At 40.7% G+C, this 72,089-nt stretch overlaps 2 protein-coding genes and 1 long non-coding RNA gene across 3 annotated transcripts; all 3 read left to right on the plus strand.

Annotated features, from left to right (window-relative positions):
• Positions 1-16,556: 16,556 nt before the first annotated feature.
• LOC118558128 lies at positions 16,557-19,000 on the plus strand. The gene is made up of 3 exons (XM_036128599.1): positions 16,557-16,871; positions 17,018-18,903; positions 18,987-19,000. Exons 2-3 carry the CDS (start codon positions 17,223-17,225, stop codon positions 18,998-19,000), a joined length of 1,695 nt encoding a protein of 564 aa, XP_035984492.1. The 5' UTR covers positions 16,557-16,871; positions 17,018-17,222.
• A 6,272-nt stretch (positions 19,001-25,272) lies between these two features.
• Positions 25,273-31,167, plus strand: LOC118558125. The gene is made up of 3 exons (XR_004928161.1): positions 25,273-25,388; positions 27,444-27,557; positions 31,133-31,167. It is a non-coding gene; the product is annotated as an uncharacterized LOC118558125 (long non-coding RNA).
• A 20-nt stretch (positions 31,168-31,187) lies between these two features.
• On the plus strand, positions 31,188-50,115 carry LOC105923634 (NLR family CARD domain-containing protein 3; the record flags this gene model as incomplete). The annotated part of the gene is made up of 7 exons (XM_036128595.1): positions 31,188-31,211; positions 31,371-31,599; positions 31,743-33,525; positions 33,653-33,826; positions 34,327-34,500; positions 49,427-49,473; positions 49,613-50,115. Coding segments are annotated over 7 exons (2,934 nt in total), but the record flags the coding sequence as incomplete, so codon positions are not given.
• Positions 50,116-72,089: the final 21,974 nt, after the last annotated feature.

The raw sequence follows: 72,089 nt of genomic DNA on the forward strand, positions 1-72,089 counted from the left end.
GAGATGAGAAACCTGTTGCTGTGAAAGGTGATATAGGTTATAAACTGTTACTGTCTAGAATTGCATTGAGCTGAAAAGAGAGGAGACATCAGCAGCTGGATCGTGCGTAAAGACGCAGCGGGAACCTCTGTGTGCTTCAGTGTTGCTGCTGAGGGGAAACTGTGGGACCGTATAGTACTGGGCTAATCATCGGTCACAGTACCCCAATCTGTACATACTTGCACTTATTTATTTATGCACCCCGGCATCATCTGTGCCATGTGAGCGTGTCTTTTCAAAGGTTGGAGAAGTAGTATCAAAAAAGAGAAATCATTTGAAACCAAAAACTGTGGAGAAATTGTTGTTTCTTAATAAAAATGCATGAAATCATCCAAGTTACACAAGCATTAGCCTATTCACTACCCCTTCCCTAGTTCCACAAGCACTTTCACTGTCCTCTGCCTGATTAAGCCCATGCCATTTTTCTAGAGTCACAGAAAAACATTATTACACAACATGCCATATCATGTCACTACTATTTTGGGAATAATTACACACAGACAATACATTGAAACAATGTTTTATTATACACATGTGTATACAAAATTTATGTAGACAAATTATCTCGTCCTACACCTTTTGTGAAGTCATTCCCAAGAGTCATAATAGACAAAAATTCAATGCATCACACGTGTTAAGATCCAGCTGGCTGTGATTACACAACTTGCCAGTAGGTGGTGCTGTGTGCACATGAACCGTCAAGAAATGAACCTTTTCTCGAACCAGTTGGCTGAGTGGTTCAATGCCTCATGAGGCTTCATCTCGCCATCACTACTAAACAGTCTCTTTCAGGGTACTAAGCTCCTGCCCAGTTGCAAGCAAAGTGTAAGACTGGAATGACCTGGAGATTTAAAACCTTTTTCCAGGCTTAAACTGTATGAATATGGATATAAACAGCAAGCAAAAATATTCAAAGAAGTTATTGTTGGTGTGAAAGCTCAGAATTAGATGTGTGTGTGAGAGAGAGTGAAAAAACGAACAATAAAACTTATGACTTTATTGAAATGTAAAATTTTTATTAATGCCTAATACCATGTCTATCTTTGTTTAAGAGGCAAAAAATATATCGGCATGGTATTTATTTACAAATTTATTTACACATTGTGTAAACATCAGGGCGTCATGATTAGTCATTTAGCCATTATAGTCCAGAGTTTAACATTTGGCGCTAGGATGTTTTCATTCCAATTCTCAAAAGTGCTTGAAAAATAACAAAATAAAAATATTTTTTGTACAAGCATGTATTTTATTAGTGTCATTTATTGCAAAATTGCATATTAAAATTCCCAAACAGGCCATTACACTTTCAGAAATAAAAGGATAAAACATACAATTAATTTGCAATTAATCTCGAGTTACCTATCGACATTATGTGATTAATCGAGGAAATGATCCCCCCCTCTGTTTTTTTTTTGCAAATCGCACACTGTGTTAGACGTACATTTTCAACAGAAACAAGAAGACAAGAGCAAAACAATGGACAATGTATGTGTTTTCCTAATAGAATAACTAAAAACTGGTTACCAGAAAACCACACTGGACTTCTTTGTTTAAAACTACAAAGTGTTGTCTTTACAGAGACACCAAACTTTTGCCTCTTCTCCAAAGGGTTCAGGAGCAGCGTCTAATTTAATTTGGGTATATTTTGTTAGGAATTATTTTAACTTTGGGGAAGCAAAAAATAGTGTGTATTTTTTTATGTTTAAATCCCTAGTGGCCGAGAGTGGTATCACAGGGACTTGATTGCAAAGGTGCCACAGACACTATTTCATGCTTTATAGATAGTTAGATGTCATCACATACTGTGTCTCACAGAAAGTATTTTACAGTATTTTGAAAATACAAAAATACACAACACTGAAATATTTTGATACAAAATACAAAGGGATTTTCATCATCTCAATAAAATACAAATTACAGAATACTATTTTGTATTTGAAATACGTATTTCAAATACTTGTATTAGAAATACTGCCCATCCCTGCATGTAGGTCTCCATACTGGGCAATCTCTCCTGGAGGCAAAGTGAACGTCTTCAGGGGGGTTGGGATTTTACGCAATCCTTTGGGGCATTGCAGCATCTGGCATCGTGCCTTATTACTGAGCAGCCACAAGCGCTTGTCGTCAATTTTATGCAACAAGAAGGTTCTCTTCTGATTTTGTGTTACACAATGTACACCATGTCTGGCTAGTTACTTTGTTTCCAAGAAACATTTGACGCAGCAAACGATGAGTTGGATGAGGAGTTTTTGGAAGAAGAACAGCTGCAGCCCACAGGCTTTTCCAGAACCTGAGGACGACACAAAGTCCCAGAAAGCTTCCTGGGCTCCACCCACTGCTCCCTGAGGGATGGGTTAGATGCAGAGTATCAAGATTTGTTTACCGAAGAACTCAGGAGGCGCACACGGGACTAAAGTTTAAGAGTTTTTATTTAAAGGAAATGTGCTGGATGGCAGACGATGAAGACCGGAGGTTCAGGGCTGCAGAAGGTCAGGGATGTAGGTGATGGCAGGAGCTGACGGCCCGGAGAGAGAGTCCATAATAATCTAAGTGGCCAGGAAGCTCAGTGCTACTTAGTTAGCAGATTACAGGAGACACCAGGGCACTGAGCAGAGCTTTCTCAGAGCGGCTAGTCAGGTTAGCAGATCTCTGGAGACACCGTGGCACAGAGCAGAGCTTCTCCAGGAACAAACAGTCTTTAGAGTGACTGGCAGGACTAACCTTAACAAGAGAGCAAAGACAAATCTTCCAAGGCAAAACGAGGACTTGCATGGAGAGGTGGATGACTGAAGACGGCCCAGTGCCGAACTTCTTCTTCTTCTTCTTCTTTATGGTGTTTTCTGGCGGTTGGCACGCAACGAAACGGTGCATTACCGCCACCAACTGGTTTGGAGTGTGGATCAGAATGACTTATACTACCTAAAATAAATTAAACCAACCTACCAAAATAAAACAAACACCCAAAAAAATAAATAAATAAATAAATAAATAAAATAAAAATTAAATCCTATCAATTAAATTACTTAGTCTAAGATAATGAAACATAATCCCATAACACTCATCTCTTGAATTACTTCTAAGCATTTCTATTAAATCAAATTTTATTCTTTTCCTTTTTAAATTTTTAACCATTTCTCTTCTTTCTTCTTCATATTTCTTACAGTACATCATAATATGCTCAACTGTTTCTTGTTCCCCACAATACTCACATCTTCCAGTGTTATGCTTCCCTATTTTGAATAATGTTCCATTTAATCCAGTGTGCCCAAATCTAAGTCTTGATATGATTGTTTCTTCCCTTCTGCTCCTCCCTGCACAACTCATTTCTCCCACTCTCCTCTGAATCATGTACAGCCACCGTCCTTTCCTCTCTTCCTCCCATTGCTTTTGCCACCTTTCCTTCATCTTCTGTTTAATAATGCTCTTTACTTCCATCTTACTAACTTTAATTGAGATATCAATGTTTTCTCTAATTGTTGCCTCCTTTGCAACCTTGTCTGCCTTTTCATTTCCTTTTATTCCCATATGTGCTGGTACCCACAAAAATATAACTGTAATTCCCATCATTTGAATTCTGAACAATGTTTGCTGGATTTCTATTAAAATATCTGGTCTACTATCTGAATGACTTCTCTGTAAACTGATTAATGATGAAGATGAATCTGAACAAATTATTACTCTCAGTGGTCTTATTTCCTCTACCCATTGTACTGCCAACAGAATTGCTACCATTTCTCCTGTGTATACTGATATGTTATCACTGATCCTCTTTCCTATTGTAATTTTAAACTCTGGAACAATAACTGATACTCCTATCTTATTAACTAAACTTTTTGATGCATCTGTGTATATCTGAATGAAACTATAATAAGTGTTAATATATTTCTGTATTGTATCTGAATTCAAAATAAACTCCCTATCTTTGTTTTTCTTTTTTAATAATTTCAAATCTACTTTTGCTTCAGGTACTATCCAAGGTGGAACTGCTGGCATTGGTACTGTCGGACTGAAAATTAAATCAACTAATTCTAACTCTGTTGCTTTTTGTTTAACTGTCCATCCAAAGCTATTTTTCTCCCTTTTCTCCATTTCCCAACAAGACTTTAAAGTGCTTTGTGCTGGATGATTATCACTATGACCTTTTAAATTAGCCCAATAATTTAAAGACAACTGAGTTCTTCTCAGCTCTAATGGCATTTCTCCCATTTCCACCTGGAGTGCTGCTGTTGGAGTTGTTTTAAATGCCCCTGTACATAATCTCAAAGCCTGAAACTGGATGTTGTCTAACTTTTTTAAAGATGAACTCGATGCAGATCCATACACCACACAACCATAATCCAATACTGACCTAATTAATCCGCAGTAAATGGCCTTCAATGCTTTTCTATCAGCCCCCCAATCACTTCCCACCAAACATCTCATAACATTTAACACCTTCCTACATTTGTCCTGTATTTTCTGTATATGTACACTCCATGTTATCCCCTCGTCAAACCATAACCCCAAAAACTTAAAGTGTTTTACTCTTTCTAATTCTTGATTATACATTTTTAGTTTTATCTCTGTACTAATTCTTTTCTTTGTAAAAACATTGTCTTTGTCTTATCTACTGAGAATTTGAAACCCCATTTATATGACCACTGTTCTATTTCTGTTATTGCATCCTGTAACTTTTTAATAATAAATTTCAAATTTTTCCCCCTCTTCCAAATTGCCCCATCATCCGCAAAAAGAGAAAACCCCATCCCATTCCCTATTTCCTTGAAAACATCATTAATTAATATAGAAAATAATAAAGGACTCACTATACTCCCTTGAGGTGTTCCGTTCTCTACCCTATATTTCCTCGAATAATTCTTCCCTATTCTAACTTGTATTAATCTCCCTTGTAAAAAATCCTTAATCCATCTAAATATTCGTCCTTTAATTCCTAATTGACACAGTCTAATTAACAATCCTTCTCTCCACATCATATCATACGCCTTCTCTATGTCAAAGAAGACAGCCACCACACTTTCTTTGTTAACCTGTGCTTTTCTAATTTCATGTTCTAAACATACAGCTGGATCCATTGTATTTCTCCCTTTCCTAAAACCACTTTGGTATTTAGCTATATATCCTTTCTTTTCCATATAATATGTTAGCCTTTCATTTACCATTTTCTCCATTATCTTACATATGTTAGATGTTAAAGCAATTGGTCTATAATTTCCTGGATTAGTAGTATCTTTTCCTGGTTTGCGTATTGGCACCACCACAGCCTCCTTCCAGCTCTGTGGCAGTTTCCCATCCTCCCATACTTTATTATATAATTCTAGTAATACTTCCTTTGATTTTTCATTGAGTTGATTTATCATTACATAACAAATTTGATCCTTTCCTGGTGCTGACGTCTTAGATTTCTGGATAGCACATTTTAGTTCTGTCATTGTAAAAGGTTTGTTTAATAAATCATTATAATTTTCTTCTTGTTGTAACTCTTCATTCTCCCTTACAGTTTTTTCTCTCCCTCTTTTTCCTTCTTCACTAATATTATCTGAGCTGTGAATTTTTACAAAAGTTTTAGCCAGCATCTCTGCCTTCTCCTCATCTCTCACTGCTATTATTTGTCCATCTTTTAAAACTGGGTATCCATACTCTCGTTTTATACCATTCATTCTTTTTATCATACCCCAAACTTTACCAATCTCTGTCTCTCTTCCTACTGAACAACAAAACTTCCTCCAGTATTCTTTCTTTGCACTTTTTATAATTCTCCTTACATTTGCTTGAGATTTTTTATAATTAATAAAATTCTCAAAACAATGATTTCTTTTTACCAATTTAAAAGCTTTATTACGAGATTTTATCGCTTTTTCACATTCCTTTGTCCACCATGGAACAATCTTATTTTTACGCTTTCCTTCCTTCTTTTTTATTGACTTTTCTGCAGCCTGTAGAATAACTTTACAAATTAAAATATTTAAATTTTCAACATCTTCATTTCTATCAATTTTTTCAATTTCTTGTTCGCTAATATTTCTAAATTTATCCCAGTCAGCACTACTAAATGACCATTTCTGCAATCCTACTGTTTCATATTCTTCTACATTCAATCCTACTACTGTTATGATTGGATAATGGTCACTTCCTACTGTTGTTCCTCTGACTACTTCCCATGTGCAAATGCCTGCTAATGAATCTGAAACTAATGTGAGATCTAGTGCTGTTTCTGTACCCATTCTAATATTTAATCTTGTTCCTCTTCCATCATTTAAACACACTAAATTTGTCATATCCATCACCTCCTCAATCACCATCCCATTAGCATCATTACTGTTACTCCATAATGAGCTATGTGCATTAAAATCCCCGCACCAAATCACCTTCCCTACTAACTGTACCACTAGTTCCTCTAGCAACTCTAAAGACAATTTTTTACATGGATTATAAAAGTTAACAACTTTAATATTTCCTTCTTTAGTCCATACTTCAGTTATTAAATATTCTAACTCTTTCCCTTTTCCTATAACTCTATATTGCATTCCTTGTTTAATAAATATTATACATCCTCCTCCACTACCCTCCCCCCTATCTCTACGAATACTATCGTATCCTTTAATAACAAATTCTAATTCTGATTTAAGCCAAGTTTCTTGAACACATATGATATCTGGTTTATTTTTTAAATCTCTAATAAATCCTTTAAACTCCTGCCCATTTGCTATTAAGCTTCTTGCATTCCATTGTAAAATAATCAGTTTGCCTTATCACTTGCTCCTCCTGCTTTCCCATCTGATTCAAGTCTTGTTTTAATTTGCTCCCAAGATATATCTTTTATGCCCAAAAACTTCTCAGCTCCCTTAACTATTATTTTAATTTTCTCAGTTTTATGTTTAACTTGATCCGTACAGTTGATCACGTATGCCATAAACAAAATAATCTTATCCACTGACAGTCCTGGATTTGCTTTCTCTGTTTGACCTGGTTCTTTTCTCGACACCTGTATAACATTGTCAGTTTCCACTCTTCCTTTTTGTCCTTGTACTGTCTTCACTGCTTCTGCATAACTTATGTTGTTAACTGTTTTAACCTGTTGTATTTTTACAGCCCTTTTCCTAACTTCACATCCTCCATACGTTACCCTGTGTTGGCCACCACAATTGCAACATTTATCCTGCACCTTTTCCTTACAATCCTCCACCCTATGCTCATCTCCACATTTAGGACATCTCTGTTTCCCTTTACAAGCCACTGCTATATGTCCATATCTCTGGCATTTGTAGCATCGTAGTGGTGGGGGGATATATGGCCTAACTGGAAAAATCATGCATCCTATTTTCACTTTTTCTGGCAACACTGACTCCTGAAACTCCAGAAGAAGCGACAAGCTCTCAACTCTTTCATCATTTACTGTTCTCATAAGTCTTTTAATTCTGCTCACCTCACCTCCATTTATACTGCGTTTAAGTTTGTCCAAGTCTTCCTCCACTGGTATCCCTGTTATCACCCCCCTTGTGACTTTATTTTCACCCACAATCTTTCTCTCACTAATTATTTTCTTACACACACTTTCAACTTCCCACGCTTTGTTTTTCTGTTCCTCCGTTTTGCACACTATAAACAGGCTTCCATCTCTCAAAATCCTCGCCATTTCCACATCTCCAAGCTTCTTTTTTAACTCCCTGGATACTGCTATAGGGCTTAAACTAATATGCTCATCTTCTTTCCTAAATTTCAGGATGATTTTAACTTCCTTTTTCCCAGCCTTTTTCCGCACAAACCCACTAGCTTCATCAGAACTGCTCTCTTCCAAACTCCTTTTACTTCCTTGACTCGTCATCCACCCTCCTTCTGCTCTATTCACCCCAATTCCTCCTCTCCTATTAGCCACTGGAGTCCAGTCGCCATAATCCATTTCCCCATCTTCCTCTACTTCCTGAGTAGCCATTCTGACCCATTCACAAACCAGCTTATGCCAACCGCCGATGAGCTATCCTCCTCCCTGCCCGTAGCTCTGCGGCGTCTCCTGGTTTCACGTAGCGCCGACCACCTTTTGCGTTCACAACTCCCAGCTCCGACCACAACTCCAACACAACTCCCTGGCCCAGTGCCGAACTGAAGACAGAGGGAAGTTTAAATAGAACACTTCACAGGTGGAACAAGGGTCTGGCTAATTAACTAGTAAATGTTAACAGGTGTGACTGACTGCTGAGGAGGTGAAGTGAAGATGACAGAAAATAACTGATGACAATGAAAACTAACAATAAATAAAGTCAAACCTAACCCACATGAGATGAAAAAATGAAAATAACAGAAAAATGAAGTCAAACCAGAACTCAACCATGACACAGAGGATACCTTTCATTAAAATGTTTGTTATCAAGACAATTATTAGAGACAGGACCGGTTCTGCTCTCTAGAGCTGAGGGTCTTTCTCCTTTAGATGATGAAGCTCAGCTCTTGAAGTTCCTCATGACCTCAACATTTTCTCCAATAAACAGCAGTTTTTATAATTTATATATTAAATTAATTATATTCTGGTCTCATTAAATGGAGACTCTGATAGATGTGGAAAAATCCAAGTTTAATTTTATTCGATCAGTTTTCTTAATCTTTAATATGTTAAATCCATTTTATTGTTTATCCAGCAGTAACTAAAAAGACTCACATTAACAAATCCCACCACTGACACGCCTTCAGCGCTGAGCTGACTTTGAGCTGCAGAGCCAGAACCAACAGAAATAGAAATAACTTCCAGAAGATTTCCTGTTTTTCTGGTTTGGATGAAGCAGAGCAGCAGAGCGAGGAGCCAGCATGACCCAAAGTAGCAGCGATTACATGCAGCCCTACACTGAGAAAGACAACCTGCTCCATGATGGCAGAAACATGCAGACTAATCCTCACTGATGAAGAGTCCAGTTGGTTCAGGTACTGGTTCCATCAGAACAGAACCTGGATCAGCAGAATAACCCTGAACTCATTTAAACAGCAGCAGTTTGTTCACACTGGAGTCATGAGAAGGTTCATGTGTTCAAGGTGAGGCAGGATTCATCACCAGCTGATCCACAGATCTGCTCACTAAACCAAAGGAGAAACTTTAAAACATTAATACTGATAGAAAAAGAAAAGTTAAGTTAAAAATGAGCTTCTGTGCTTTTTTTGTCTCTCTTGTTGTGTCTCTGCTCTGTCTTCTCTAAGCCCCAGTGGGTCGAGGCAGATGACCGTTCATACTGAGCCTGGTTCTGGTTCTGCTGGAGGTTCTCCTCTCTGTTAAAGGGGAGTTTTCCTCTCCACTGTCGCTTCATGCATGCTCAGTATGAGGGATTGCAGCAAAGCCATGTACAATGCAGACGACTCTCCCTGTGGGTCTACGGTTCCCCAGGAGTGAATGCTGCTTGTCGGGACTTTGATGCAATCAACTGGTTTCCTTATATAGGACATTTTTGACCAATCTGTATAATCTGACTGATTTTGACTTTGTAAAGTGCCTGGAGTTGACATGAACCATTTATCAGTCATCAGGAAAATTTGATCCAAAGCTGCTGTAAAAATGTTTTGAGTCCTGATTTAAAGGAACCAACAGGTTTTGAACATCTCAGGTTTCCAGTTTGATTCAGATCAGAGGATATTAGAAACTAAATACTGCCTCACCTAGTTTGGTTCTGGTTCTGAAAACACTGAGTCAGCAGGTCTCTGAGGACCTGAAGGGTCCACAAGGTTCCTGCCAGCAGCTCTGAGACCATCTAGAGCTTCATGGACCAACAGCAGAACCTATTAATATATTCTATGACAAACAGGGAGCCAGTGCAGTGATGTCAGAACTGGTTCTGATCCATGTTCCTGGTTCTGGTTCTGGTCAGGACTCTGGCAGCAGCATTCTGGATGAGCTGCAGCTGCCTGGTTGTTGTTTTTTCTCCAGAAACCAGTAAAGATCTGACCTGCTGAGAATAAAGACAGGAAGGAGATGTTCTGGTTCCTGTTTAGACAGGAAAACATTTATTCTTTCAAGGATTTCCAGTGATATTAAACTGATTTAGTAACAGATTTTATGTTGCTGTCAAAATTTAAATCAGAGTCCAAAGCTACAGCCAGGTTCATTGGCTGCTCTGTGGTCCTTAACCCCATTTGGTCTAGTTAAAAGAATAATATAATAAATAGTTAAGCACTGATCTCAATCCTCACATCTCTGGGACCACAGGCAATGGTTTCTATCTTATCTGCATTAAGCTGCAGGAGATTCTGATCCATCCACTCATTGACATTATGGATAACTGACTCAGTGAGTGTAGTGGACCAAAGTCATGTAGAGACATGAAGATGATAAGTCACGTATCATCAGCATTAAAGGAGGAGATGCTGTAGAACTTTATGTTTGAGCTCAGGCATCAGCTGTTGTGCCCTTGGGCAAAACACTTCACCCACCGACACCTGATATATGACAGCCTCGCCCCAGGGCAGCTGTAGCTACAACCACAGCTCACCACCGTCAGGGAGGAGAGATTGTAGTGTGAAGCACTTTGGGGTAGTCGTTAAAACGTTGTAAAAGTATAAAAGTCCATAACTCCAGTGACAGTGGTGAAAGAGTTACGGACTACATCCTGTAACTGGTAGGTTGTCGGTTCGATCCCCAACCTTCTCAGTTGTTGTGTGTGTCAATGGCATTGCCTGCTGGTGGTCAGAGGGCCTGGAGGTGCTGATCCATGGAAATCTGCCCCAGGGCAGCTGTGGCTACTAACATAGCTCACCACCGTCAGGGAGTGAATGATCTATTGATATCATCAATAAAGAATTGTAAAAGTACAACCCATGCAAAATAAAACTTGTTTAGACGCTGTAATAATCCTGGAGGCTCAGGAGGAACCAGCATGTTCTCAGAGGTGGAGAAACATGTCATGATTTGCGGGTGGTGAGGACCCACGGTGCAGCAAAGGCAGCACAAAAGGTAGGTAAGTGACTTTTATGACGGAACTTCAGGTAAGGTTACAAAAAGTTTCACTAGGGACAACTATGGTTAACAGAGGGTGACTATAAACTAAGGATCCAGCAAAGACTGAACAGAAACCAGGAACTTAAATATGTCATAACCAAACTGGACAAGAAACAGGTGTGAGATAATCAACAGAAATACAAGCATCTGGAAGGCAAATAGAAGAGGGTGAAACACACTAACTGAAATATGCACAATCCAAGGAACTTAAACACTAATAAATAACTAAACACCTAAGAATGGTGACAACATGGTGCTGGTCTCATTCAGGAGGGGTTGGTCAGCCTGTCAACAATAGGAAATAAAGTCCTTGGCATCATTAATGTTTTTATGGGTTAGGTCACTGGCCTCAGCGAGCAGCAGAGCCGCCTGCAGCTTTGACAGCCGGTACACATCAGCTTCTTCTGGAGTCTCACAGGCCAATAAAGCCCCATAGGACTCCTTCAGCTTGACAGCTTCCCTCACCACTGGTCTCAACCAGCGCGTTCGAGGGTTGCCACCGCGGCATGCACCGACAAACAGAGCTCTGACTAGCCGCCTCAACAATAGAGGCGCAGAACATGGTCCATTCAGACCTTATTTCCTTTCCTCTCAAAACAACACGATGAGGTCTAACTCATTCTGGATTACTACAGAAAGAAAAGGGAATAGGCGCCCAGAACTAAGCAGTAAAATGACTGTTACTGCCCAGCTCACAGCTCACAGCTCTGAGCTCTGGGAGGAGACCAGAGGAGCGTTTTATGCTAATATCAGAGAAATATAACTATCTCCAAAAACACGTCATGATGGATGAAATGTGTTTCAGCTCATTTCTCTGCTCGACTCTCTGTAGCCATGAAGATTTCTGCATCACTGAAGAGGGAACCGACATTAAAACACAGAACGAGGCAGAAAACCTGCACTCATTGTTAGAAGAAATGTGAATGTAATCATTTTCTTTTTATCTTTGTATTAAGGACTGTTCTACTGTTTTAACTTCACACAGGAGAAACAGATGGTTCTCCTAGACAAAGAGTCTCTTGCTATATATGTTAATCTTATACCTCTTTGTGTACCTACCCTATGTTGTAAAACTCCCCCTTATCTTTTACCCCCATGTTGTGAACCCCTGACTCCACCTGCCACTTCTTTGATGTCTGATAATAAAGGCAAATGGACAGAGGTAACCAGCGCAGATGGAGCTGAGACTGTGATGAAAACGGCCTCACGTTTCTGGCTCTTCTGCCCTCTGTCTCTTTGAGAAGAGTCTAAAAACTTGTTTGTGTTGGCTTTCTTTCCAGAATCAAAGAGTTATTAAACTTAACTCTATCACTAATGACCTCAGGTCCACTGTTTGATGATGTGTTTGTGAATCAGAACACGTTAAAATGAGTTAAAGCTTTCCTGATAGAATGACTATAAGTGGAGATAACAGCTCATCACGTCTGGGTCAGAAAAACATCCATGAGATAAGAGATAAATCTGGTTGTTAGGAGTTTATTAATCAGGAGAACATTCAGACTGCTGTTCTAGGCTGGGGAGAAGAACGTCAGAGTTCCTCACAGAGATCCCGCAAGGAGCAGGTTGTCTACACAGTCTGTTGCCATGGTGATAAGAAATACCTTCACTGTTCAACAACGGAGCAGTTCAGGCACAACAGTGGCAAAAAAACAAAACAAAAAACAAGAGTTACACACTAGATTAGCAAAGAAAAACAACCCAATTTAAAATTAAATTCTAAAGCAACAGAGAAAGAACTTATCAGAAAGGCAAAGATAAAAAAACAATGATTGCACAATATTTGATAATACAGTAGATTCAAATAAAACTTAAATATTGAAGTTAATCAGAGGAAATATAGCAGCTGATTAATACAACGATGTGAGAAAAATAAGCAAATTACATGATTGTACAGCAACACTGAAGATTAGCTAAATAATATGGAAATGGACCTCAGCATCTGGAGGATGTCCTCAGAGATGGACTGGTCTCTGTCTCTGGAGAAAACAACCAGAGTTTCTCTGATCTTCATGGTTAGCAGAGAGTTAAAGTTTTTATAGAACCTGATTTCTAAGAAGCCCCGGGTTCCTCAGCAGAATCTGATAGAACCAGTTAGAAGGAAGTCAGACCTGCATTCCTCCCACTAACCCCTCCTACCTGTCATCACAGGTGAGGCTCCGCCTCCTTCCAGGTAGCAGCTCACCTGTGTCTCAGTCTGTTCAGATCTTCCTCTTCAGCCCTTTGGAGCGTTTGAACAAACTGTAAGTTTGCTTTGTTTCCTACAATGATTTTGTCTTGAAGAACTTTCTTCTTTGTTTCTGCTCTCTGATGGTTGGAGAAAATGTTTATTACTGATTTCAGCTCAAAGTTTCATCTCTGCTGTTTGGAGATTAATCTACAGGAAAACTAATTAATGTGTCTGAATCTGAATTATTTATGGACTAGATTTTAACCTCATCACCACAGATTTCTCCCTGTGTGTCACTCAGTGTCAGGAGCTCACTGTTCACTAAGAGACGGTTAAACACAGAGACACATTTCCCCTCTGTGGGGATATAAAGGGAAATGTTTATTTATTTAAAGAGTAATCTATAGGAAAAAATATGAATGTGTCTGAATCTGAATTATTTATGTACTTGGTCAAAATATTCTAAATTAAATATATATTATTGTCTGATTGTTTCCTGGTAACAAGTCTGGTAAGTAAGTCTAAAACATTTTTATCTCCTGGATCTAAACCGTCTTCTGTGGTTCTGCAGCTCCTTCAGTCTTTCCAGTCAAACTGGAATCACTTCATTCTTTCAACATCATCCTTTAGTTTCTCTTTGTTCTAAGACATTTTCTCTGTCTCCAGATTTTACATTTGATTTAGTTTCAGGGTGTTTTCCATGGTAATGAAATGAGAAATAACATTTAAATCTTATTTTTCTTATAATCTTTACTAATCTCCTCCCAGCAGCTGGTCTCTAATATGTGTCTCTGTGTGTGGATGTGAATTCAGCAGCATGGATCAGCCTGAGGACAGAGAGGAGGGAGTCCCTCCCTCTAAAAGCACTCTGTGTGGGGAAGCTGAGAGCCAGAGCCACGCTCAGAGGTGAGATCAGCATCTCTAAGTGTCCAGAGCCCTTTTCACACAGCGTTCTCACTATATCAGGCCAGAAGAGACCAAGTGGTCCTGAAGCTGCTGCTGGTCCTCTTTGCTTCAGTGGAAACAGTCAGAACCAGCAGCCCAGGAGAGATTACCCAGAGTTCTGACTAAACAGGTTCAGGGTCCACAGGTAGAACCCTGCCCTGAATGAAGCTCCATCAGAACCTCCTTGATGGTCCGAGTGAAAAGGACTCAGGATTCTCCTCCATGTCAGAGCTCAACACTAACATCACCAAACTGTCCTCTCAGTCATTTCTAACCATCAGGATTGTCTCAGAAACAGCTATTTCTGCTCTTTAGACCAGGCTGGACATTATTCAGGAGGATCAATGATCAGGAACATGGTGGAGGATTGGATCGGTTCTGATGGAACCAGTTAGAACATCAAGTTTATGATCTGTCTGCTTCTGTTGTGTCTCACTGCTCTTTATGTTACAATCAGTCATGGTATTAAAACACCTTCTGTAGAGTTTTGTTTTAAAGATAATTTATAAGAGTTTTTATGTCAGGATCCATCATAAAGCTGAACCAGAACCAGAACCCAGCTGTGTGTCCTTAAAGACAGACGATTCTTGTGATTTTCGCATTGACTTCAAATCTTCTGGACCTGCATCCTCAGAGAGGTGAGCTGAATCTAACTGCTGTAACTGTGGAAACTGAGTCATTCTGAAATGTTTCAAATTGAAGGTTTTCTCTGAGGAAGTCCAGAAAAACTGAAGAGTGATGACATTAATATTAAGGACCTCTATGAACAGAGAGCGTCAAACAGAAACAAAACTTTATTATTTACAAACCATGAACCACACCTGAAGGAAAAAAGAAAAAAGAATCTCCAGCTTTCTAAACCCAGACTGCATCAGATCTACGGATTTATCAAGGCTTTCTCTCGTTTAACACTGAAAGCTGTTAAGTTTTGTCTCTGAAGTCTCCATTCATCCACCTCATGTGGTACAAGGCAGCAGTTGTCTGACTTTCAGACTCTGAGCACCAGAGGGTTGGAGGTCAGCAGGGTGATTTCACAGAGATGGTCACTGAAAGCAGGTTGAACTCAGCCAAGACCTGAAAGCTCCCTCTGCTGCCTGGGAGTCAGCGAGAAGTTAAACCGATAAAAATCAATTTGCTGTGGTTAAAAATTATTTGCTTTTATCTCTCTCACAAGGCTGAGGTAAATAATCTCATAAAGCTGTAAATTTTATCTCTGTGAGACAAACCTTAGAGCTCATCTCTCCGTTTCTGTCTCTCTCTCACACACTGAGAATCACTGAAATAATCTGTCAGCAACGCTCTAAGGCTACGTTCACACTGCAGCCTGAAATAAACAATTCCGATTTTTTTGTCCATATGCGACCTGGATCTGATCTTTTCACGACAGTCTGAACAAAACAGATCAGATTTTTTCAAATGCGACCACGCCGCTAGGATATGTGGTCCTGAATCCGATCAGACCTGTACGTCACTGATACTTATCATTGATGCGGTAACAAGCACCTGTTACAAGCCAATACAGCCCCACTGCTATGGCCGCTGAAGATGTGTGTCTTTACGTAAGGAACGCTAAAGAGAGCCGTTCAGACGCACACAAAAGGTTGCCTTCATCATTAGAAAATGATGAATAACGTCCGTATCAGTAAAGCCGCTCACATCACTATTCCACCATTCCTGGCTTCGACTCTGCAGCCACACGTTTCTCTGTATGGACGTCGCTGCCCCACAAAACGGCATTGCCAAAAATGTGGTTCTTTCTTTTCGATCTTCTTAAAAAGATTGCGTTGGTAATGTGCTGCTCCGGCTGCAGAATAACGTAAAGAATGCAAGATACGCTGCAGCATTATAATCCATGTTTACTTCCACAAACACTGAGAACGCTTGCTACGTGTGACGTCATCGCATCCTCCACTGCGCATGCAGGACACTTAGGCTGAACGCGTTTAGTTCACACAGGAGATCACATACAAGTCGCATATATTTAGAAATGTGAACAGACACACAAAAAAAATCAGATTTCACAAAACAATCGGAATTGAGCATCAAGGCCTGCAGTGTGAACGTAGCCTCAGTTGCAGCCAGATAGTAGAGAGGCTCTGCCTTATTTTATTACTAGATGTGTGATCCAGATATTTATCCTGATAGATTACTCCTTTACAATATAAGACAATTTTGCAATTACAATTATACAAAAATTTGCTGTAAGGATTTTCTCTTATTAATGTTTTATTAATAATTATGTATTTTTCATAATTTACCAATTCCTGCAGATTTCTATAAAGTGTCAATGTTTCTAAAAGGGTGTGTGTGTTGGGTTGGGGGGGGGGGGGGGGTTCCCTCTTCCAGGCCTTTCTAGGCTGGTAGAAACACAAACTGGTGAAGAAAACCCGAGTAGTAAACAGAGCAGCTGGGGGAGCTGAACCTAGTAGTGTTCTGTCTTTTGTTAAGACAGTAAGAAATTCATACCATGAATAAATTACATAAATAAGATATTAAATAAGTTCATAGTTAAAAATTAGTTTGAAGAAATCCAGGGTAAAAACCGTTATAACAGTTTGTGGTTTACATTTAATCCGAGTGAGACATCTCTTCTCTGTTAAATGTGTTTGTTATTTATGTGAGGTAGTGAGTGCTCTCACTTTGACAAAATCTTTGACGTATTTTTTCTCTGGGATAACTTGCTCATGAAACTGCTCGTGTTGGATTGTAGATTTGTTCTTCGCGCTTCTGCTTTGGGAAACATTCGTCTTTGTAAGTATTGCTTTGCTCTGAAAGCACTTAAACATGGTTTGGAAGTACTTTGTAAAAGACTAAAAAAAAAACAAATGTCTCATTGTCATAGTTGTGCTAAAGCTAAGCTATTGGTCAATTACTTTTTTCTCTTCTGTATATTTCAGTTACAAGATAAATTAAGAAATATTCAACCGGATTGGTGAATAAAGGTTCTTCCGAGAACACAAGAAAAGAAAGCCTTGTGTGGGGAACTTTTTTCTTTAATTGTTCGCTGGCTGTCTAGCAGCACATAGGCACGTGGTGTGAGGACAGCACAGTAAAAAGACGACTACTCAGCGGGCTAAAGCATACAGAGCAACATCCATCAACATGAGTCTTCGGTCAGGAAGAAATTATCTGAAAGACTACGCTGCTGAACAGCAACAGGAAGCTACCGGTGATGATCAACAGCCAGAAGATGCCACTCAAGAAGCTACGACGCAGCAACCGTCTCAACCATTGGACACCATGTCGCAGGTCTCCGGAGCACCCACGAGAAGGTCTCAACGGACATCCTCATCTTCAACGGGTTCCTCTGCAGCAAGGGCCTACGCCAAAGCTCAAGCAGCGAGAGCTCAACTGGTTTATGCCAAAAAGGAAGCCAGCATGATGAAACAAAAAGCCGAATTGGATGCACATCTGCATATCCTTCAGTGCGAAAAAGCAATAGCGGCAGCCGAAGCAGAGGCCACGGCTTATGAAGAAACAGAGAATGAAAGCGGGGAGCTTCACAAAGAACTTTGTGTGGATGCTGAACCCTTTAGCAATGTGCAGCGTACCAGTGAGTATGTTAAACAACAATGTGACTTATTCTTTCCAGATAACCAGCACAAGGCAGTACCCCCTCCTGACAGAAATGTCGCTGCAATATGTATGCGAGACATTGCACAGGTAACCAATCCTGTTACAACCAACACTCAAACCAACCCACCATCAGGAAACAGGCTAGTTAAGCAGGAGCCATTAGTAAATACATGTGGCACAAACAATGCTCAGGATTTTGCAAACTACCTCATCCGCAAAGAGCTAGTAAGCACAGGGCTCATGCATTTCGACGACAAACCCGAAAACTATTGGGCATGGAAAACCTCGTTTATGGATGCGACCAAAGAGCTAAATCTGTCGCCCAGGGAGGAATTAGACTTGTTAGCGAAGTATTTGGGTCCAAAATCATCCGAACAGGCTAAACGCATTCGCGCTGTACACATCCTTAATCCAGCTGCAGGTTCTTTGATGGTCTGGCAGCGCCTTGAAGAGTGCTACGGCTCACCTGAGGTTATTGAGGACGCACTCTTAAAAAAGGTGGAGGACTTCCCAAAACTAACAAATAAAGACAATGTTAAACTACAAGAGCTTAGCGACATCTTAATGGAGCTACAGTGTGCTAAGCAAGATGGCGCTTTACCAGGACTAGCATACCTGGACACAGCTCGAGGAGTCAGACAAATAGTTGAGAAACTACCCTTTAACTTACAAGAAAAATGGACATCTGTAGGAACGCAGTACAAAGAGACCCATAGAGTGTCGTTTCCCCCTTTCTCAGTTTTTACTCAGTTTGTTCAGCATCAGGCGAAAATGAGAAACGATCCCAGCTTTATGTCTAGTCCAAACAGCCACGTTCCATCTCATGCAGAAAAACTGAGACCATATAGCCGCAAAACTACTGTGTCAGCTCATAAAACTGATATCACAGCAGAGCCTAATCAAAGTAGTCTAAAACCATTGGAGGAACCGGATCGACAGTGTCCGATCCACAAAAAACCACACCCACTTAAAAAGTGTAAACTTTTCAGAGAAAAACCTATTGGGGAAAGGCAGGCATATCTGAAAGAGCACCACATCTGCTACAGGTGCTGTGGGTCAGTCAGACATATTGCAAAAGACTGCAAAGCAACAGTTAGGTGCACAGAGTGCGACAGCTCGAAACACTTATCTGCAATGCACCCAAGTTCTCCTCCCGCTCCAGAGAGCGCTGCACGGGAGAATTTTGTACATGAAGAGCAAAATGAAAGTTTACTTTCAAGCTCTCTTTCAGTTGTTTCAAAGTGCACAGAAATATGTGGTCAAAGTGATTTTTCGCGTTCGTGTTCGAAGATATGTTTAGTTAAAGCATACCCTGCTGGGCAGAAAGAGAAGGCCATTAAAATGTACGCTGTGATAGATGAACAGTCCAACAGGTCACTAGCTAAATCAGAGTTTTTTAACCTTTTTGATATCAGGGCCAGACCTGAGCCTTATATGTTAAAGACTTGCGCAGGAAATGTACAGGTTTCCGGAAGGAGAGCTGTAAACTTCTCCCTTGAATCTGTGGATGGAAAGGTTAACATACAGCTACCACTATTAATAGAATGTGACTCTGTTCCAGATGACAGAACTGAGATACCTTCTCCTGAAATCGCGCAGTATCACCCACATCTTCGCCCAGTTGCAGATAAGATCCAACCTGTTGACCATCAGGCTCCCATCCTTTTACTCCTGGGTAGGGACATTCTAAGGGTCCATAAGGTACGTGAGCAAATCAACGGGCCCAATAATGCTCCTTATGCCCAAAGACTAGACTTAGGTTGGGTAATTGTGGGGGAGGTGTGTTCGGGAAAAACGCACGGTCAGCCAGAGGTAAATGTTTACAAAACACACACCTTAGATAATGGTCGTGCATCCTACTTTCAGCCTTGCCCGAACATAATTCATGTTAAAGAGAATTATGGGGTTGTGTTAGATGCTTTCTGTGACACAGATGATTTAGGACACACTGTGTTTGTTAGATCTGAGCGTGATGATACACGAGCTATGTCGATCGAAGACAAAGATTTCCTAATGGTGATGGACAAGGAAGTCTACCAAAACGAAGAGAACAGTTGGGTTGCACCTTTACCCTTTCGTTCTGAGAGGAAGAAACTCCCAAATAATAGAGAACAAGCTCTAAAACGTCTCTCCTCGCTGAAAAAGACATTGATAAAAAAAACAGAGATGAAGGCTCACTATGTCCAGTTTATGCAGAAAATGTTGGACAACGGCCAAGCTGAACTAGCTCCACCTGTCACAATAGATAAGGAACTCTGGTATCTGCCCACATTTGGCGTATACCATCCTCAGAAGCCAGAACAAATCCGGGTAGTGTTTGACTCGAGTGCAGAGTGTGACAGGGTGTCCCTTAACCAAGTGCTTCTCAGTGGACCCGATTTGAACAACTCTTTGTTAGGAGTTCTGCTACGGTTTCGTAAAGAGCCAATAGCCCTGACAGCCGATGTGGAGCAAATGTTTTATTGCTTTGTTGTTCGAGAAGACCACAGAGATTATTTGCGCTATTTGTGGTTTGAGGACAACGACATTACAAAAAACATAGTCGAGTTCCGAATGAAAGTTCACGTATTTGGAAATAGCCCGTCCCCTGCTGTTGCGATTTACTGCATGAGACGAGCAGCACAAGAGGGTGAACGAGAACATGGCTCTGATGCGCGTCAGTTTGTTGAGCGTCAGTTTTATGTCGATGATGGTCTCACATCGGTTGCCACATCTCAAGATGCAATCGATCTGCTTAAGAGAACTCAAAACATGTTGGCGGAATCAAACCTACGCCTTCATAAGATAGCGTCAAACTGCAGTCAAGTCATGGAAGCCTTCCCTTCCGAGGATCGTGCAAAGGACTTGAAACATTTAGATCTAGGAGTAGATCCCCTCCCAATTCAGAGAACCTTAGGACTCTGCTGGAACCTACAAGCTGATAGCTTCACTTACCGTGTATCAGTTGCGACCAAACCATTCACACGTAGGGGCCTACTGTCAGTGGTAAATAGTCTCTATGACCCCTTGGGCCTGGTTGCTCCTGTCATAATGCAGGGCAAAGCATTACTGAGGGAGCTTTCATCTGAAGTTAGGGACTGGGATGAACCGCTAAACCCCATAAAACATGAAATGTGGGATGCATGGAAAAACTCATTGAAAGCCCTTGAAAATCTCCAAATACCAAGGTGTTACAGCTCAGGTACTTTAAGCACAGCTAAGCTAAAAGAGCTTTGCATTTTCTCTGATGCTTCTACTGTGGCTATAGGGGCAGTAGCTTATCTGCGAACAGCTAGCGATGAAGGACAGTACCATGTCGGCTTTATAATGGGAAAGTCTAAACTTGCACCCCGTCCCGCACACACAGTACCGCGCCTAGAACTTTGTGCTGCTGTGCTTGCCGTGGAAATGTTTGAGCTCATTAGGGAAGAGCTAGACATCAAAGTAGACTGTGTGAAGTTCTACACAGACAGTAAGATTGTGTTAGGATATATACACAACACTTCCAAGCGATTCTACATGTATGTTGCCAACAGGGTTACACGTATTAGAGCGTCCACACAACCAAACCAATGGCATTACGTACCAACCGAGTTGAACCCAGCCGACCAAGCCACTAGGTTTATCCCAGCAGCTGAACTGCAGAACACTTCCTGGTTCTCAGGCCCACCATTTTTGTATCATGACACAAATTCAGAACAACCCAACATTGGTTCTTTCACGCTCATTGAACCTGAGAAAGACAAAGAGATACGTGCAGAAGTGAAAGCACTAAAAACTACAGTTTTAGGGTCACATCTTGGCTCTCAGCGTTTTGAGAGGTTCTCCAGCTGGACCAGATTGTGCAGAGTATTAGCCAGACTCATTCATATCGTCTCATCTTTTAAACAAAAGAAAAGTGGATGGAACAGTTTCAGGGAGACTCCAAGCATCCAAGAACTCAAACAAGCCACGGTCGTTATCATACGGGCTGTCCAGCAAGATGCCTATGAGGAGACAATTAGAAACCTTAAAGAAGTCAAACAGGCAAATGTGAAACTTGACACGCTCAGAAAGCTCAACCCTTTAGTTGACAAAGACAACCTCTTGCGAGTAGGGGGACGTCTCTCCTCAGCTGATCTCACTGAGAACGAAAAGCACCCTCTTATTTTCCCGTCCTCCAGTCACATCGCCACACTACTAGTAAGATACTTTCATGAACAAGTGTCTCATCAGGGGAGACACATAACTGAGGGAGCTATCCGGGGTGCTGGGTTTTGGATTGTTGGAGCGAAGCGCCTTGTATCTTCGGTCATTCATAAGTGTGTTACATGTCGAAAGTTGCGAGGAAAAATGCAGGTTCAGAAAATGGCAGATTTGCCTGCTGACCGACTCATTCCTGAACCACCTTTTACCTCTGTCGGTCTAGATGTGTTTGGACCATGGACAATTGTGACTCGTCGGACAAGAGGTGGTTGCTCTCAAAGTAAACGTTGGGCTGTGTTGTTCACGTGCATGTCAACCAGAGCCGTGCACATCGAGCTGATAGAGACTATGTCTACTGATAGTTTTATAAATGCACTGAGAAGGTTCTTCGCTATTCGTGGCCCAGCCAAGATGCTACGCTCGGACAGAGGCACAAACTTTACAGGGGCTTTTAAAGAGTTGGACCTGGAAAAAGAAAACTCAGGTGTAGGGAAGTACCTGCAAGGAAGAGGTTGCAGTTGGATTTTCAACCCTCCCCATGCGTCGCATATGGGAGGTTCGTGGGAGCGCCTCATAGGGATTGCCAGGCGCATTCTGGACACAATGTTGTCACAAACTGAATCAACACGTCTCACTCATGAAGTCTTAAGCACCTTTATGGCTGAGGTGACGGCAATTATTAATGGAAGGCCACTGGTTCCCATCTCCACAGACCCTGATTGTCCTGTAGTACTCACCCCAGCAATGCTAATTACACAGAAGGTGAGTGCTGTTTCTGCACCATCTGGGAACTTCTCCACAGGACAGTTGTTTGGGAAACAGTGGAAACATGTTCAGCATCTTGCTGATACTTTTTGGAAAAGGTGGAAAGGACAATATTTGCCCACCTTGCAAAGTCGCTCAAAATGGACTGAAAACAGACCCAATGTTAGAGAAGGAGATGTAGTCCTGCTGAAAGATCCTCAGGCCAGCAGGAATGAATGGCCTATGGGACTAATAATACAAACCTTTCCCAGCAGGGACATGAAGGTCCGCAAAGTGGAAGTGAAGGTTGTACAAAACGGGACTGTAAAGGTGTTCTTAAGACCAGTTTCTGAAGTTATTGTTTTGCTTTCTGAAACTGAGTAATCATCATTTGTTCCTCAACATCCGAGTGTTGTTATTTTTGTGTGTGACTATGTTATGATGTTTGTTGTGATATAATGTGATTATATCAAGCGGGGAGTGTTCTGTCTTTTGTTAAGACAGTAAGAAATTCATACCATGAATAAATTACATAAATAAGATATTAAATAAGTTCATAGTTAAAAATTAGTTTGAAGAAATCCAGGGTAAAAACCGTTATAACAGTTTGTGGTTTACATTTAATCCGAGTGAGACATCTCTTCTCTGTTAAATGTGTTTGTTATTTATGTGAGGTAGTGAGTGCTCTCACTTTGACAAAATCTTTGACGTATTTTTTCTCTGGGATAACTTGCTCATGAAACTGCTCGTGTTGGATTGTAGATTTGTTCTTCGCGCTTCTGCTTTGGGAAACATTCGTCTTTGTAAGTATTGCTTTGCTCTGAAAGCACTTAAACATGGTTTGGAAGTACTTTGTAAAAGACTAAAAAACAAATGTCTCATTGTCATAGTTGTGCTAAAGCTAAGCTATTGGTCAATTACTTTTTTCTCTTCTGTATATTTCAGTTACAAGATAAATTAAGAAATATTCAACCGGATTGGTGAATAAAGGTTCTTCCGAGAACACAAGAAAAGAAAGCCTTGTGTGGGGAACTTTTTTCTTTAATTGTTCGCTGGCTGTCTAGCAGCACATAGGCACGTGGTGTGAGGACAGCACAAGTAGGGTTGGTGAAACTGCGGCTGAAGCTTCACGTGTTTAAATAAAATCCATGGTATGAAGCAGCAACAGGAACATCTGGACCTCCTTCCTTGGTTCCTGAGAACATCTGATCATTAACTAAAAGGTTCCTTCAGTTTCAGGGACTGACTGGAAGCTTCAGATTTATCAGCTGTAGTTCAGCATTCATCAGCCAATGAGCAGAGAGATGTGCTGGGTGGGCGGAGCTTGTGTTCATTACAAGCTTTAGTCTTTCACCAAAAGGAGATTCTCAGGGTTATTATGTGACTGATATAGACAGAACCAAGTTCTTTTGGGTTCTACTGTTATGACAGCATTAACTTTAGAATGAACGTCATGCTGTCAGGTTATAATTCTCTACATATTAATTACATAAATAACATTAAGGAAGATGTTCTGATGGAGAAAATGAGGTTAAACTGGACTGTTGGTGCCACAACGTCTAATTAAAGATCTTTAAACCCTAAAACAGCTCTTTCTAGATTAACAGTCAGTATCCAGCACTTATACAGGTCTGTCTTTTAAACAGAGATCTCATCATTTTGATCTATTTCCCTGAGAGCAACACTGACCCCTACTGGTGAATTATTGCCACCCTTAGTAAACAATTACTGCTGATGAATAACAGGAAGCAATATACGTATTTAACCACCATCACCTCGTTGTTGTTCCTTTGGAGTGGTGGTCTGGTGGATAGAGAGCCGGGCATTTGTGTCTTGAAAAAGCTCCAAAAGTTGGCGGTTGGAAACTCTGAGTCCTTGAGCAACACTCTTGACACAGATTTCTCCCTGTGTGTCACTCAGTGTCAGGAGCTCACTGTTCTCTAAGAGACGATTAAACACAGAGACACATTTCCCCTCTGTGGGAATATAAAGGGAAATATTTATTTATTTGAAGAATAATCTACTGGAGAAATAATTACATTTTCTCAATCGGAATTAATTAAGTACTTGAATCAAAAATCCTACTTTCTGGTTGTTTTCTGGTAAATAAGTCTAAAACATTTTTATCTCCTGGATCTAAACCGTCGTCTGTGGTTCTGCAGCTCCTTCAGTCTTTCCAGTCAGACTGCTTTTAGAGGGAGGGACTCCCTCCTCTCTGTCCTCAGGCTGATCCATGCTGCTGAATTCACATCCACACACAGAGACACATGTTAGATCCCAGCTGCTGGGAGGAGTTAAATAAATATGATTATAATGTTATTTCTCCTTTCATTACCATGAAAAACAGCCTGACATTAAATCAAATGTAAAATCTGGATAAAATGTTTGAGAACAAACAGAAACTAAAGGATGAGGTTGAAGAATTGTCTCAGAAACAGCTATTTCTGCTCTTTAGACCAGGCTGGACATTATTCAGGAGGATCAATGATCAGGAACATGGTGGAGGATTGGATCGGTTCTGATGGAACCAGTTAGAACATCAAGTTTATGATCTGTTTGCTTCTGTTGTGTCTCACTGCTCTTTATGTTAAAATCAGTCATGTTAGAAATTCTCTTTAAGGCAAAACTCTACAGAAGGTGTTTTAATCTGAGTTTTCCTATCAGGATTCCTCATAAAACTGAACCAGAACCAGAACCAGAACCCAGCTGTGTGTCCTTTAAGAGCGATGGCTCAAAGCTTCGTCCCATTGACTTCAAATCATCAGGACCTCCATCCTCAGAGAGGTGAGCTGAATCTAACTGCTGTAAGTGAAATGACAGGTTTTGAAGGTTTTCTCTGAGGAAGTCCAGAAAAATTGAAGAGTGCATTTAAAATTCCACCGGTGGCTGGTGGCCTTGGGATGCTCTGATCAGATGTCTCTGACAGGTCAGCAGTTTTTTTGGGGAGTTTTTTGGGAGAAAACCGTAGCCAAAGCAGAAAAATCGGCAAACAATATTTTCAGATCTGTAATTCTTGCGGAGCAAACTTGTTGCAGAACCAGATTTAGGTGGTTTGCATAGCAATGCACAAATTTCCCGTTTGGATAAACTTATTTTATCGGTGTCTGAACTCCACAGATGTGCCCCTCATGACCACCACACCATCATAAGTTTGAGCAATTAACTTTTCTTTTAAACCTAATGGCTCAATGGCTTATTTTATTACATTAGCCAGACCAGGTGCAGTTTTATTCCTTCACCTCAATGACTCTCCAGAAATTCCCTTTCACTGCTGTCCCAGCTATATAACGCAGCACAGCCACCATCTGTGATCTACTAGAGATGTCTGTTGTTTCATCTTGAACAGCGACAAAGGGAGCCTCTGAAAGCTGCTTGGTAACTTCTTCCTGACATACGCTGAACCTACAGTCCAGAAGTTCATTTTGAATCGTGGCTGAGGTTCCTCTGAAGTAGGGCTGTGATTCATAATGAGTCTGGAGGTCTGAGAAATGCTCCTGAAGATCCTGGGTTCACTGAAGCTGCAGATTCATCCTGGCCCCATGAAGCAATTTAACATGTACCTCACAGTTTTAGAAACGTAATTATTCTTCTGAGCACATGTCTGTTTTCTTCCATCTGTTGATAGTGAAGATCAGTGGAACGTTTGTGGTCAGAAATGATCTGTGCTGTGAGGTTTGCGCTGCCAAGCATGCCCAGTTTAAGAGCATTTTCAGCAGGTGAACAGCTTCTGTCGTGTTTGGCCAGACGTTCTGAGAGATGTTTCAAATCTTTGAAACCTGAAGTTGTCCAAGTAGCATCTCCTCCAAAGGCAAGAAAAGCAGAAGAGAGGTTTTCTAGAAACATTTGGCATTAGTCATGATTTCCTTTTAAACCAGTCGGTGTTGAAAGAGCAGGTTTTGTCCTTCCCAGCATGAATGATGTTAACATCCTCTAGATCATCAGGTCCTAAATGTTTCATTTTTGATTTTTGCTCAAGTGGCAAAATGCTAAATTTAGCTGACATTAGAAAATCTACTCATTAATTTTTTACTTGTATATTGTTGGCAGCAAGTTAAACCAACACTAGATGTATTCATGCTGTCTGACAGAAAGTAAACATAATGTGTAAAATTCTAGTATTCCAGTCTCTTTGCTGCTTCATCCAGACTGAACAGAGCAGCTCAGCATGGTACCAGTAGGTTCTGACAAACAGCAAGTCAGTTAGTTTTAGTTTTTTAAAGGCTGTCTGTGTTTAGGGGTCTGTAGCTGCAGCTCTTTGCTGTCAAAGCTACATAATCTGATGCCTAAAAAGACTTTAATGGATCCTTAAATAATCCGTAAGTACCTTTTATCATCATATTTATATTTATTACAGAAACAGTGAAAATATTGAGATAAACCTTTAATTCTATCAATAGAGAACATTCACACATTTTACCAGAATCAACATTTCTAGTTTTCTGCAGGAATAATCAGCATTAATCCAGTTATTACTGCTGCACAGCTGCAGGTTAACAGTTTAACAGGCTGAGGATGACTTATATCAGGTTTAGTGGACTTCTTAGTTTGATGATTTATTCTGATGGAAGCAGCAATAGGCTTAGGGTCAGAGGTCAACAGGTATTTACATCAACTTCCTAGTTGTTCAGTTCAGTGGAAACAGTCAGAACCAGCAGCCCAGGAGAGATTACCCAGAGTTCTGACTAAACAGGTTCAGGGACCACAGGTAGAACCCTGCCCTGAATGAAGCTCCATCAGAACCTCCTTCTCACTGCTCTTTATGTTACAATCAGTCATGTTAGAAATTCTCTTTAATGTAAAACTCTACAGAAGGTGTTTTATTCTGAGATTTTCTCTCAGGATCCATCATGAACCAGAACCAGAACCAGAACCCAGCTGTGTGTCCTTTGCGAGCGATGGCTCAAAGCTTCGTCCCATTGACTTCAAATCATCAGGACCTCCATCCTCAGAGAGGTGAGCTGAATCTAACTGCTGTAACTGTAGAAACTGAGTCAGTCTGAAATGTTTCTATGTTCCTGACATCAGTGCCTGTTTCTCCTCATATAATATCTGATTAAAATTGAAGGTTTTCTCTGAGGAAGTCTAGAAAAACTGAAGAGTGATGACACTAATATTAAGAACCACTATGAACAGAGAGAGTCAAACAGGAATAAAACTTTATTATTTACAAACCATGAACCACACCTGAATAAAAAAAGAAAAAAGACTCTCCAGCTTTCTAAACCCAGACTGTATCAGATCTACGGATTTATGGAGGCTTTCTCTCGTTTAACAGTGAAAGCTGTTAAGTTTTGTCTCTGAAGTTACCTCATGTGTTACAAGGCAGCAGTTGTCTGACAGAGAACAGTGGGCGCGGGGGGGCAACAGGAACATCTGGACCTCCTTCCTTGGTTCCTGAGAACATCTGGTCATTAACTAAAAGGCATTCATCAGCCAATGAGCAGAGAGATGTGCTGGGTGGGCGGAGCTTGTGTTCATTTCAAGCTTTAGTCTTTCATGTCATTCCAGAGTCTTACACTCTGGAATGATCTGGAAATTTAAAACCTTTTTCCAGGCTTTCAAAAAACTGTATGAACATGGCTATTTTATTAGTGTCATTTATTGCAATATTTCATATTAAAATGCCCAAACATTAACGATTAATTTTGAGTCAACTATTGACATTATGTGATTAATCGCATTTACAATATTTAATCGTTTGACAGCCCTAATTTAACCATAATTAGCTCGCTGTTGTTCTGTGGGAGTGGTTGTCTGGTGGTTAGAGAGCCGGGCATTTGTGTCTTGGAGAAGCCCCAAAAGTTGGCAGTTGAAAACTCCTTAAGTTCCCTAAGAGACGGTTAAACAGAGAGACACATTTCCCCTGTGTGAGGATATAAAGGGAAATATTTATTTAGAAATTATTAGTTTGTCTGAATCTGAATCATCTAAGTATTAGCTTTAAAAATCCTACTTTCTGGTTGTTTCCTGGTAAATAAGTCTAAAACAGTTTATCTCCTGAATCTAAACTGTCTTCTGTGGTTATGAAGCTCCTTCAGTCTTTTCAGTCAAACTGGAATCACTTAATTCCTTCCAAAGTCGCTACCCAGCAATCAAACACACCCTTCTTCTACACACGTCTCATCATTTGAACTATTTCCTTGAGAGATCCATTAACCATCATTCATGTAGCAACACTGACCCCTACTGGCAGGGCTGTGCAGGGAGCCCTAAAGGGGCAGGTGCTGACAGTAATAAAGGGCACATTTGCCTGGATTCTAAGGCCAAATGTTATCAGAAATCTCACAAAACATCTAGAGTTTAAAGTACTATGATGCATTACAAAATGGTAAACATAGATATACAATTAATTCAAACCAGGGAAAACGATAGAACACATATTTTTAATTTTTATTACAATCAAAATTTCACTCTGCAGGACTAAATGAAATTTATCAAGGATGATTCAATTCAATTCAATTTTATTTATATAGCGCCAAATCATGAAACATGTCATATCAAGGCACTTTACAAAGTCAAGTTCAATCATATTATACAGATTGGGTCAGATTATACAGATTGGTCAAAAATGTCCTATATAGGGAAACCAGTTGATTGCATCAAAGTCCCGACAAGCAGCATTCACTCCTGGGGAAGCGTAGAGCCACAGGGAGAGTCGTCTGCATTGTACATGGCTTTGCTACAATCCCTCATACTGAGCAAGCATGAAGCGACAGTGGGAAGAAAAACTCCCCATTAACGGGAAGGAAAACCTCCGGCAGAACCGGGTTCAGTATGAACGGTCATCTGCCTCGACCGACTGGGGTTACAGAAGACAGAGCAGAGACACAACAAGAGAAACAAAAAAGCACAGAAGCACACATTGATCTAGTAATCTGTTCTACATTAGATGGTAGTAGCGGGTGAGCCGTCTTCTCTGGATGATGTCACAGTTAACAGAACGCCAGACCAGGTGTACCTTCTATGAAGAAAAAGAGAGAGAGCAAAAAGTTAAAAGCTGAAATGACGACAGTAATTTCAATGTAATACAATGCAAAACTGGAGAACAGTAGACTGAAGAACAGTAGAAATCAGTAGAGTGAGAAAATTAGACCCTGATGTCCTCCAGCAGCCTAGGCCTATCACAGCACAACTATAGAGATAGCTCAGGGTAACATGAGCCACTCTAACTATAAGCTTTGTCAAAAAGGAAAGTTTTAAGATTAGTCTTAAAAGTAGACGGGGGTGTCTGCCTCACGGACCAAAACTGGGAGTTGGTTCCACAGGAGAGGAGCCTGATAGCTAAAGGATCTGCCTCCCATTCTACTTTTAGAGACTCTAGGAACCACCAGCAGACCTGCAGTCTGAGAGCGAAGTGCTCTGTTAGGAACATACGGGGTAATCAGAGCTCTGATATATGATGGAGCTTGATTATTAAGGGCTTTATACGTTAGAAGGAGAATTTTAAATTCTATTCTTGATTTAACAGGAAGCCAATGAAGGGAAGCTAAAATTGGAGAAATATGATCCCTGATGTGTTTTTTATATATTATTATTAAATAATATATTTTAAATTCAGATTATTTACCTTTTAATTAAAACAACTTTCTTTTTTTTCATTTACGAGGCACTCTGTGCACCCTTAGCCTCCATTTGTGAGACGGCAGGCCCCGTTTCAGAAAGCTGGGTTAGTGAATATCCAGAGTAATTTTACATCAGCAGAGCTAAGGCAATGGTCAAGCCCTGATGTTTTGGGCCATGCTTCACTCCTGTAAGTGTAGCTATCTGCTGGTAGGAGCAGCGGTCTGTCCTGTGTGTCCCGTGATGGACTGGTGACCTGTCCAGTGTGGACTCGCCTCTCTTACCCAATGACTTCTAGAGATAGTCATTACCCCATTAAATAAAATGTTTATGCTGTTTGAGGAAAAAACCTTTTGACTTTATCAGATATTCCTGTTACATGTAAAACAGCTGTAGGTGCAGATGCCTGGCAGACAGTGGTCACTATCACTGATGCTTCATGAAGATTCTTTGAATAATGTTTTCACAATAAAAAAATTCCTAACAAGTTTTGAAGTTTGTTTTCAGCCAGAAATGTCCTAAACATAATAAACTGGCTTTGAGTTTCCCCCCTTACAGTATTTTCTGTGTGTTTTACCAAGATTGATTTACTGGAAGTATTGGAAGTAAACCAAAAAACTACAAAAAGTAGAATTTAAAAAAACATACAAAGTACTTCAAAAAGTACCATTAAAAACACGAATTGAGGAACTGATTTATTGTATTTGGCCATTATAAACATAATCTACTACAGAAAATTTGTTGCAGTGATGTCCTGGTGTTTTAGCTGCTTCACATGGTTAAAAAAGTGAAACAGAATAAAAATAATGAGACAATTTTATCATCATCAGAACCAGTAAACCTTCAGCACCGCAGGGACTAAACTGGTTCACTGCTAAAATCCAGATAATATTTCATCAACTTCTACCATGTGTTTATCTCTCTATAAACAGAGAGAACATGAGCTAATTGTTCTGGTTCCTCCACAGAGTGGACCAGCAGAACTCAGAGGTTCCCAGAGGTCCGTCTGCCCGGCAGCATCAAACCCAGCTGGACTCCATATTTATGGTCTGTACATGTACAACAACTACTTTACCATCGGTTCTGTTCAGTCGTCTCCATGCTGGACTTTGTGGACCAGTGGACCTTCAGTCTGTCCAACATGGTTCTGATGTTTGGATCCATGATCTCAGTCTGATGTGTCCTTCATATATTATTCTGTTCCAGCTGCTGGAGGACAACATTGTCACTTTTGTGAAGAAGGAGCTGAAGAAGATCCAGAAGGTTCTGAGTCCAGATGACCCAGACTGCTCAGAGAGTCAGAGAGATGATGAGGAGGTGTTGGAAGGTGAGGATGAAGAGCAGAGGAGGAGCAGCAGAGAGGCACTGATGAAGATCACTCTGAACTTCCTGAGGAGGATGAAGCAGGAGGAGCTGGCTGACCGTCTGCAGAGCAGTAAGAGGATTTCTACAAAGATTTAACCTGATGGATAAATCACACATTTACTGATGTCTGAAGAGATGGAATCACATTTATTCACATCATCTTCAGAAGATCATTTGTTTTCCTTCCTGATTTCACTTTTTGTGTTTATTTAGACAAACTTAAATCTGGTCTGAAGGAGAAGTTCCAGTGTGTGTTTGAGGGGATCGCTAAAGCAGGAAGTCCAACCCTTCTGGACCAGATCTACACAGAGCTCTACATCACAGAGGGAGGGACTGGAGAGGTCAATGATGAACATGAGGTCAGACAGATTGAAACAGCATCCAGGAAACCACACAGACCAGAAACAACCATCAGACAAGAAGACATCTTTAAAGTCCCACCTGGAAGAGATCAACCAATCAGAACAGTGATGACAAAGGGAGTGGCTGGCATTGGGAAAACAGTCTTAACCCAGAAGTTCACTCTGGACTGGGCTGAAGGCAAAGCCCACCAGAACATCCACTTCATATTTCCATTCACCTTCAGAGAGCTGAATGTGCTGAAAGAGAAAAAGTTCAGCTTGGTGGACCTTGTTCATCACTTCTTTACTGAAACCAAAGAAATCTGCAGCTTTGACCACTTCCAGGTTCTGTTCATCTTTGATGGTCTGGATGAGAGTCGACTTCCTCTGGACTTCCAGAACCAGAAGATCCTGACTGATGCTACAGAGTCCACCTCAGTGGATGTTCTGCTGACAAACCTCATCAGGGGGAAACTGCTTCCCTCTGCTCGCCTCTGGATAACCACACGACCTGCAGCAGCCAATCAGATCCCTCCTGAGTGTGTTGGCATGGTGACAGAGGTCAGAGGGTTCACTGACCCACAGAAGGAGGAGTACTTCAGGAAGAGATTCAGAGATGAGGAGCAGGCCAGGAGGATCATCTCCCACATGAAGACATCAAGAAGCCTCCACATCATGTGCCACATCCCAGTCTTCTGCTGGATCACTGCTACGGTTCTGGAGGACGTGTTGGAGACCAGAGAGGGAGGAGAGCTGCCCAGCACCCTGACTGAGATGTACATCCACTTCCTGGTGGTTCAGACCAAAGTGAAGAAGGTCAAGTTTGATGGAGGAGCTGCAACAGATCCACACTGGAGTCCAGAGAGCAGGAAGATGATTGAGTCTCTGGGAAAACTGGCTTTTGATCAGCTGCAGAAAGGAAACCTGATCTTCTATGAATCAGACCTGACAGAGTGTGGCATCGATATCAGAGCAGCCTCAGTGTACTCAGGAGTGTTCACACAGATCTTTAGAGAGGAGAGAGGAGGACTGATCCAGGACAAGGTGTTCTGCTTCGTCCATCTGAGTGTTCAGGAGTTTCTGGCTGCTCTTCATGTTCATCGGACCTTTATCACCTCTGGTGTCAACCTGATAGAAGAAACACAGTCAGTATCTATGTGGATTTTAGGCCTCCTTTTTTTTAGGAGACCTAAACTAAGGTCTTTTCATCAGACAGCTGTTGACCAGACCCTGCAGAGTCCAAATGGACACCTGGACTTGTTCCTCCGGTTCCTCCTGGGACTTTCACTGCAGACCAATCAGAGACTCCTACAAGGTCTGCTGACACAGACAGGAAGTAGCTCACAGACCAATCAGGAAACAGTTCAGTACATCAAGGAGCAGATCAGTGAGAATGTGTCTGCAGAGAAAAGCATCAATCTGTTCCACTGTCTGAATGAACTGAAGGATCGTTCTCTGGTGGAGGAGATCCAACAGTCTCTGAGATCAGGAAGTCTCTCTACAGAAGAACTGTCTCCTGCTCAGTGGTCAGCTCTGGGTTTCATCTTAGTGTCATCAGCAGAAGATCTGGATGTGTTTGACCTGAAGAAATACTCTGCTTCAGAGGAGGTTCTTCTGAGGCTGCTGCCAGTGGTTAAAGCCTCCAACAAAGCTCTGTAAGGACACAGATTGTTGCTGCTTTTATTTCTGGTAGTAAGAAATCTGCTAATGATGTAAATATTAATTTATAATAATGTTTTTGTTAGTTTATAATATACAAGATGTTGCTCCCTGTCTCCTCAGACTGGGTGGATGTAACCTCTCAGAGAGAAGCTGTGAAGCTCTGTCCTCAGTTCTCAGCTCCCAGTCCTCCAGTCTCAGAGAACTGGACCTGAGTAACAACGACCTGCAGGATTCAGGAGTAAAGCTTCTCTCTGCTGGACTGGAGAGTCCAAACTGCAGAATGGAAACTCTCAGGTACAACGTTCTCCATCCTGTTGAAACCAGATTTATTTCCATTATCTGCTATCAAATGTGATCTAAATGTTATTACATTAATAGGTTTCTTAACTTTTGTTGTTTGACCTTTTCTCTTTATGACTTGTAACCCCTGCTTTATTATTTATCTCAGCTGCATTTCTTGACTCCATCAATCAGATTAAAGCTATCTAAACACCTCAATGGTTCTACTCAGACTGCCAGGTTATCTTTGTTATATCACTTTAAGCCAGAACGTTCTGGCTTAAAGCCAGAACCTTCTGCAGACTTTGTCAGTTTGCAGAGTTTCCATCCCAGTGGAGCTCTAGTCGGGATTCATTTTTTTAAATGTGTCAGATATTACATTTTATTACCTACAGAACAAAATAGAGCTTTATTTATATTTTAGCAGATTCTTGTTTTCTCCCAACTGATAATAACCAGAACTTCTACCTCAACTTTCTCATGTTATCGTCATGTGTTTAATTCTGTGTCTGCAGCTTGTCAGGCTGTCTGGTCTCAGAGGAAGGCTGTGCTTCTCTGGCCTTGGCTCTGAGCTCCAACCCCTCCCACCTGACAGAGTTGGACCTGAGCTACAATCATCCAGGAGGCTCAGGAGTGAAGCTTCTGTCGGCTGGACAGAAGGATCCACAATGGAGACTGGAAGCTCTCAGGTATGGAGGAACCTGCTGCAGGTGGACAGAAGATCTGATAGAGGAGAAAGCAGGAGAAATATTTCCTCTGTCCTTTAGTCAGTCAGACAGATAGCAGAATCTGCCTCTCTTAACGAGCCTTTGTCTGGATTTACATTACGATGATGGTGGCTATTTAATGATGCCAAAATAAATGTATTAATAAATATTAACTGTTGAGTCAGTTTTAAAATTGTAGACATATTATAGTAAATATGCTGATGAAGATTCTCAGTCATCAGGTCATGGTCATTCCAAAAAGGGTAAAAAACAAAGCAACTGGACTTGTTTTCCGTAGTTGAAGACGTTTCGCTTCCTCTCCAGGAAGCTTTCTCAATTCAAAAAGTCTGGAGTAATGTGGAGTAACAAGCTTTATACTACTCCCAACAAAGGCCTTGTAATGGCTTAGATAACATGCAGATTCAACTGAAACTGGTCCACTCCTCTGTAACGAGGAGTCGTTAGGGTTGTGAGGTGATGATTGGTCGGAATTCCACCCTCATATGGGTGATCTAAACATCATTCCTGCAAGCCAGAACAATAACAACCCTAATGACTCCTCGTTACAGAGGAGTGGACCAGTTTCAGTTCAATCTGCTGGTTTAATGTCTTTACTGACTCCCCTTTAATAAGTGGGCGGACCTGTTTCGGTTGAATCTGCAGTCTTATGTACCAATGTATCAAAATAATAAGTTATTTCTGTTATCACTGAGCCTTATGGTTTGTATTGTTTTTTTTTTCCCCTTTGAGGCTGTGAGATTGTTCATTTGAGGTAGAATATGCTTGTTCTGGGGGAGCCAGCAAAACAGTGCCCCATAGAGTCCTAGAATTTCGTGAAAAATGGTGTAACACTAAACTTTACAGATAATTTTTCAATTCAATACAAATTTATTTATATAGCGCCAATTCATGAAACATGTCATCTCGAGGCACTTTACAAAATCAAAATCAATCAGGTTATACAGATTGGGTCAGATTATATAGATTGGTCAAAAGAAATGTCCTATATAAGGAAACCAGTTGATTGCATCAAAGTCCCGACAAGCAGCATTCACTCCTGGGGAACCGTAGAGCCACAGGGAGAGTCGTCTGCATTGTACATGGCTTTGCAGCAATCCCTCATACTGAGCAAGCATGAAGCGACAGTGGGAAGAAAAACTCCCCATTAACGGGAAGGAAAACCTCCGGCAGAATTGGGCTTAGTATGAACGGTCATCTGCCTCGACCGACTGGGGTTACAGAAGACAGAACAGAGACACAACAAGAGAAACAAAAAAGCACAGAAGCACACATTGATCTAGTAATCTGTTCTACATTAGATGGTAGTAGTGGGTGATCTGTCTTCTCTGGATGATGTCACAGCTAACAGAACATCAGACCAGCAATAAGCTATTAGACCATTTTTAAGATGTCAATACATAGATTTTAAGCTGGTGGGTCGCCACTGCCTCCGGTGGCCAAATGCATCGCTGCATCAACTGATCTGCACCAGATTTTTTGAGAGTCGTGGGGGAGCGCTGCTCAATGCCTTCGTGTGTATTGCCCGGTGGACAGGCGGGGAAAATGCGTGACAGCTTCTGCCGTGGCTGGCGGTGCGCGAACCCCTGCGGTGGCCAATAGGCCGGAGCGGAGCACAGTAAAGATTTAAAAAGAATTGTAAAATATTTTTCTGGAGCTTGACTCGAAGCAAAACAATGTTTATAATTATTTGTAAACATTTGTATACTCTATGTTTATCTTGTTTTTAAGTATTTTATATTTACAATAAAAAGCATAATTTATTTTTTAGACTAGTTCCATATGAGAGGTTGCAAGAAAACTTGTAACTTTACTGAATTTGCAGCTTAAGAAGATTGGGTTTGACAGACAACACCAACTGTCCCCTCAATCCAGTGCACACAATACCACAACAGACCTCATCACGCTCTACAGTACATCAAGAAAACTAAATCAACTAAAACAAGTTCACGAGTGCACATAAAATGAAGTTAATCCATATTTGTGTGTCAGGGTGTCTAAGCACTTTCCAGAATTTGACATCTCAGCCCGACCTGTAATAATTATAGAAAGTAACGTTATAGTTGTTCTGCCTTTTGTTAAGACAGCAAGGAATTCATGTCGTGAATACATTACATAAATAAGATATAAATTAATTATTAGTCAGAGGAAATCCATGGTAAAAACAGTTAGAAACCTTTTGGGTTCATATTTAATCAGAGTGAGACATCACAACTTTGTTAGATCTCTATGTGAATTACGTGAGATAGTGAGTGCTCTCACCTTAAAAAAAGATCTTTGACGTATTTTGCTCTGGTAAAAGCTGCTTTTCAGCGATGAAGCTAGGGAAACTGCTAATATTGAAGTTGAATTTGTTCTACACGCTTCTGCCTTGGAAAATATTCGTCTTTTTACAAAAACAATGTTTAAAGCCAGATTTGGGAACAAAGGTTATTCAGACAATGCAAGAAAAGGAAGCTTTGTGTGGGGAACTTTTGTCCTAGCTGTCTAGCTGCATATGGCCCCAGGACAGAACAATAGTTTTCTTGAAGTATAATTTTGGAGAAGTTGAAACAAGTATTAATTTCAAAAGGTAGGTAAAAAAGGAAAAGTTTTTACAAAATCTTAAAATGTTGGATAGTCGTTATTTCCATCTTGCTGTGAAAATTGGTGAAATATTATAATTTTTAATGCTTAGATATAAAATTGCAAGGCAATTACTAAAATTGCCTTTTGCTGAAAATGTTTTTTGGCATGCCATACTTTATATTTATAGGTAGCCTGGATGTGCATAATAAAAGAGTGGAACTAAAACCTGGTCTAAAATTATTATGGAGCTTTAACTTGCTAAGAGTAATAACGTTAGATGATTATATATTTAAAATGATATAACTGTCTCATAAAATGTGATAGTTTACTTGGTCTAAAGAGAAGTTCACGAGTACATGAAATGAAGTTAATCCATATTTGTGTGTCAGGGTGTCTAAGCACTCTCCAGAATTTGACATCTCAGCAGAACCTGTAATAATTATAGAAAGTAACGTTATAGTTGTTCTGCCTTTTGTTACGACCCTGATGTCCTCCAGCAGCCTAAGCCTATAGCAGCATAACTATAGAGGTAGCTCAGGGTAACATGAACCACTCTAACTATAAGCTTTTAAAAAAAGGAAAGTCCAAAGAGCCAGCTTCTAGTGGAGGAGTTCAAGTATCTTGGGGTCTTGTTCATGAATGAGGGGAAGATGGAGCGGGAGATCGACAGGCGGATTGGTGCGGCGTCCGCTGTGAAGCGGGCGATATTGCTAAAGTGTTCCTTTAGCAGCAATAGTCCAATTGCTAAAGTGTTACTTTTACATTACTTTTGGGTGTGTATCCACCAATTTAGATGTTAAACTTTCATAAAAGCTGTCTTAATGCAAGAAACAAAACCCTTAAACACATGAAATAGCAAGTAACTTTAAAAAACCACGCCCGTTTTCAATTACACTAAAATCATGCGATTTCTCACGGGGGACAATTTTGGGCAAAGTTTGGTGAGATTTCATGCATGTTTAGGCCTCCAAAAAGCTGTTTCAAAAGTCCCAAGAATAAATAATAATAATAATAATAATAACAAAATCTGCAGTTACAATAGGCCTTCGCAGCGCTTAGCTGCTCGGGCCTAATAATAATAATAATAAAATCTGCAGTTACAATAGGCCTTCGCAGCGCTTAGCCGTACGTTTGACACCCCTGGTTTAAACACTAGTATACAAATTTAATCAAAGGTATCTTACTAGCTGTTAATCCAGCTTCATGTGAAAAGTTAACAAAACCTTTTTAGTTATTTAAAGTTAATTATTTCATGTGTTTAAGGGTTTCGTTTCTTGCATTAAGACAGTGCTCCTCTCCAGTGGAACCAACTCCCAGTTTTGGTCCGTGACGCAGACACCCTGTCTACTTTTAAGACCAATCCTAAAACTTTCCTTTTTCCATCCATCCATCGTCTTCCGCTTATCCGGGGTCGGGTCGCGGGGGTAGCAGCTTCAAGAGGGAGGCCCAGACCTTCCTCTCTCCAGCCACTTGGTCCAGCTCCTCCGGGGGAATCCCAAGGCGTTCCCAGGCCAGCAGAGTCCCTCCAGCGTGTCCTGGGTCTTCCCCTGGGCCTCCTCCCGGTGGGACGTGCCCGGAACACCTCACCAGGGAGGCGTCCAGGAGGCATCCTGATCAGATGCCCGAGCCACCTCAACTGGCTCCTCTGGACGTGGAGGAGCAGCGGCTCTACTCTGAGTCCTCCCCGGATGACTGAGCTCCTCACCCTATCTCTAAGGGAGAGCCCAGACACACTACGGAGAAAACTCATTTCAGCCGCTTGTATCCGGGATCTCATTTATTCGGTCACGACCCAAAGCTCATGACCATAGATGAGGGTAGGAACGTAGATCGACCGGTAAATCGAGAGCTTGGCCTTTTGGCTCAGCTCTCTCTTCACCACAACGGATCGGTACAGCGCCCGCTTCACAGCAGACGCTGCACCAATCCGCCTGTCCATCTCCCGCTCCATCTTCCCCTCATTCGTGAACAAGACCCCAAGATACTTGAACTTCTCCACTAGAAGCTGGCTCTTTGGACTTTCCTTTTTTAAAAAGCTTATAGTTAGAGTGGCTCATGTTACCCTGAGCTACCTCTATAGTTATGCTGCTATACGTTTAGGCTACTGCAGGACATCAGGGTCTATTGTTCTTCAATTTTGAATGACTGTCGTCATTTCAGCTTTTAACTTTTTGATTTTTCTTTTTTCTTCATAGTAGGCACACCTGGTCTGGCGTTCTGTTAGCTGTGGCATCATCCAGGGAAGACAGATCACCCGCTACTACCATCTAATGTAGAACTTTTGTGCTTTTTTGTCTCTCTTGTTGTGTCTCTGTTCTGTCTTCTCTAACCCCAGTCGGTCGAGGCAGATGACCGTTCATACTGAGCCCGGTTCTGCTGGAGGTTTTCCTTCCCGTTAATGGGGAGTTTTTTTCCCGCTGTTGCTTCATGCTTGCTCAGTATGAGGGATTGCTGCAAAGCCATGGACAATGCAGACGACTCTCCCTATGGCTCTACGCTTCTTCAAGAGAGAGTGCTACTTGTCAAGACTTTGATGCAATGAACTGGTTCCCTTATATAGGAATTTTTTTGACCAATGTGTATAATCTGACCCAATCTGTATAATCTGACTGATTTTGACTTTGTAAAGCGCCTTGAGATGACATGTTTCATGAATTGGCGCTATATAAATAACATTGAATTGCATCATCTCTTTAGACCAAGTAAACTATCACATTTTATGAGACAGTTATATCATTTTAAATATATAATCATCTAACGTTATTACTCTTAGCAAGTTAAAGCTCCATAATAATTTTAGACCAGGTTTTAGTTCCACTCTTTTATTATGCACATCCAGGCTACCTATAAATATATAGTATGGCATGCAAAAAACATTTTCAGCAAAAGGCAATTTTAGTAATTGCCTTGCAATTTTATATCTAAGCATTAAAAATTATAATATTTCACCAATTTTCACAGCAAGATGGAAATAACGACTATCCAACATTTTAAGATTTTGTAAAAACTTTTCCTTTTTTACCTACCTTTTGAAATTAATACTTGTTTCAACTTCTCCAAAATTATACTTCAAGAAAACTATTGTTCTGTCCTGGGGCCATATGCAGCTAGACAGCTAGGACAAAAGTTCCCCACACAAAGCTTCCTTTTCTTGCATTGTCTGAATAACCTTTGTTCCCAAATCTGGCTTTAAACATTGTTTTTGTAAAAAGACAAATATTTTTTCAAGGCAGAAGCGTGTAGAACAAATTCAACTTCAACATTAGCAGTTTCCCTAGCTTCATCGCTGAAAAGCAGCTTTTACCAGAGCAAAATACGTCAAAGATCTTTTTTTAAGGTGAGAGCACTCACTATCTCACGTAATTCACATAGAGATCTAACAAAGTTGTGATGTCTCACTCTGATTAAATATGAACCCAAAAGGTTTCTAACTGTTTTTACCATGGATTTCCTCTGACTAATAATTAATTTATATCTTATTTATGTAATGTATTCACGACATGAATTCCTTGCTGTCTTAACAAAAGGCAGAACAACTATAACGTTACTTTCTATAATTATTACAGGTCGGGCTGAGATGTCAAATTCTGGAAAGTGCTTAGACACCCTGACACACAAATATGGATTAACTTCATTTTATGTGCACTCGTGAACTTGTTTTAGTTGATTTAGTTTTCTTGATGTACTGTAGAGCGTGATGAGGTCTGTTGTGGTATTGTGTGCACTGGATTGAGGGGACAGTTGGTGTTGTCTGTCAAACCCAATCTTCTTAAGCTGCAAATTCAGTAAAGTTACAAGTTTTCTTGCAACCTCTCATATGGAACTAGTCTAAAAAATAAATTATGCATTTTATTGTAAATATAAAATACTTAAAAACAAGATAAACATAGAGTATACAAATGTTTACAAATAATTATAAACATTGTTTTGCTTCGAGTCAAGCTCCAGAAAAATATTTTACAATTCTTTTTAAATCTTTACTGTGCTCCGCTCCGGCCTATTGGCCACCGCAGGGGTTCGCGCACCGCCAGCCACGGCAGAAGCTGTCACGCATTTTCCCCGCCTGTCCACCGGGCAATACACACGAAGGCATTGAGCAGCGCTCCCCCACGACTCTCAAAAAATCTGGTGCAGATCAGTTGATGCAGCGATGCATTTGGCCACCGGAGGCAGTGGCGACCCACCAGCTTAAAATCTATGTATTGACATCTTAAAAATGGTCCTATAGCTTAAAAGATCATCCTGTTTTGGTTGATTGTGTAGCCGAATAGAAGAGATGTTCTCAAAGCATTAAATAAGTCCTTTGACTTTTAAAAATGTTGTCCTTTTAAGGTAATTTTAAGTTACTTTTTATTAAATTTGTCAATATCCTATGGAAGTCTGGACATATGGCAGCGGCGTTTCAGGTGACTTTGCCACGCCACCACGCTGCCCCGCTCCATCGAATCCAGTTGATTTTGTAGCCGAATAGAGGAGACGTTCTCAAAGCATTAAATAAGCCTTTTGACTTTTAAAAATGTTGTCCTTTTAAGGTAATTTTAAGTTACTTTTCATTAAATTTGTCAATATCCTATGGAAGTCTGGACATATGGCATCGGCGTTTCAGGTGACTTTGCCATGCCACCGCGCCCCCCTGCTCCATCGAATCCAATTGGGCCTGAAATCCACAACACACCGACATGTCTTCTGTTTCTAAACACAGTCTCATGTTGATTAGCTCAGAGGGGTAACATAGTGACTGTTAACAATAAAACATGACACTTCCTGTTGTCAGGGGGCGTGGCCTAAGCAATGTCATCATTTGACCATTGGATATTGTAGGAGACCCGATGATGATCAATCACATAAAGTTTGGTGCCTCTGTGTGTTTCTGTGTAGGAGATATAACAGTTTTATTTTTTGTGGCGAGTAGGTGAACTTTGACCCCTGCTAACGCCCCTTCAAAATGCTCAAAAACTCACAGTTTTGATAACTTTTAATTGGGCCTGCCTTATGATCAGACTGACTGAGTTTCAAGCCGCTCGCTAAAAATCCCTAGGAGTTCGATCAAGTACCAATGCTGTAAACGTCAAAAATGGGGTCAAAATCAGACATTCAGTCTAAAATGGCCGACTTCCTGTGATACTTGTACTATGACATTAATTGTAAATTCTGAGCGTCTTGGTGAGCTCTACCACTGTACCAAATTTCATGTCTCTACGATGAAGTAAGTGAATAGCAAAAGGTCCTTTGAAAATTGCTAGGTGGCGCCATTGAGGCATTTTTCTTTTGATTTTTGTGACGACCTTAAAATACAAAATTTTTAAACAGTCACCATGCACCTGCAAAGTTTGGTGAGTTTTTGAATATGATAAAGCCCCCAAAAAGGCCCCTCTTTAGATTGGAAGATTAATAATAATAATAATTTACAGTACAGATACAATAGGCCTTTGCAGCGCTTCGCTGCTCGGGCCTAATTATCTATCTTCCAAGGAGAAGGCAAGATAGATGTGTTCAATTACATTTCATACCCGTTCTGAAACACATCCCCATTACCTCTTTTATTATTTTCTAAGGAGTGTAGGGGAGGCATACAGCAATTTGACCTTCAGTAGCAGTTCAGTTTTATAGAACAATTGAGCATTCAGTTCTTAGGGAAAGGAGTTCCCACAGAGAGCTGGGTGCAGATAGTGCTGCATAGAACAACTTTATATCATAAGACTTTTTCTCCTCACAAAACCTTACTGTCACATAGGAAAGAAATATTAGTCATTTGAAAGACACTTTAATATCTGAATAAACTCAAACCTAAAAACCTTTTCTATAGTAATGAGTAAATACATGATAAATGCAATAAACAAAGTAAATAAAATAAAACATATAGAGTAGTAAAAATAATTCCATCATATATACTTATTATAATTTTAGAATACTAACAATACTTTACTAATTACCAATGTGCATCAGTTTTTAATGCAGGCTGATAAAAAAAACACAGATGAGGAAACAGAATTACTGTTAAACTTAGTGGTTTCTGATTAGTGTGACCAATAACTGAACAGAGGAGGCAGCAGGATTAACTCAGCCTGGCTGTTAGCCTTCTCAGGATCAGGATAGCTCCTCAGAATCATTTGCCATGGTAACTGATGTGCTGCTGATTTAATGAAACCAAGACCAGGCTTAATTCAGCCAGGATATCTGGAAAATTCTAGCTTTATTCTAACTACATCTGAACATCTGAAAAACTAACGGTTTTTCAGATTTTCTGTTAACCTTGGAAGATTAAATAACCAACAATAAGATATTTAGTCTTTTCTTGGAGCTTGCATTAAAGTGTTCAGGTATTGAATCATTAGTAAAACTTTCAGGTTTGAACATTAAAGTTTGGGAAATTAGCACCAGCTTGGAACCATCCTGGGACTACAGAGGTCCTCCACCTCATCCTGGTTAGTGGGACCTATGAGTATCAGTCAGACCTGTTGGTTCATCATATCACAGATATGGGATCATCTGAGCTGCATTAGATTGGATTCATTATTTCAACCAGTTTTTCTCCTCATTGTGACAGAAAAATGCTCTAAGATTCATTTACTGAGCAGCTAGTGAAACTATTCAGACACTATTCTGGTGTTGAGGCATCTCTACAGGTTTAGGAGACCACAATGAACAAAAAGGGAGTTATTTCCATCATTTCTTCTTGGCTCCTGTTAAGATTTGGGACCGTTCCTGTTCCATTTACCATGGGCCTTTTCACCCGGTTTGAAGATTTGGTAGCAAAGGAAGGAAAAATTATCAGAGACCAAACAATTGACATACATAAATTACATTAGGATTTCCAAAGGAGACAAAAAGTTACACCGTATTTAGTATATTTACCCGACCCATGGTGCTGCAAGCGATTTGTTTGCTTTACACTACCCGAAGACATCTTTTAAAAGACTGATCATCCCACCCCATTTGTTTGGGGGGGGGGGGGGGGGGACCCAGACATTGATGCTCCAGGTCTTATCTGCTCCAAAACAAAGCATATCTGTTCTCCTAAGAGTCTTCGTGATGCCAGGCTGATTTAACCCCTAGATGTCCTACCAGGGATTAACCCAGATGACATCAAGAACCATAAAATAGTTTTCAGACCTTAAAAACAAACAGCCTTTCAGCTTTGTTTGTTATCCCTCAGAGCTAACCCCCACCTTCTGTAAACTTCCAAGACACTGTTTAGGGATTAAAAAGTAAGTCTTATTTTTTTTCCATAAAAGTGCCTGATTAAAATAAACTAACTTTCTTTCCATAACACTCCTCAACTTCATGTCTGGCAAACAGCCAGTAAGTTCCACTTTTGTCAAGGAGGACCACGGAGAAAAAGCTGTCTTCATCTGTTTCCAACCAGTTAGAGTAGAAGTTCAGAGTCCAACTGCTGCAGCAGCAGCAGAGATGTTCTGCTTCATGGATAAAATAAGATTGGAGAGAGGGGAAACTTTCTTTGAGGTGCTTGATAAAAGCTTCTTGAACATTTCAGCTCTTCATAAAAACCAATGAGACATACAATCAATGGAGGTTTTTACCATTGAGACTTTCAGAACCAGTTCATCTCAATAATTCCAACACAGAAACTATCATCAGCAAGATATTGAAATTGACATTGATCCTGATAACAACTTCTATAATGTCAGCAATGATAGTTGTCACTATTACAGTGATGATCAGTTCAATAACAGCATTAAAATGGAACAAAAGCTGTCAATAATTCACTTTAATAGCAGAAGCCTCTATGCAAATTTTGACAGCATCAAACAATACCTCCAACAACTTTCACAGACATTCAATGTTATTGCCTTATCAGAAACTTGGCTCAATAGTGATAAGGGCATAGACTTTGAAATCAATGGTTATGAAATGGTTTGTAAGAACAGAGAAAACAAAAATGGAGGAGGAGTAGCTTTATATGTTGATAAGAAGATTAATTATAAGTTGATTGAAACAATGTCAACTGTGATGGACAACATGTTTGAATGTGTGACTATAGAAATACTCATGGAAAAAAGGAAAAATGTCTTAGTGAGTTGCATTTATAGAGCCCCTGGATCAAACATTGAAGTATTCAACAACTGGATAGAAGAAAAATTTATAACAATTAATCAAAAAATAATATTTTTCTGTGGGGATTTCAATATTGACCTTCTTAATCCAAATAGACATAGAATGACTGAAGAATTTATTAACACCATGTTCAGTTTAAGCTTGTATCCTAAAATCACCAGGCCCAGTCGCATTACATCGCACTGCGCTACCTTAATTGATAATATTTTTACAAATGTGCTGGAAAATAATTTAACTAGTGGAATATTAATGAATGACATAACCGATCACTTACCAGTGTTCATAGTCTACGACTGTAAGTGCAAAACAGACAATCAAAAAATAGAGACGCATTACAAACGGGTTACGTCTGAAGAGACACTAAGAGCTCTAGAAGCCGAGTTGTTGGCCTATGATTGGAGATTAATATATAAAATGAATGATGTGAATTCAGCATATGATGAATTTTTAAAAATATTAAAAATATTATATAACAAGCACTGCCCAATCAAACAATATAACAGGAAAAGCAATCAAAAAAATGAACAGTGGATCACAAAAGGAATACAAAAGGCATGTAAAAAGAAAAACAAACTTTATAGAGAATTTCTAAAACATAGAACGTCTGAATCAGAAAACAAATATAAGAAATATAAAAATAAGTTAACTAATATTATAAAAACATGTAAAAAGGACTATTATTATAAATTACTGGATAGGAATAAAAACAACATTAAGGAAACATGGAATATTTTAAATAGAGTCATTAGAAAAGTTAACAATAACAAATATCCAGACTATTTTATAGATAATGAACAGAATATAACTGATTTGAAAAGTGTCGTCAATAAATTTAATAGATTTTTTGTTAATATAGGACCTCAATTAGCAGAAAAAATACCGACTACAAAAACTGCAACTCAGCAATATCTAATTGAGAATAATCCCAGCTCCTTATATCTCAACCCTGTACTAGAAGAAGAAATCATAAACATTGTGAATAACTGTACAAATAAGACTTCCACTGACTGTGATGATCTGGACATGAAAACTATTAAAATAGTAATTAAAGGAATCTCTAAACCACTAACTTATATTTGCAATTTATCATTTCAAACAGGATCATTTCCCAACAAAATGAAAATAGCAAAGGTCAAACCAATGTATAAAACTGGCAACAAACACCTCTTCACTAACTACAGGCCTGTTTCTCTTCTCCCACAATTTTCTAAAATCCTGGAAAAACTCTTTAAGAAAAGACTGGAACAATTCATAGAAAAACATTCGCTACTTATCAGCAGTCAATATGGATTCAGAGCAAACCGGTCAACATCGCTGGCCGTAACTGACTTAATAGAAGAAATAACCAACGCAATAGTAAGAAACTGGCAGTAGGGATATTTATAGATTTAAAGAAAGCTTTTGATACAATAAATCATGAAATCCTACTTAAAAAATTAGAACGCTATGGAATTAGGGGAGTAGTTTCTGACTGGATGAGGAGTTATTTAAAGAGCCGGAAACAATTTGTGAAATTGGGAGATGTGGAATCTGATTGGCAGGAGACTGTCTGTGGAGTACCACAAGGATCAGTATTGGGACCAGTTTTATTTAATCTTTATATAAATGATATCAGTAAAGTGTCCAATGTATTAAAATGTATCTTATTCGCTGATGACACAAATATTCTAGCCTCAGGAGATAATTTAGAGCATCTTCTCTCAACAGTCACTTCAGAGATTAGTAAGTTAAAGATATGGTTTGACCATAACAAATTATCCCTAAATTTGGACAAGACGAAATTCATGGTCTTTGGGAACTGTTATAAAAATATTGAAATTCAAGTTCAAATAGAGGACGTAACTCTAGAAAGGGTTTTTGCTAATAAGTTCCTCGGTTTAATAATAGATGACAAAATCAGTTGGAAACCTCATATTCAACATTTACAGAGTAAACTCAGTAGAAGTATATCCATATTGGCCAGAGCTAGACATGTATTGAATGCTAAATCACTTCATACTCTATATAACTCTCTGATTTTACCATATTTATCATATTGCTGTGAAGTGTGGGGAGTTAATTACAAGAGCTCTTTACATCGGGTAACCGTCCTACAGAAACGAGCCATTAGAATCATCCATAATGTCGGTTATTATGAGCATACAAACCCGCTCTTCATAATATCCAGAATTCTCAAACTTGACGAGCTTGTAGAATTTAAAATGGCTCAATTTATTCAAGGTATCAAAAAAGTTGTTACCTGAGCACATACAGAGCACGTTTTCTGAAAGAGAAGGGGGGTATAACTTAAGGGGTCACTCAATCTTCAAGATCCGCAATTTTAGAACAACAAGGAAAAGCTTCTGTATTTCAATTAAAGGTGTAAAGTTATGGAATAAGTTACATGAAGATTTAAAACAAAGCAATAGTTTAACACAATTCAAAAGAAAGTACAAAGAGGTAATCTTCAATAGATATACACATGGGGACAGAAAGCAATAAGGTGTGTATTGAAGATAATAACTTGGTGTAAGGGTTTTAGAAAGATAAACCAGCATAAAATGGGAAAATGTATAGGGAAATATTAGTAACTGTTACTTCAAACTGCCACTTTGATTTTGATTTTTTTTTCTTTTTTTTTTATGACAGTAGGACTCTAAAGTCTCAAGTGTTTAGGGGTAGGAGTTTATAAGTTCTCACTTCTTCCTACCCCATTTTGAGCATGATATGTTAACTGAAACAAAAATCTGTATTTTCTCTTCTTTCTTTTGCACTTCTTGTTACTGTGCACTATTTTATTTTTATATTTGTATCATGTTCATGTTCGAATAAAATTTCATAAATAATTGGATCTCCAATAATGAAATTCTTCACTTCTAACTGATGTTCCAGCAGATCTCTAGAAAATGGAGCTGCAGCTCTCAGCTATTTTAGTCATCATGTCTTCTATCAATGAATCCACTGATTAAAGCAGTAATCTCAGAGACATGTGCTACTCCAGAGGTTCCCAAGGTTTGTTCCTGGAAGCTCCAACTTGGACCTCGAATCCAGGCTCCGCCCCCTTTAGAGAAGATATTTCCATAGATGAAGCTAAGAGTCACCTCGATGCTGCAGACGTTTGTTCAGGGAGGAGATGTCAGGATGTTTGTGACAGTCTGTTCCAGGCTTTAGTTGTTCTCCTCATGAGGAGCTGAAGTCTCTGACAGGAACGTAAAGCTGAACAGGAGAAGAACTTGAAGCTTTCTTCTTGGCCTGTCTGCTTGCAGCAGCGTGACAATCCAACATTTTAGCCTGACTTCATCTGGAAATATTTCTCTGAGCCTGAATCAGTTTGAAGGCAGGCGAGCTCCTCATCAGAGCTGAGATCTTCTACGCCTCCATGCTGGAAATGTCCACCAGCACCTGATCTGTGATTTCAGAGCGTGTCATCATCAGTAGATGGGACTTCATTTCCCTCTCAAAGCAGGTTGGAAATCTGTGTGGAAAGATGCAAACAAAGACTCTCTGGACTGTTTTATCTGCTGGGGGCCTTGTTCCAGAGGCTCCTTGGACACTTTCACAAGCCATTACTGCAGCTGCTGGATTCAGGAAGCTGGTCTTCTTCTTGGTCTCATTGTAAATGTGTGCAGCGCCACCTGGTGGTGCTGATTGGTAGAGGAAGAGCTGAAAGGTTGGAGGTGTTTGTCAGAGGTCTGTGATGATGGAAGCCTCTCCCTGGTTTGTGAGTCTGAGGTCAGATCTTTGATTCTTGGTGAACTCTTTGTTGAATGTGATGCAGCTTCTCCTTTTTAATGTTTGTTTTTCTGGATCTTCCAGTGTGGCCACAGCAGATTTCCACAGGGATCTTTAGTGTTTCATTCCTCAATCTGTGTGTGGGAGTGTGGATGGAACAGGGATCAGAGTTGGTGTCAATGTTTAGATTGATTGTATTTTAATGCTGATTATTAAATCAGGTGGAGCTTCCAGAAATGTTGACTTAGTTTCCTGATGTCCTTTTACGCTTCAGGCTGTTTCTTCAGGCTGTTACTGATGGATTCCTTTCCTCCTCTCTGTTGGAGAAATGAGTTGCGCTACAATGCCACCTACTGTCCTCCTACATCCACTGCAGGTTGCAGTGTTTCTATCATTTTTTTCTATCATCAAGTGGACGTGTTCAAATTTTGGACTGGTCCTTTCTCAGTGTAGGACAATGTGTGTCTGAGAGACATGTAATGTCCATGTTTGCTGCTGAAAGAGACTGATGGTCTGACCCCCCTCCTCCTTTCAGGGTGGAGCCTGCTGGAGTCCGATGGTTGACACCAGGTCTGAAGAAGTGTAAGTGTGTTTTTATTTGATTCATGACAACAAAGCAGCTCACATTCAACCATCTTCAGACTGTCCATCACTTATTCAGGAGTCATCATCAATAAATGATCAATAACTGCAGCTGGATTGTCTTTGTTCTCTCCATCAGATTCCTGTCAACTCACAATCGACACAAACACAGTGAGCAGAAAACTCAAACTGTCTGAAGACAACAGGGAGGTGACACTGGTGGAGGAGCGTCAGTCATATCCTGATCATCCAGACAGATTTGATGTTCCTCAGCTGCTGTGTAGAACTGGTCTGACTGGTCGCTGTTACTGGGAGGTTGAGTGGAGAGGAGATGTTTATATATCAGTGAGTTACAGAAGAATCAAGAGGAAAGGAAACAGTAAATACTGTTGCTTTGGAGAGAATGATCAATCCTGGAGGCTGAGATGCTCTGATGATGGTTACTCTGTCTGGTACAATAACAAAAAAACATCCATCTCCTCCTCCTCCTCCTCCTCCTCCTCCTCCTCCTCCTCCGTCTCCCACAGAGTAGCAGTGTATGTGGACTGTCCTGCTGGTATTCTGTCCTTCTACAGAGTCTCCTCTGACTCACTGATCCACCTCCACACCTTCAACACCACATTCACTGAACCTCTGCTTCCTGGCTTTGGGTTCTGGTCCAGTTCTGGTTCCTCAGTGTTTTTGTGCTGATTGAGTCTAAAGAGTCTCCTCCTGTCAGAGAAAGCCTCTCCCTGTTGAACAGATAGTTCAGTCTGTTCATGTCTGTCTCTTTCACTCAGAAACACGTTTTCACATTCATGGATTCAATCTGTTTCTTTGTGAAACTCTTCTAAATGATTCCTTGGAAACTTCTTCCTCTTCCAGTCCTTTAAAGATGGAAGCTGGGATTATTCCAGGATCCACATGTTGTTTTTCTGCCTGTTTCCAGTCAAAGCTTCACTCTGAATATCAGCATGTTGACTTTCTCTCTTGGTTTTTTACTTTCATTCATCACTCAGATTTCATTGAAATGTTGACAGTTTTTCTCTGAACATTTATGTTTCTGCCAGCTTCTATTTTTCTAAACACTTTTAGATTCATATGTTAAATGTATCTTTTGTATATTTGCTGCAGTTCTATTTCATTTATTTTATTGTGAAATAAACAGATTTTCTTCTTCTGTATTTGATTCATTGGTCGCTCATTCTTTTCTGTTTTTCTTTTTCTTTTCATTATTTCAATAAAATTATGTTTGTTTCAATAAAACAATTTTTTTTTATCTCAACTCTGACTTTGAAATAGTCCAAATTTACAGAATAAATTAGCACCAGAAACACAAAGCAACAATGATATTTCAGCTCCAAAACCAGTTAATTCCCCTTTGGTTTCCCCTGAATTATTCTTTGTCTAATCGACCTGTGTCTGTTTGTTTTCTTTGTTTGTTCTGTATCTGTGAAAATTATAAATAAAAAAATTAAAAAGAATACCAGTACTGGAATCACTTTTTTAACAATTATGAAAGGTGAAGGAGCAGGAGGTTTTATTAAGGGTGTTCAGATGGAGCCGTCCCTTTACAGGTCCCCACAACAACAGATGAATAACAAAGGTTCTACCTCCACTTCCATACTAAATGTGTCAATAATTAAATAAATGACTATATTAACTATAAAAGGACCACCTGCGTTTAAAGCTGTTAATGTTTAACTTAACACTTAAATTTGGTAATCCCTTTTTTAAGGGCATCACATTTCCAAACCTTAAACACCTTCAGGATGAAAGAAGAGTTGATGCTGACAGTTTGTGACTATAAGAGGTTTATTTACTTCCAAACTGCTGACTTGGACAGACTGAAGATCAGTTTTTCTCCTGTGGCACCAAACCAGAATCTGTACAAACATCTGAACAAACAGATCCCTGAGGAAAACGAGAATCCCTGGACCACTCTGGCTGCAAGACCAAAGGATCAACGAACCCCACGCGTAGACAAGGAAAACTGGCCGAGACTACAGAGAGATGTCCCAGGACAAGTGAAACAACAGCGGGCTGTTCCCACAACAAATGATAGGAGTAAACCTGCTGGAAATGCTGGAATTCCGTTACTAAACAGATTCGCTCCGCTCCAAAATGTGATCCAGGAGAATCATGACAACACTCAGAGGTACGTCAACGACTTTCGCTCTAATACATCAGAGAAAAGACATGCCACGGGGCCAAGGACCCTGATTTTATGCAGTGGGTCTGTATGTGGGATTAAACATTTCTGTAACAAGAAAAACACAGAGGTGTTGATTTATAACGATCTGAACAGTGGCCCGGTGTCTGATTTATTAGACATCCTTCAGACAGACCTTCCAAGGATCTTGAAAGAGCGCCCGACCTTGGAAAAACTCATAATACAAGCTGAAGCCCTGGCTGACGTCTCCCGGATAAGAAAATCAGAAGTATTGAAAGAGGATTACATTCGTCTGTTGAACTTAGTTCATGGCAAAAATGTCAAGGTGCTTCTCAGTGGCCCTCATGCGCCGTGACCTGTGGAGACAAGATTTTTTCCAGAATTCTGATGCTAAACAAATGGCTGGAAAAAACATGCAAACAAACAACTGTAACCTTCATAGACAACTTTAACATCTTCTGGGAAAGAAGACAACTGTTTAGCAGCAATGGCTTCTCTCTAAATAGGTCAGGTGCAAAACGACTGATTTCAAACATCTTCTATTCTGTGAACCATGCACAATCAGCTTTGTTCCAAAACAAAGTACATCCAGTGCCTAAACAAATGATAAGCCCAGTGCAGCCCGAACAAACCAAGATAAAGATGGCCAGAAAGATGACACAGAAAGAGGCTACATCAGAGCTACAGGACGATTCATCCCAGATCTCAGCAGGACAAAGAGAGGACCAAGAACCGCCATCTTCACAAACACCGGTCCAGACTACACCCGCCTCCCCTTCTTCTCCACAAAGCCCAGAGGTTCCTTTCCTGGATTTCTCTCACAACATGAACAAAGTATTTAAGATTGGCCTACAGATGACATCCTCTCCACATATTAATTCTGAATACAGCAGTTCTGTGACTAAATCAGCATCTTCCAAAGGACGCAGAGGTCCAGATCCTCCTCCTCCTCTACATATCACAGAACATGCCTGTCCTGAAGACCTTCGGATAACATCCTTGTGATATACAGCAGGCCCTGGCTGTACGTTTATCAGTCAAGACCGCTTCCAGCATAAGCCTGGGCCTCCTGACGGAGAACATGGAATATCTGTTATGGTACGTGGCAGAAATAAGAAAAGCAAAAGGAAAACAGACAGGAATAATCAGTCGTACTTAAAAGTCATAAACTGTCAGATGCAACCTGCCACAGAGACATCATCAACCACCAAATCATATAAACTGGGTTTATTAAACATTAGATCTCTGTCAGGAAAATCCCTTTTAATTAATGACTTCATTATTGACAATAATCTTGATGTAATGTTTTTAACAGAAACATGGTTACATGAATCTAATGAAGAAGTTATACTGATGGAGTCAACACCTCCAAACTATAATTTTCTTTGTGAGAGCAGACAGCAAAGGAAAGGTGGAGGAGTAGCAACATTGTTTAATGATTCACTAAAGTGTAAAAAAGTGTTTTTAGGAAAATTTGACTCTTTTGAACATTTGGCTCTCCAGGTAAAGAGCCCGGTACGAACTATGTTTCTGAATGTTTACAGGCCTCCTAAGTCCACATCAAACTTTTTTAATGATTTCAGTGACCTGCTGTCTGTGATATGTGTTGATTATGACTTTTTAATTATTGTGGGAGACTTCAACTTTCACGTTGACAACCCTAAAGACAGAAGAAACTGCAAAAGAACTGTGTGACACACTTAGAAACTTTGGGTTAAAATTTTAGCTTTATCTAAACCTTCTACGTGTATGTGTCATGATTTGTCTTGGATGAACTCAGAACCACACACACGGGACTAAAATTGAGAGTTTATTGAAAGGTAGATGGAGTGGTGGATGATGAAACCAGAGAGGCAGAACTGAACTGGAACGGGGGTGTAAATGAGAGCAGGAGCTGACGGCCCAGAGAGAGAGAGTTCTGGCTGGAGCTGAGTGGAGACAGGGACTTACAAGCGGGACCAACAGCACGGCAGAAAGCATTCTTGCAGGTCAGAGCCACAACAGGATTATTAGCTTGGCTGGGTGAATACTTGCAAACCAGAACCACAGCAGGATTAGCAGCCAGGCTAGGTGAATACTTGCAGGTCAGAGTCACAACAGGATTAGTAGCTCCCCCTGAGGTTCAGAGGGGAGACAGGTTAGATCCAGCAGCAGGCAGAGACTAACAAGGTAAAACTGAGGCAGGAAACAAATGGCTAGCAGGAGCAAGCCAGGCAGACAGACGAGGAGTAAGTGTAGTCTGATGACAGACAGGCAGAGAAGTGAAGGCAAAGGGAGGCTGGCAGGTGGAGTGAGTCTGGCTGATTAATCACTGACAGGTGTGACTAACTGCAGCGGGAGTGAAGGGAAGGCTGAGTGAGAGGAGGAAACTGAAAACTAACAATAAATAAAGCCAGATCATAACTAAACCCTGACAAGGAGGAAGAACTGAAAAAATAGTAAACAAAAGCCCAATCAAAAACTAAACCCTGACAATATGTTAGACCCAACCAAGTTGTTTAAGGAGGTATTCCCTGTGATCAGTGGCTCTATTTTAGACATGATTAATCTATCCTTAGAAAATGAATATTTACTGCAGGCTTTAAAAGTATCTCTTATTAAACCTTTACTTAAGAAACCTTCTCTTGATCAAGATGAGTTAGTAAATTACAGACCTATGCCTAATCTTCTTATCTAAAATTCTTGAGAAAATAGTTGCTAATCAACTTTGAACATTTACAAAATAATGACCTACTTGAGGAGTTTCAGTCAGGCTTCAGAGCTCATCATAGCACTGAAACAGCTCTGGTGAAGGTCACTAATGATATTCTCATGGCCTCAGATAATGGACTTGTGTCTGTACTTGTCCTGTTAGATGTCAGTGCTGCATTTGATACAGTTGATCACAATATTCTACTAGAAAGAATTGAACATACTGTAGGGATTAAGGGGAAAGCATTAGGCTGGTTTAAATCTGATGTGACTGACAGATTCCAGTTTGTTCATGTTAATAATGAATCTTCTTCAAACTCTAGGGTCAACTGTGGAGTACTGCAGGGTTCAGTCCTTGTTTTCCTCTTGATTTCTCTTGAGAAAGAGCGTAATTTAGAGAATGTGTAGCATAAAAAAGCATTGTATTTTGCATCTAAGTGAATATGTTGACTGATCAAAACAAAAAGTAAGCCAACGCTTTGGACATATTCAATTCAATTATACTTTAGTTATATAGCACCAATTCATGAAACATGTCATCTCAAGGCACTTTCCAAAGTAAAATTCAATCAGATTATACAGATTGGTCAAAATAAATTCCTATCTAAGGAAACCCAGTAGATTGCATCAAGTCTTGACAACCAGCATTCACTCCTCCTGAAGAAGTGTAGAGGCACAGTGGACAGTCGTGTGCATTGTCCATGGCTTAGCAGCAATTCCTCATACTCACCAAGCATGAAGTGACAGTGGAAAGAAAACCTCCCCTTTAACGGGAAGGAAAACTCTCCAGCAGAACCGGTCTCAGTGTGAACGGTCATCTGCCTTGGCTGACTGGGGGTTACAGAAGACAGAGCAGAGACACAACAAGACAGACAAATAAACACAGAAGCACATATTGATCCAGGAATCTGTTCTACATTATATAGTAATAGTTGGTGATCTTTCTTCCATAAATTATATAACAGCTAACAGAACACCAGACCAGTTGCACATTGGAGAACAGTAGGAGAACTCAGCAGAGTGAGAGAAATAGCACCTGATATCCTACAGCAGCCAAAGCCTATAACAACATAACTATAGAGATTGCTCAGGGTAACTAGAGCCACTGTAACTATAAGCTTTGTCAAAAAGGACAGTTTTATGCTTAGTCTCAAAAGCAGAAAGGGTGTCTACCTCACTGACTAAAACTGGGAGTTTGTTCCACAGGGGAGGAGCCAGATAGCTTAAGGATCTGCCTCCCATTCTACTTTTAGAGACTTTAGGAACCACCAGCAGACCTGCAGTCTGAGAGCGAAGTGCTCTGTTAGGAACATACGGGGTAATCAGAGCTCTGATATATGATGGAGCTTGATTATTAAGGGCTTTATACGTTAGAAGGAGAATTTTAAATTATATTCTTGATTTAACAGGAAGCCAATGAAGGGAAGCTAAAATTGGAGAAATATGATCCCTCTTGTTGATTTTCATCAGAACTCTTGCTGCAGCATTTTGGATCAGCTGAAGGCTTTGAACTGCATTTTGTGGACTTCCTGATAGTAAAGAATTACAATAGTCCAGCCTTGAAGTAACAAATGCATGGACTAGTTTTTCAGCATCACCCCTGGACAGAATGTTTCTAATTTTGGCGATATTCCTGAGGTGAAAAAAGGAAACTCTGGAAACCTGTTTAATATGGGATTTAAATGACATGTCTTGGTCAAAAATAACACCAAGATTTTTTACTTTATTACCAGAGGCCAAGTTTATGCCATCCAGATTAAGTGATTGGTTAAGAAGTTTATTTTTTGAGGACTCTGGTCTAAAGATTACAACTTCTGTCTTGTTAGAATTTAAATGCAGAAAATTTTAAGTCATCCAGCTTTTGATGTCATCAAGTCATGCCTGTAGTTTAAGTAACTGATTGGATTCATCAGGATATGGATAAATATAGCTGTCATCAGCATAAAAGTGGAAATTAATCCTGTGCTGATAATTTTGCCAATCGGAAGCATATACACTCACCGGCCACTTTATTAGGTACACCTGTTCAACTGCTCGTTAACACTTAATTTCTAAGCAGCCAATCACATGGCGGCAACTCAGTGCATTTAGGCATGTAGACATGGTCAAGAGAATCTCCTGCAGTTCAAACCGAGCATCAGTATGGGGAAGAAAGGTGATTTGAGTGACTTTGAACATGGCATGATTGTTGGTGCCAGAAGGGCTGGTCTGAGTATTTTAGAAACTGCTAATCTACTGGGATTTTCACGCACAACCATCTCTAGGGTTTACAGAGAATGGTCCGAAAAAGAAAAAACATCCAGTGAGATGCAGTTCTGTGGGCAGAAATGCCTTGTTGAGGTCAGAGGAGAATGGCCAGATTGGTTCGAGCTGATAGAAGGGCAACAGTGACTCAAATAACCACTCATTACAACCAAGGTGGGCAGAAGAGCATCTCTGAACGCACAGTACGTCGAACTTTGAGGCAGATGGGCTACAGCAGCAGAAGACCACATCGGGTGCCACTCCTTTCAGCTAAGAACAGGAAACTGAGGCTACAATTTGCACAAGCTCATTGAAATTGGACAATAGAAGATTGGAAAAACCTTGCCTGGTCTGATGAGTCTCTGCTGCGACAGTCGGATGGTAGGGTCAGAATTTGGTGTCAACAACATGAAAGCATTGATCCATCCTGCCTTGTATCAACGGTTCAGGCTGGTGGTGGTGGTGTCATGGTGTGGGGAATATTTTCTTGGCACTCTTTGGGCCCCTTAGTACCAACTGAGCATCGTTGCAACGCCACAGCCTACCTGAGTATTGTTGCTGACCATGTCCATCCCTTTATGACCACAATGTACCCAACCCATGATGGCTACTTTCAGCAGGATAATGCGCCATGTCATAAAGCTGGAATCATCTCAGACTGGTTTCTTGAACATGACAATGAGTTCGCTGTACTCAAATGGCCTCCACAGTCACCAGATCTCAATCCAATAGAGCATCTTTGGGATGTGGTGGAACGGGAGATTTGCATCATGGATGTGCAGCCGACAAATCTGCGGCAACTGTGTGATGCCATCATGTCAATATGGACCAAACTCCCTGAGGAATGCTTCCAGCACCTTGTTGAATCTATGCCACGAAGAATTGAGGCAGTTCTGAAGGCAAAAGGGGATCCAACCCGTAACTAGCATGGGGTACCTAATAAAGTGGCCGGTGAGTGTATATGGTAAAGAGAATTGGTCCAAGGATTGAACCCTGTGGTACTCCACACGTGACCTTAAAGTTTGAAGATTTATTATTAACATGAACAAACTAGAATCTTCTGAAGCATGACTCCTCAAGTAGGTCATTACTTTGTAAATGTTCACAAAGTTGATTAGAAACTACTTTATATATGAATACAATTTATATATAAAGCTATATAAATAAAATTTAATTGAATTGAACTTTCTCAAGAATTTTAGATACAAAAGAAGATTAGATATAGGTCTGTAGTTTGCTAACTCATCTTGATCAAGAGAAGGTTTCTTAAGTAAAGGTTTAATAGCAGCTACTTTAAAAGCCTGTGGTACATATCCATTTACTAAGGATAGATTAATCGTGTCCAAAATAGGGCCACTGATCAAAGGGAATACCTGCTTAACCAACTTGGTTGGGATTGGATCTAACATACAGGTAGAAGGTTTAGATGAAGCTAAAATTTTAGATAGCTCAGAAAGCTCTACTGCTTCTAAACAGTTCAGACACTGTGCGGGTTCTAAAGATTCCTCCAGCACTGCCTCACTTACTGAGGCTGAGGTAATCATGTTTGGGAGGATGCCAATTATTTTATTTTTAATGGATTCAATTTTATTTATGAAGAATCCCATAAAATCATTACTGCTAAAAGCTAAGGGAATGGATGGATCAATGGAGTTGTTACTCTGAGTAAGTTTGGCGACTGTACTGAAAAGAAATCTAAGATTATTTTTATTCTCCTCAATTGATAATGAAAAATATGTCGCTCTAACCCTTCGAAGGGTCTTGTTATACAACAATAGACTGTCCCTCCAGATTAGGTAGGGTTCCTCTTGGTGTTTAGAGCGCCATTTTCCCTCCAATTTCCTAACATTGTGCTTCAAGGAGCGCAATTCTGAATTAAACCAGTGAGCCAGCTTCCTGTGAATAATCACCTTTTTTTTCATTATCTAATGCAGAACGCAATGAGGAAGTCACACCGTTAACAAAGACATCTATTTGTGATTGACAAAAAAAACAACATTGCTGCGATCTGCAGGGTATTTCTGCAATTTTGAAGATATTAAAAGGGGGAAAGACTCTTTAAAGTTTCATACAGCATTATCTGATAAAGATCCATCCATCCATCCGTCTTACTCTGGGTCTCCTCCTGGTGGGACATGCCCGGAACACCTCACCAGGGAGGCATCTAGGAGGCATCCTTACCAGATGCCCGTGCCACCTCAAATGGCTACTCTCGATGTGGAGACCCAAAGCTCATGACCATAGATAAGGGTAGGATTGTATTTCTACTAGTAAATTGAGAGCTTTGCTTTTTGGCTGAGCTCTCTCTTTACCACAACGGACGGTACAGCGCCTGTTTTACATCATACGCAGCACCAATCCGCCTGCCGATCTCCCGCTCCATCTTCCCCTCATTTGTGAACAAGACTCCAAGATACTTAAAGGAGGAGTCCGTTCGAAATCAGAATTCAAACTGCTGAAAGTACTTTAAATATAACATTATTACATGCTGTTCAATAAATGATAAGCTTTTTTATTAAGAGTAATTTTCATTTAAAGGTCCTATTATGGGGGCATCCATCTCGGTGAAGAACAATAGCTTCAACAATAGCTCTCGTGAATTTCAATGGTGAAGTCCTCTAGAAATCCAAAATAATTGTTGCTGTTCGCAACTGTGTACAACGGCTCTTATTGAATTAGATGGTAAACCGTGGAGAACTGCTGTCGGCTCACCGCGAGTCTATGTCACAGGATGTGATGTCAGGCGGCCATTGTTGCCTATATTTGGGCAATAATGTTATTTGGGCATTTATATTATTCATCATAAGGGGCTTTTCGGGCTGCTCTTTATCTGGTCCCTCACCTAGCATCTGTATGCCTTGGATGACCCTACTAGGGGCATAAAGCCCCTGACAGTATAGCTCCTAGGGTAATTGGGACACTCAAACCCCTGCACCACGATAAGGTGGCAGCCCAGGGAGGGGTTCATCATGAGGATGCATCGTGATTCTAATTTTCGTGATCTACTGCATCGATTCTTGACGCCAAGTATCGATTATTAATTTAAAAAAATGAATAAATAAAATTGCATGAATGGTTGGCAAAAATCTGCCAAAAACAAGTGTAATACAACTTCCAGTCCAGTAGATGTCGCTGCGGATGTGTTGACGCACGCTGCCTTGTGTCACGAGCATTTTCGGCCGCAGAATACTGTGCCAAGTCATTCAAAAACAAAACATGGAGGAGAATGAGAAACTTCGTCCGGCTCCATCACATTTCAAATCCGATGTTTGGAGGCATTTTGGTTTTAAAAACAAAGGAAAAAATGAAGTTGATATGATGCACGCAATTTGCAAACACTGCTACACCAGAATTAAATACTGTGGGAACACAACAAACCTAAAAACACACATGCTGAGGCGCCATCCAGAAAATTAAGAGCCGCCAGCGCGGCAAAATGTGCTTAAAGGTATACTATGCAATCGGGGTTGATTTTCCAGCGAGGCTTCCCCCAGAGGGCCAAAGTAAAAGTGCACTGTCGTAAAGATGCTCAGCTGTTCTGGTTTCTCCGTCAAGCCAAGCGCGGTTGTTTTGAGCTTAGCAGACAGGTGAACGCAACGAAAAGTCGAAAAAACGGCAGTACAAAAAATGACTAACACAGTGAAGGTATGAACATGCACAGAGAGAGAGAAACCATTCCAATGTTACTTACAATCGCATCAGCAGAAACGCGAGGTCCGCTCCAGCCTTGCAGCCTTCTTTTTCTTTTAGCTCTCGCCATTCGGAAAAAGCTTACCCAATCTTCACCCGTGTACGACTCCTCTCTCTGTCCAGAGCCCTTTTCCTCTTTCTTGCCTGCTACAACATGGGCTTTCGCTGTTTTCTCGCTGGTTCCGCCATGATAACTGCACAAATCTAGCAACGAGCATGCCTTTCACTGGGGGCGTGTAGCAGTTCTCGCCGTAAAGCAAGACCGACTCTCGCGATGCACCAGACTTCTGAGCTTGTGGGTGCGGGCCGAGGGCTCCTGCAATTGCAAGTACGGTATTTCCCCCACAGACCACCAGGGCGGCCGAGAAAACCTTTGTTCGACCTGAAATGACTCATTTAATCATCCAAAACGGTATGGAACACATTAATTAACTGAAAAATGTTGCAAAGTATGCCTTTAAACAAACAACGTTCAATTGCAAGCTAGCCCCAACATCTACACGCGCAAAGAAGATTACAGAGTCCATCACCGAGTTTATTTTCCAGGATTTGCGACCATATAGTGTGGTGGAGAACTGTGGGTTCAAAAAAATTATCAGCACACTGGAGCCTTGTTATATAATCCCGAGCCGGAAACAGTTCACTGAAGTATTGGTCCCATAGATGATGAGGTGAAACTACAGGTAAAAAAATCCCTGGACTCCGCCGAATGCGTTGCTCTAACGTGCGATGGGTGGACTTCACGAGCCACCGAGTCATACATCACACCACATAAACGACGGCTGGGAATTAGTTTCCCATGTATTGCAAACTAGAGCTTTGTTCGAGTCTAAAACCGGCTCCAACATTGCACAGGTGCTTAGAGCAGCGCTCGAAGAATGGGATCTGACCGACAAAGACCCTGCAATAGTGACGGACAACGCGTCGAACATGACCATCGCTGCTCAGCTGGCCGATATGCCACATTTCAGGTGTTTTGCTCATACACTAAATTTGGCATCCCAGCGTGCCCCGAAACTCCCCGCTGTCACTAGATTGCTAGTGAGAGTAAGACGGGTGACAACTTTTTTCAGACGCAGCACTATTGTGTTCCATGTACTGTGTGAGAAGCAAGCTTTGTTGAACCTCCCTCTCCACAAATTGATAACCGATGTCGCCACCCGCTGGAAAAGCACACACAATATGCTGGAGCGCTTCTTAGAGTAACAGCCTGCCATCCATGCTGCGTTCCTGTCTACTCCTTATTTAAACTGGCTCTTCTTTACAGCTGCAGCTGTGTTTTGTTGAGCACCTAGCTTCTTTGTATGGTGTTTTTTTGTTGATAGCTGTCTTGTTGTGGGACTCTGTAATTTTTTAACTTTGAATGTGCTAATAGTTTAAATGACTAAGTTTTGAATTCATGTTTTTTTTTTAGTTATATTCAGATGTTTGCAGTATCTTTCTTTGTGTGGTCTTAAGTCATTCTATTTTAGTTTGTGTTCTAAGAGCTTTGAGTGCAGCTCTGGTATGCACTCCCACCACACACACACACACACACACATCTTTTGCCCTAGTTGAGCCAGGGTTATAACAGTCGCATAGATACAGGGAAGGTAAATAATTTGCGTGGATTAACTTGCACTTCAGGAAATAATATTTGCCCAGTGGAGGTTAAACATTTTGCTTTTTAGCATGCTTTGTATTTGAGGCCGCAGGACATGTAGATAGCTCTACAAGACACCAATCTATGCAATTCATTTGCAAAAAAGTTGATATGGGAGTGAGTCACCCTTTATGCAAGACTCTTCTGCAGAGTTTGTCAGTTTGCAGAGTTTCCTTCCCAGTTTCAATGTGTCAGATGTTACTTTTTGCAACCTACAGAATAAACAGTTAAATTCATTCTAATTTCATTAGACAGCTGAGTACCACCTTCCTAGGTTTATCCCAAAAGAAAATAACCAGTCAAGATCTTGGGCTCTACCTCAACTTTCTCATGTTTTCATCATGTGTTGATTTGTCTGTCTGCAGCTTGTCAGGCTGTCTGGTCTCAAAGGAAGGCTGTGCTTTCCTGGCCTTGGCTCTGAGCTCCAACCCTTCCCATCTGAAAGAGTTGGACCTGAGCTACAATCATCCAGAAGACTCAGGAGTAAGGCTGCTGTCGGCTGAACTGAAGAATCACTGTACACTAGAGGCTCTCAGGTATGGAGGAACCTGCTGCAGGTAGAGAGAAGGTCTGAGAGAGGAGGAAGAGGGAGAAATGTCTCCTCTGTCTGTTACCCCCCCCCCCCAAATATCCTCTAGCCAGTATCAGATTATGATGATGGCTATTGACTATTGACAACTGAATGTATTAAATTAATCTGTTGAGTCAATTTTAGAAAACTTTATTTCAATTTAGTTTTATTTATATAGCGGCAATTGACAAAACATGTCATCTCAAGGCCCTTTACAGGTCAAACTTAATCAAATCTGCCATACAGATTGGTCAAAAAGTTTCTTATTGTTATTTTATTGACCAGGTTCTTTTTCTGAATAATGTGGTGTTTCTGTTGTAGACTTCTGCAATAATAAAAGATTCTCGAAACCAAAACTATATTTTACCCTATTTAATCCAAAACGCAGAGGGATGTTGACAGCTTCAGTACTGGACTCTCATATACAACAACATCACCGGAAGATTTCCAGACGTCAGAGAGAGCCATGTTCATTTCTCACAGACATCAAATAGGACCCATTGTGTACACCCATTTAGGGGTATGCCCAGTATGATATCAGTTGTTCCATTCATCACATTGGTGGAGAGGATCATACTATAATGCAGATGTGTCCGAACTGACACATGTTCCCATAATCAGTCATTCTGTCCAATCAAAGTATGTTACTATTCGGATTTTTCCCTAGTTGTGTAATGAACTAGAGTGGAGATGAACCCGGTATTCAGTCAGACACTTAAGTAATGCTTGACATGATTTATTGAAGAGATGATGAGGGTGGATCAGGCAGGTGTACAGAAAAATAGTCCAGAGCCGAGTTCAAAGCAGTCATTCAAGCAAAAAAAACAAAAATGTAAACAGGGTGCAGGCAGACTCAAAAAACAGAGAAACAGAATAGGATCAGGTAATCAGGCAAAACACAGAATGCTGGATGGATCTTACCGCAGGGAAACAGGAGGCATGAGCAATGAGACATGTGTGAAGTTCCGGCAACAAACAGAAAACTGAGGAGGGTTTAAATAGGCAGGAGGACAGGTGAAACCAAGTGGCTCTAATTAACTAGGACAGGTGAAAGTGATCAAAGAAGGGGAAGTGACTGAGAGAAAGACAAGCTTTAATAAAAACTAATAGAGAAGACCAGATAACTAAAACAGTAAACAAGCTAAACATGACTCCAACACAATAAAAAACTAGAAACAGAACTAACCCTTAAAGCAGGAAAGCTAACTTAACCAAAATATCAACAAGAACCAGAACAGAACATTACAAGTTAAAATACAAGAGGCAGTTAAAGCATTTCCTGCAGGCAGGGTTCCTTGCCCAGATAGATTTGGTCTTGAGTTTTACAAGGCTTTCCAGGTTACACCCTCTCCCTGAATCCTTAGAATGATTTCTGATTGTCAGAAATAAACTTGTTCCATCTTCTTTAAATTATGCTAATATTTATCTATAAAAAAGGCAAAGATGATATGGATACGGAAAGCTAATCACCGATTGCCCTGCTAAATTAATGACTTCAAAGTTATAACAAAAGTATTTGCAACAAGATTAGGAAAGGGTATAGCTGAAGTAATTCACCTAGACCAAACAGGTTTTATTTCTGGTAGATATTTGTTCTTTAATGTTTAGAAAACCCTTAATGTTTTCAAGATTGTATGCTTAACAAGGTTATTTTAATGGTCATCATTCTTTTTAAAGGCTAGACTCAATCATAATGCCGTTTGCATGGAGAAGCAGATTGCAGAGAATTTCTAAGAGTCATCTTCATAAACCTGTTGAGAAGAGTGGCCGTGGTCTTCCTGTTCTGAAACATTATTATTGGGCAGCGAACTTGAGAGTTCTGACTTACTGGAACCAGATTGATTTGTTTGATCCAGCTTTAGGTGATCCTCCGGTATGGTCATGGATAGAAGCTTCTTTTAGGAAGGATTCATCCCTTTCTGCACTGCTATCTTCTGGTCCTCTTCCAGCCGATAAGCAAACTAAACTTAGCTTCACCTTAAATCATTCATTAAGAATCTTGAACCAGATTGGAAAGGCCTGCAGCATCTGTAATGTCTCCATACATGGTCCTATCTGCCAGAACCACACATTTAGACCAGGACAGTTGGATGGGGTGTTTTCTGTCTGGAAGGAGAAAGGTCTTGTCACTTTCTCAGATATCTACTCTTTGGGTATGTTTTCACAGTTCTCTAAGCTTCGTAGCAACTTTAGTCTCCCAAATTCAAATTTTCTTTCCATTCTCTTCAAATCAGGCATTGAGGAAAATTACACAAAATTTGAATCTAATCCTTATTGTCACCCCATTAATGAAAACCTAAGATCTCTTTAGAGTCCAGACACCTAGTTCAACTTTTGTTACCTGCTTTGGCACATCCTTAATAAGGTAAACTTGGTTGGGAGACTTGGGTTCAGTAATAACAAAAGAGGTTTTGGAAGAAGCAATATCATGAGTCCTTTCTTGCTTTGTTAATACTCGATACAGATTGATATAATTTAAAGTTATGCATAGACGCCATTATTCTAAAGTTAAGCTAAATTGAATATTCCCCACAGTTTCCTCTGTGTGACAGGTGCCATTCGGCTGACGGGTCTCTCGGCAATTTATTTTGGTTCTGCCCTACTCTGACTGTATTTTTGTCTGCAATCTTTCAGTGCTTTTTAAGTTCATAATTCTATGACATTGTACCAGACCAAAACTTCCTTGGAGGCTGGTGTGTGTGTGTGTGTGTGTGTGTGTGTGTGTGTGTGTGTGTGTGTGTGTGTGTGTGTGTGTGTGTGTGTGTGTGTGTGTGTGTGTGTGGACATTCAAACACTTCAGCTGATAGCAGGACAGCCTGATGACTTTGAGTTTTCCAGTATTTTATTGTACAAAGTCATCATGAGAAATATCAACTCTGTGCCCAAAACTGATATAGGGGAAGGCAGTCTACATTATCATAATTCAAATTCAGCAAACAATTTAAATACAACATGTCTCATTCACAGCTACTACTACTTTATGAAGTTCTCTATGACGTAAATGTCAGGATACTAACTAAAATCTTGATGTGCTTTGTGTTATAATGACATCACTTCATAAAATAAGACATGACTTCAGACATCTGTCCTTGATTGATTCAGTGGGATGTGGTGGACAGCAAATTTGAAAGTGTCTATATTGTCCCCCTCTAGACTGAGGTAAAATAACACTTCTTAAAGTTTTGAACAGTTAACACTGTGATGGAGTTAAACCATCACTCTCAATAGTTGACATTTAACACACATAATTGTTGAATTTACCTAACACCAGTGTGTCAAAAGTTAACACTATTGTTGTGTTAATTTAACACTGAATAAGTTTCAAAATATATTCGCTCAATGGAAAGTGTTAAATATAGCTCAACATAGAAATCTGAATATAACTCTAATTCACTATTAAAAACAAAGATGCCACTTGAATTTACAAACAAAACCACCCAAGTTGCAGTTTGACACTACTTTTATTTCAAACAAGCACACCACATAAAACAGCACTGGCTTTTCTGTAACTACAACAAATGTCACAAAATATGATAATGTGGCACAATGTTTTTTCACACATTTCATTAGAAAACTGCTTGTCTTAGGGTCTATGCCACCCATTCAAGCATCTGAGGAGTCCAGTTCTTTAACTACAGATGGTTTCTCTATTGATGCACTTAAATAGCTAGCTCAGCTAGCAACAGGATGCACCGTAGACCACCGTAGAACTACAAACAGACAATACACAAAACAATGAATTTACATCCACACACTCAGTGGATAAAAAACTAAATAAAGTTGTAGAATTATAGTCTACTGACCACTTTGCCCGCTTGCAGCTCCGAATGGAAGGGGGATCACTTTAGCCTTGAAATATCTTGCCTTTCAGCCAACAATGGTAAAAACAGCTTCTGTATACATCATGAAGAAAAAAGGGAAGTCAGAAAGACCGATAACAAATGTGTCAAAAGAAAAGAGGGAGGCCTCTAGTGGTCAAACTAGGTTCTGCTGCATTACACAAAAAAAAAAACTGAATCCACAACATTTACACTCCCACCAATCACACAAAGTGATTCTTAAAACTATATACAGAAAATTGCTGACAAAAAATAAAACAGAAGAGACCAAGAGATCTCATTAAGCCAGCCCTTTCACTCAGCTTCAAGTAATAGCACTGTTTTTGTATGGCTCTTTCTAAATAATGAGGCTGAGATGTGCACCTACCTCTACTGTCGAGGACCATGTTACTGACCAGCAGCTTAACTCTTCTGACCCTGTTGTCAGTGGAAGGGGAAACTTCTACAACCCTTGCCAATTTCCACTGATTCCTAAGCAAGTTCTCATCTAATAGGAGGAGAATGTCGTTTACCCTTGTGTTTCTCCTATCCTTAGTCCATTTCCTTCTTTGCTGCAGATTGAGCAGATACTCCTTTCTCCACCTGGTCCAAAACCTGTTTGACAGAAACTGAACTCTCTTCCATCTTTTTTGAAGATAGAGATCCTCTCTTACGAACTTGCCAGGTGGGGGCATGATGACAGAGGACTTCATTGTGAGTATATGATTAGGAGTTAAGGGTTCTGGACCTGATGGATCATTGAGATGTACAGTGGTTAAGGGTCTGCGATTCACAATACCATTACCTCATATAAGTTCATCCTCAATGAAGAGCTGTCTAGTCTGTTTAATGAGATTGGTCAAGAATAGACATGAGGACACTTCTTATTGTGCAGATCTGTCTCTACCATACACCGCCCATGTGACTAGATGCAGGAGGATTCATAACAAAGCTGCAACCCCTTTCGTTCATACGTTCTTGCGGTAGTCCTTTCATCATATCTTGGAACTCATTCCTTGCACTTATAAAGTTGGTGCCTTGGACACTTTGGAGTTGTCTCACATTGCCTCGTATTGCGATAAAGCAACGTAACGCATTCAGGAAGGCATCAGTTGTGAGGTCATCCAAGACCTCTATGTGAATGGCCCTTGAGCACATGCAGGTAAATATGAACCCATATTTCTTCAGCTCCTTCCTCCCCTCTCTGACACAGAATGGTCCAAAACAGTCCATGCCACTGTATGTGAATAGAGGTGCAGATTCCATTCTCTCTGGTGGAAGATCGGGCATTTTTTGTTCTTCATTGGTCTTCCTTAACTTTCTGCCTTTTACACATTTGAAGATAAAAGATGAAACTTCACTATTGCATCCAAGAATCCAGAATCCCTTGGCTTGTATTTTGTACATTGTCATTCCACGACCCTGATGACACACCTTCTCATGATAATGCTTGACTATGAGACTATGAGACGAGAGACAAAGTGTTGTGCTGCACAGACAAGAGGTCTGCAATATTCTCATTAAAAGTCCATTTTGTGCGCTCTGTCAGACTCGTAAGTTTGAAAAAAAGTTGGACATTTTGCCAAAAATCTGCCCGACACCTCCTCTCCATGATGGTGAAGTCTTGGTCAATCTACAGAAAAACATGCATTTTTACAGTATTTCAGATTAAAAGTATAGACTTTGAGTGATAATTCACGTAAGCGGTTGTTTGTTTTAGCAATCCAGTGACATCAAAGACCGTTGAAGAGCACTTTTGATCTTGAACCAGTGTTTGCAGATGCTGAAACATGGCCTTCATCTTCTCTTTGACTTCCGATTCATTAGTCTGATGTTTTAAAAAGAATATCGCCTCATGACTTTCCTCACCAAAAAGCTGCTTAGTAGTGCAAGGAACCCCTTTCTTTCTCTTTGGACTATTCAGATAGGGTGTGGTGGTCGAGGATCTCCAGGACTGAGCTGCAGAGTTGGGCTGAACAGTTTTTATTCACCAGGCCAAGTAGCCAGATCCACTCTGTTGGTCATGGAGGTGTTCCTGTCAAAGTGAAAATATCAAATTGCTCAGAACATATTACTAATACCCAAATTTACATACAAGTATTTCATTAAAAAAAAATACACATCCATTGTCTGAGTATGGATCTGTGAAGCAGGGAAATATAGAGATGATGCCTAAAGCATATGTTGGTTGCACAGAGACCTGTGGGATTGTTCTGAAAGATAAACATTACATCACTAAAACAATTTTATCAGAGTTTAAAGGATACACATTTCATCTGTCATTTGCTTCAGTGCATTTTAGAATTTAAATTTTTCCATCATAGAACATATTAAAGAAATTAATTTAGTGATATGCAATGTCTCAAAATGAATGTGCTCTTTTAGAACATTTTAAAGTATAAAGTCTTACCTATGAATTTCAGCAATATTGGCCACTAAACGGTTTACCAAACGTCTTCTTGTGTTATCCGTCAAAGTTCTTAGTTTATCGTATTCATTCAAGATAACCTGTCCACCCTGTTTAGCCTGGAGAACATGTCAGAATCAGAATCAAGTTTAATTGCCAAGTAGGTTTGCACATACAAGGAATTTGACTTACAAGGAATTTGACAAAAATAAGAATAAAATAAAATAAAATTGAATAAAATGGATATATATACAGAAGCTATATACATTCAGTAAACTGTGTGTTAATGTAACGCAGAAGCTTGTAAGTCCTGAATGGGGGAGAGAGGCAGTGTCCAGTGTCACAGGCGGCTCTTGGCCTTGTTCATAAGGCTGGTAGCAGATGGGAAAAAGCTGTTCTTGTGGCGTGAGGTTGTGGTTCTGATGGACCGCAGCCTCCTGCCAGAAGGAAGTGACTGAAATAGTCTGTGACTGGGGTGAAGGGATCAGCCACAATCTTCCTGCACGCCTCAGAGTCCTGGAGGCGTACAGGTCCTGGAGAGATGGAAGATTGCAGCCAATCACCTTCTCTGCAGACCGGATGACACGCTGCAGTCTGCTCTGGTCCTTAGTGGTGGCACCAGCGTACCAGATGGTGATGGAGGAGGTGAGGATGGACTCAATGATGGAGGAGTAGAACTGCACCATCATTGTCCTTTGCAGGTTGAATTTCTTCAGCTGCCTTCTTCAGGAAGTCCATCCTCTGCTGGGCTTTCTTGGTGAGGAAGTTGATGTTCAGCTCCCACTTTAGGTCCTGGGAGATGATAGTTCCCAGGAAGCAGAAAGACTCCACAGTGTCGATGGTGGAGTCACAGAGGGTGATGGAGGTAGCTGGGGCTGAGTTCTTCCTGAAGTCCACAACCATCTCCACTGTTTTTACAGTGTTGAGCTCCAGGTTGTTCTCCCTGCACCAGGTCACCAGATGGTCAGCCTCCCACCTGTAGGCGGACTCGTCACCATCAGAGATGAGTCCCATGAGAGTGGTGTCGTCAGGAACTTCAGGAGCTTGGCAGACTGATGACTGGAGGTGCAGCTGTTGGTGTACAGGGAGAAGAGCAGAGGAGAAAGAACACAGCCCTGGAGGGAACCAGTGCTGATGAGCTGGGAGTCAGAGTCATGTTTTCCCAGCTTCACCTGCTGCTTCCTGTCAGACAGGAAGTCTGTCATCCACCTGCTGCTTCCTGTCAGACAGGAAGTCTGTCATCCACCTGCTGCTTCCTGTCAGACAGGAAGTCTGTGATCCACCTGCAGGTGAAGTCGGCACATTCAGCTGGGAGAGCTTCTCCTGAAGCAGAGCTGGGATGATTGTATTGAAGGCAGAGCTGAAATCCACAAACAGGATCCTGGCGTAGGTTCCTGCAGAGTCCAGGTGCTGGAGGATGTGGTGAAGGGCCAGGTTGACAGCGTCACCTGCAGACCTGTTGGCTCTGTAGGCAAACTGTAGGGGGTCCAGGAGGGGGTCAGTGATTTCTTTTAGGTGTGAAAGCACAAGGTGCTCAAAGGACTTCATAACCACAGAGGTCAGAGCGACGGGTCTAAAGTCATTAAGTCCTGTGGTCCTTTGGCTTCTTGGGAACAGGGATGATGGTGGAGGATTTGGAGCAGGCTGGCATGTGACACGTCACCAGTGAGGTGATAAAAATGTCTGTGAACACTGGAGACAGCTGATCAGCACAGTGCTTCAAGGTGGATGGAGACACAGAGTCTGGTTCAGCGGCTTTCCGGGGGTTATGTCTTCTGAAGAGTTTGTTAACATCCCTCTCGTGTATGGAAAGAGTTGTCACTGAGGAGGAGGTGGAGGTGATCTTTTGGGTGGTGTCGTGGGGGGTGATTGCAGGACTGTCACTTTGTCTGTTGAAACGACAGTAGAAGTTGTTCAGGTCGTTTGCTAACTGTCAATCGTTCATGGAGTGGGGGGGGGGGGGGGGGGGGGGGGCTTTAGGCTTCTAATTTGTTATCTGCCTGAGACCTTTCCAGACAGAAGCAGAGTCGTTGGTTGAAAACTCGTTTTTCAGCTTCTCAGAGTACAGTCGTTTAGCTTCTTTCACTGCCCTACTAAACTTGTATTTTGCATCTTCGAATCTGCATTTGTCCCCCACTCCTGAATGCCTCTTCCTTCTCCAACCTTAGCCTTTTGAGTTTGGCTGTGAACCAGGGTTTATCATTATTGTAACTCACCCTGGTTCGTGATGGAACACAGCAGTCCTCACAGCCTCTGTGAATTCATCCAGACTGGTGGAAGCAGTCCTGAAAACGTCCCAGTCAGTAGAATCCAAACACGCCTGAAGATCCTCCACAGCCTCACTGGTCCACTTCTTTGATGTCATCACAACAGGTTTGCAGAGCTTTAGTTTCTGCCTGTAAGCAGGAATCAGGTGAACCATGACGTGGTCAGACTGGCCCAGTGCATCATGGGGGACGGTGGGATAAGCATCTCTGACTGTGGTGTAGCAGTGATCCACAATGCTCTCCTCTCTGGTCGGGCATTTAATAAACCGTTTATATTTAGGAAGTTCATGTGTAAGGTTTCCTTTGTTAAAGTCACCAAGGACAATAACTAAAGATTCCGGATTTCTCTGCTCCACATTCAGTATCTGGTCTGTGAGAGTGCGTTGTGCGACCTGTACGTTTGCGTTCGGCGCGATGTAAACACCGACCAGAATGAATGAAGCAAACTCACTGGGTGAATAAAAAGGCTTACAGTTTATGATGAAGGATTCCAGGTCAGGAGAACAGTGCTGCTGGATCACTGCTACATCATTGCTCCAGCCGCTATTGATGTAGAAACAGATCCCTCCACCCTTTGCTTTGCCGGAGAGATGTGTGTCGTGGTCAGCTCTGTAAAGTTGGAAGCCGTCCAGCTGCAGCTTCCGGGATTAATCCACACAGCCACGTCTCAGTGAAACAAAAAACAGCAGATGAGGAGAAATCTCTGTTTTTTCCCAGCATCAGTTTTAGTTTGTGTAGTTTGTTGGGCAGGGAACGCACGTTGGACAGGATTATGCCCGGTAGCGGTGAGCGGAGTCCGCGCTTGCGGTAACGCACGAGCGCGCTTCCCTCTCCTCCGGCGTTTCGCTGCGTGAGCAAAGGATGAGCGCACCTTTGAGCAGAATGTCCAAAATTTCCAGTGTAGGGAGAAGAAAAGTAGGGAATAAATCCTCTGGTGATGTAGCCCTGATGTTCATGAGCTCTTCTCGGGTGAAAGAGCTCCGGGTATCATCGCCAAAACCAGAGTTAAATAGTAAGAAAAGACAAAAAAGTGTGCACCAACACACCGTGGCAGCAGTCCGCGGCGCCATCACATAAAAGCTTACCATTTACAAGATTTAACATCACTGTTAGGGAGTAATAGTTAGAGGCTAG

This window comes from Fundulus heteroclitus, unplaced genomic scaffold (genome assembly GCF_011125445.2).
Source record: "Fundulus heteroclitus isolate FHET01 unplaced genomic scaffold, MU-UCD_Fhet_4.1 scaffold_101, whole genome shotgun sequence".
Lineage (NCBI taxonomy): Eukaryota > Metazoa > Chordata > Actinopteri > Cyprinodontiformes > Fundulidae > Fundulus > Fundulus heteroclitus.

Excerpts from the sequence above, each read along its gene's own strand:
- LOC118558128 (XM_036128599.1), top strand. The coding sequence starts at position 17,223 with ATGAGTCTTCGGTCAGGAAGAAATTATCTGAAAGACTACGCTGCTGAA.